Raw genomic sequence first — 72,089 nt, 5'->3', positions numbered from 1 at the left:
TAAGGAAATTTTTCGAAAGGCTAAGAAAATATAATATGAGGTTGAACCCATCTAAGTGTGCTTTTGGAGTCACCTAAGTCAAACTTTTGGGTTATGTCATAAGCTCTAGAGGAATAGAGATAGACCCAACCAAGATCAAAGCAATCATGTCAATGCCACCGCCCAAAACCGAGAAACATATCAAAGGATTTATTGGCCGGTTGCAATACATAAGTAGGCTCATATCAAAATTGACGACGATATGTGAACCAATCTTCAAAAAGCTTAAGAAGAATGTACCAGTAATATGGGATGACGAGTGTTAAAAAGCCTTTGAAAAGATCAATGCCTATCTTGCAAATCCTCCCGTATTAGCACCAGTACTTCCCGGAATACCTCTTAGGTTGTACTTAACAGTTACCAAAGAGACAATGGGAGCTATGCTAGCAAAAGAAGTAGAGGGCAAAGAAAACGCAATCTACTATCTAAGCAAGAAAATTCTCGAATATGAAGCACGTTACACACCACTTGAGAAATTGTGTCTCGCCTTGGTGTGGGCCACAACCAAGTTAAGACATTACATGCTAGTACATACCGTCTTTGTAGTCTCCCGATTAGATCCACTCAAGTATCTATTCGAGAAATCTACACTCAATGGACGCATATCGAGATGGATAGTCAATTTAGCCCAGTTTGATGTAAGGTTTATGCCGCAAAAAGCTATTAAAGTATCTGTGGTGTCAGACTTTCTAGCAGACTTTCCAATAGAAGACTCGATGCCGATACAAGACAATGAATTTCCAGATGAAGACTTAATGGTCACTGAAGATTATACTTGGACCTTATACTTCGACGGAGCCTCAAACCAAAAGGGATGTGGCGTTGGAGTATTACTAGTATCACCTAAAGAAGAGCATGTCCCAATCTCCATAAAGCTTGACTTTGACGTTACCAACAACGCTGCTGAATACGAACCATCCGTGGTAGGCCTTGAAACAGCTTTGGCATTGGGAGTAAAAAAATTAAGGATATCTGGAGACTCTTCATTAATCATCAATCAAATATCCAAAAGGTGGAAAGTAAGGAGTGAAAGTCTAGCCCCTTACCAAACCTATCTGGAAACTCTTACTAATCAGTTAGAGAAGGTAGAATACACATATCTACCTAGAGAAGAAAATCAATTTGCTAATGCCTTGGCAAGACTAGCCTCGATGGTTAGGATTCCCACGAAAATCGAGCAAATGCCTCTAACTATAGAAAAAAAGGCATAAACCAGCATACATCCAGGCGATAGAAGATGATGAGGTAGTCCAAGACGAAGAAGAAGAAGAAGAAGAAGAACCGTGGTACACAGATATACTCAATTATGTCACCAAAGGAGAATACCCTCCCCATGCTGACAAAAGAGCAAAACGAGCTTTAAGACTCTTGGCTTCCCAATATGTACTCATAGACAACGAGCTACATAAAAGGGTACCTAAGGGTCAAGCTCTCTGATTTGTAGGAAAAAAGGATGCCCAAAGAGCAATGAGGATAGTTCACGAAGGAATCTGTGGCACTCACATAAATGGCAAAATGTTAGTCCAAAAGATAATGCAAGAAGGATATTATTGGACTACAATGAATAGGGATTGTCATCAATACGTAAAAAGATACCCTAAGTGCCAAATCTATGCCAATTTACAACATGTTCCCCGTTCTCTATGTGGGGAATTGACATCATTGGCAAAATCACTCCCCCAAGAAAAGGAGGCCACGAATATATCCTAGTAGCAATTGATTACTTCACAAAGTTGGTTGAAGCGTAATCATACGCTAAACTCACTGCAAAACATGTAGCACTCTTTATCGAGAGAAATATTATTTGTCGATACAGAGTCCTACATGAAATGATAAGTGACAATGTAACTCACTTTCAAGCCGAATGTGAAGAATTGCTACAAAAATATGGCATTCAACATCATCATTCTTCCCCTTATAGGCCTCAAGAAAATGGAGCAGTCGAGGCAGCTAATAAGAATCTAAAGACTATCATCGAGAAAATGACGGAAAATTATAAGGATTGGCCTGATAAACTTCACTTTGCATTGTGGGGTTATCGCACGTCAATTCGCACATCAGCAGGAAATACGCCATTTTCCTTGGTTTATGGAATGGATGACGTACAACCTGTCGAACTAGAGATTCCATCTCTACGCATCGCGTAAGAGAGCAAACTCGATGAAGTTGAATGGACTAGGGCAAGATATGAAGAGTTATAACTACTCGATGAAAAACGACTAGAAGCTCTACATCACACTCAGTGTTACCAAACTCGTATGGCTAGGCATTTTAATAAGAAACTGAAGACAAGAAACATCAAAGTAGGAGACTTGGTGTTAAAAGCATTAAGGAAAAATGTTTTAGATCCTAGGGGAAAATTTAGACCTAATTGGTCTGGACCCTACATTGTCAAAACAATCATGTCAGGAGGTGCAACAAAATTAACTGATATGGATGGCAATGAGTTCTCGAACATGACAAATCTTGACCAACTTAAAAAATACTACCCATAATTACTTGAGTAAGATACTCAAGAGAGCTACGTTTTGCCTGATTCCTTAATAAAGGATACGTAGGCAACCCTTTACGGGTGCGGCCACTTTATTTTTTAAAAATCTCGCATCCTAGAATTAATTAAAAATTCGACAGAAGATCGACAGAACATCGGCGTCACAGAAAAAACTCTGGCGCCAGCCGATGACCATTAGCGCCAGACAATGGCAACCATCGCCAATCGCAGATAGGTGGCGCCAATTAACAGTTAAAATTCTGGGAATATTTCGATGTTTTTCGGAAAATTTTCGACTTCGGTACTCGAAAAATTTCAGGAAAATTAATTTTTTTTTCGGTTTTCATTGCTTTAATAAAAATAAATTTAAAGTAAATAATTTAATTAAAAGCTGGAATTTAATTAATAAAATAAATTACATTATTGATGGAATTTAAATAAAGCTTAAATAAATTAACTTTAAATAAAAAAATAAATTAAGTCTAATAATTGGAAATTAAGCAATGCTCTTAATCTTCTTTCTCTTTCTTAGCCCTTTTCCAATTTTTGTCTGCTTCTTCCTCCTCATCCATAACCTTAGCTAGTAGGTATCCTTTAGAGGACCTACATTCAATCTTGGAGTAAATAGTTTCCCCCTCAGCTAGGACTCCATGCTTCTTTTCTACCCAAGCTTTCTTTTCTGTGGTGTCAACTTTCCTTTTTCCCTTATCTTTCGCAGTACTCTTCTTCCTAGGCATTGTAGGTGTTTTGAACTCAATTCTTTCACCTAAGTGTTCCTTAACAGGAATTACTTTGTCACCTAGACGACTCTTCACATCAGTTTTGCTCTGATTTTTCTTCACGTCCTTTGAAGGTTTCTTCAAAAGCCATCTTTTTACATCATTGGGCAAGGAAGAAGGAACCTTTTGGGTAAATACTTCCCTTAAAGGTCTAGCGCTCCAATAAGCATCAAAATTGTCTACTTCCTGGGAGACAGGGAATTCATAGGGAGGACGAAGATCTCCAGAAGGAATAGTCTGAAGTAGGTCGTATTGTCTTTTTACCCTGCAGGGATATTAAAAAGTCATACAGGACAAGCTTAGAAGACGGCATAAAGGTTGCTTGTTGACACCAACCATCCTTTCTATTTTCCACCAAGGGATGACCAACTTGATGGCAAAATTGCAGGATTCGAAGACTTTCTTCCACTCATGGCGCCCCATCTTAGAGAAGCGTTTCTTCCTCCTCACGAAGAAATTTGGAATGTACTTCTCAATGTTGTCTGGAGGGCTAATTAATTCCAGCCTTTCCATTAGCCACATCTGTAAAAAAAAATTGCAATGCAAATAAATTATTATTACTCTACAAAAATATATTTTTGATTTCTGTAATTAAAAATATTATTTTTCTACCTGTAATAAAATTGGAGAGCCCCGGAAAAGTGCTTTTGGATTCCTCTTTAATTCATCAAGACTAATCATAGTCTCTCCAACTATTAATGGCATTAGATTTCTCCCTGATTCAATTTGTTCTAATATTGTGGTTATAATTGATTGACCCTCATTATTTTTACCACTAGTAAGAAAAAATTGATTAAGCATACAAAATAAGAAAGCCCTTCTTCTATAAACATGAAAAGATTCGGAGTAAGGTTTATCAAAATAATGGCGAGCAAATTCTTTCAAATTAACTATGTTACCATCTACTATTTTTGATAAATACCTGTCTTTTAAATTGAAGAAGCGTTCAAAATCCTTATAATAATATGCATCTATTCTAGGGATTACTACAAGATCTATTGCAGGGAAACCTAAAATAGCACCGAATTTTTCCGGCAAAGGGCTAATTTCATCATACCCTATTTTAAAGCAATGAGTATCTACATCCCAATATTCTAGAGCGTTATGAATAAAATCTGAGTCAAGATCTACCCCTTTGATACCATAAATACCCCCCAAGTGAAACACATCTAATTCTTTTCTTTCTTTGGCATAAAGAGACCGACACCATTCATGGGTGTAATTGGTAAAGGTTTTGGTGACTAGAGACATGATATTATTTTTCTAAAAGCTAAGAAATATTTTATTTGCTGAAATTATGAAAAGAATCGGCTGGGCAGGGGGCTATTTATCACAAAATCGGAGCAGTTTTAATCTGGGAAGGATTCGGGATCAGCGCTCTTTAGCGCCAAACGCCAACTCTTGGCGCCTGATGCCAGAGCCTAGCGCCAAACGCTAAGTGTAGCGCCTGGCGCTACACCAAAACGCGTGGCGCCAGCTGGCGCCAACATGCCTCACCGTACGCGCTTTCTACAAAACCGTGTTTTTGACTTAATTCGAGTCTGCTAATGACTTTACGATTTCCTTATCTTTTTCTAAATATTTTTTTATTCCTCTCTTTTAATTAATATAACTATTATATTAATTATATTATTTTTTGGATTTTATTTAGACTAATTTCCAAGTTTTTATAAATCCAATATTTTATTTGACTATTCCCTTTTTTCATTTTTTTTCTTTTTGGGGGAGAAAGTCGGATACCCTCCATCAATAATAAAAATGACGGAATTTTTGCGCAAAATTATTTGTCACATTTCCTTGCACACACAAACATGCACATAATAATAATAAAAAATGAAAAAAAATAATAAAAAAATGAAAAAACATGATAAATAAGGAATAAACTCATAATAGTATCTATATACAAAATATGTCTAAAAAATGAGTCTAACTAAAAGGCAAAGTTCTATACAAAGTCAAAATAAATAATAAAAAAGCACAGGAACATACTACGGCGCCAGGGGACGTAAACCCATAATCGCATAAAACTCCGTTGTACGAGGAGTAACCTCTCCACCAGCTCCGGCTCCAGCTCCAACATCAGCTCCAGTCTCTGTGGGAGGAGGAAAGCTCAACGTAGGACCCATCCACCCAAGATTTACCTGAGGCTGAGGCTGCGGAGGTTGCTGCGATGACGAGCCGACCTCGTACATCCCACCACCTCTAAGAGCCGAGGTAGCCTCTCCTTGGCCTACTGGCGCAACATGTGCACCCTCAGAGGAAAAACCTGAGCCCTCTACCGCCTCGGTACGAGCAGCCTCAGAACGACCACCCCGACCTCCCGAAGTAGTGCGGCGACGTCTCGAGCTAGACCTCGCCGGATCCCTCCGCACCTGAGGTCTCGTGCGGGTACGAGAAGGAATGGGCTGACCCTGCAAAAGAAATTAAAATTAAAAACAGGCAAAATAGAAGCGGTAATACAAGAACAAATGAAAGGAATACTACCTCCTGAACAGTGTCGTCTCGACGGCAGGTAGCCACGTTCCTCATCCGGACAAGCTGGCTCCGGAAGGCATATATGCATCGTTCCATCGCCGAAACCACCTCGCGTGAGAACTGTCAAAGAAATAAGTCAGTAAACATGCATAACATATATGGACAAAAAGTTGCAAATAAACAAGCTTACCCGAGTCTGGTGGCGAGGAATCGACCGCTCCACGAAGCGCTCGTCCTCAGGAGCCGGAGGAATCATCTCCTCAATCGACCCATATGTCCCCTGATAATGGATAGACATACGGGGTGGCACGAACTCAGCAGCATCGTCCTGGCAAGGCAAAACAAAATCAGTAAAGCATTACTTGGGGGCTACTTAACGAAAGATAAAAGCTGAAAAATTGTACCGCCACATCCTCAGCTGGTACAGGAGCTGGAGCTAACAACGCCAGTAGTTCTTCCCCATAGCATCGCCTAGGGATCGTGTAAGAGCGCCAAGGGGTACCAGCTCCCTCTGACATGCTCACCAACCTCGTGGCGTTAAACATGTGACATGGTGGAGGAGCAGGAACGAATAAGGTATCGGAGGAATGCTGAATAGCAACCCTCTCTTCAAGGTACGCAGTTGCTCCATAGGTCCCCAAGAAATAGCGACGTTCAGCAGAATACTGCGCGGCTAACCCAGGGACTGCCAGGTCGACCCACGGTCGGCACAGCACCTCAGGATCCTTCAAAGAACATCAATCAGGCAAGAATCTATCTAAAGCATCTCAAAATGTCAAATAAGACTAGAATCATACCGAGATGATCCAATCTCGGACATATGCAGTGGACATCCCCACACGGCGGCTGCCCCAGGAAGCGCTAACTAGAAGCCTGCGCGGCGACGGTCTCGCCGGCGCATATGAGGGGAAGTACTCGTAGAACAAATCTACAAGAAACTAAAGTTATCAGTAAATGCTAACTAAAATGTAGAGCTAAACTTTATAGGGAATAAGGTTTACCTCTACGACCCTCCAAAAGTTGGACAAAGCAACATTCGACCCAAAGGACCGATGTCGACACGAGTCCCTCAGCGCTCGGATGAAATCAGCATAGGCCAAGTTGGCCCAGTCATAAGTCCCGATCCAGTGTAGATCGCGGAGGGCAGGAAGGTAGTAAAGCAGCGCCCTACTACCCTTGTCAGGGGAGAACGTCCCTGACAACAAGATAAGTGCAAAGATGCGCACCCGCTGCTCTCGGGTAGTTGCACCATCGTCAAGACCGCTGCTAGAGTCGAGCGGCGAATCCCCCTAGCGCTGAACTGAGTCGACTCTACCTCAGCTCAAGCCCGAATAGCAATCGGACCCAACAACTCCTCGACCTCGTGGGAAAAGACATCGATCCCGCTGTCGAACGACAGTGTCACGGAGCTAAACTCCAGTCCTATGATGAGACTGAAGTCGGTAGGAGTGACCATCATCTCACCCCAGGGAAAGTGGAAAGTGTTGGTGGTGTCCCAAAAGAACTCCAACAGAGCACGAACTACATGATGACCCTCGCTAGAGGCAACCATTGCCTCGGAGGTCTCGAACAGCGCAGTAAGACCACAAGACTCCCATAGAAGTCTCGTCTTATCATCTTTGGCGATGTACATCTTGTACAAATCGCCCAAGCCGGAACCATGACAGCGCGTCCTCCCAACAGTGATGCCCCGTCTCACCCTCTCAGAAATGTGATGGACGGGGGAAAAGTACAAGGTCCGCTCATCCCACTCGGGGAGTCGACCAAGCGAAGTGGACGGCTCGGCATCGTCCTCTACAGGCTCATGCTCCCGTCTAACATCTCAGGACCGTGAACCGGAACCTCGCTGTCTAGCCATGCTACATTGTGCAAAATTTTCATAAATTAAGGTTCTATAGTATCTAAGGCTATGTTCGCAAAAAACAGAGTACGTAGTACTAAAACAGAGCACAAATTCAAATTGAGCATAACGACATTTTTCAAGCAATCAAATAATTTCTTGCAATACTATAGTAATTATTGTGACAAATTGGACAAGAATTGCTAGCAAAAACGTCAAGAACAAGCCACATTGCATTCCCGACCTTAAGAGGTTCAACAACGACAATTTGTTCATTTCTTCACCAAATTGAGTCAAACAAGTCTCAAATTACTCCCAAGGCAATATATAGACATAAATCAAGCAATTTCATGGCATAAAATTTGACAAACAAAGAGAATTAAGCATTCTAAATTTCGAATTTTCATGAAATTCGAGAATAAACACATGCAAAATTCCTTAAAATTGGTGTGAGTTTGAAGAAAACTTACATAGATCAGGAAAATAGATGGAATAAGCTTTGATTTGCAACAAATTTGAGCGAATTTGGTTGAGAAACGAGCAAGAAGGAATCAAATGAAGTTCTAGAAATTTTCGAGCAAAAAACGAGACGAGAAGGGTATTTAAGGAAAACCCGACTCTAGCGCCAAGCGCCAGACCTTGGCGTCAGCAGATAGTCTTTAGCGCCTGGCGCTAGCTCCAGCGTCTGGCGCTACAGCCAGATATGTGGCGTTGATGTTTTTTCAGCGGCGCCAGAACATTCAGTCACTCAGTATGGTTGTTCTAACCTTTTTGCAATATATTTTGGGTTCCTGGGTACGCCAATTAGCCCCTTTAAGCAATTTGACACGATTTTTAGTAATCGGCATGATTATACAAAGTGATCGACCTGAAGAAAGATCGTCTCACTTATCTTAAAGCGCCTAAGCATTGACTCATTGTAAAAGGCACGGACATACTGGTTCATTTGGAAGGCACGGACATATTGGTTCATTCATTCAGCAAAAGGCATCGACATACAGGTTCAAAAGCAGTAAAAGCGCCGACGTACAGGCATAGCGGAAGCAAAGTTCAAGCGAGCATTTAAAGATCGACAAGCGGAGGTCTTCGGTAATTTCCTTTGGAAAATTATCGCAACAGATGAGGATAGCTTCAAGCGAGGATATCTTCGACAGCGTTCCCTAGATTGTGGAAAGTTGTCAAAAACAACTGAAGGTAATTTCAAGCGAAGTTGTTTTCGATTATGTTCCCTTAGACGTGGAAGATGGTCACAAAGCGGAAGAGGATTGTTTCAAGCGAAGCAATCTTCGATAGTGTTCCCTAGTTTATGGAATATTATCAAAGCAGAAGAAGATCGTTTCAAGTGAAACAATCTTTGATATTGGAGGCAGTTACAAGCATAGAAGTTTTCAAGCGGGATGGCATTCTCTTGGCAGGAGGTCATCAAAACAGTAAAGCGACAGCAAATCAGTTACTTTCAGAGACGTGTGCTCGACAGTGCAAGATACGCGTTTCTTAGCTCTTTTATCTGTTTAACTAACGCTATTTTGCAGGTATCGACATTACAAGAATGATTTAGGATCGCAGAACGTTCTGAATCATTCTCCGTCCCTATCGCTACTTTGACTTTTGTTTTCGAAACTTGCAATTCTCCAAACTCAGTCAAAGTGGGGGCTTCTGTAGACACCCATTTGTTTCTCCCCAAAACCAAATCTAGTAATGAGTACCTTTCACATTGAATCATAATCGAATGAAGTGAAAGTGTGGAAAGTTTAGTGTTGCGGAAAGTTTTAATTTCTTTTCTCTTCTTTTTGTTTTTGAAAACCTATTTTAAGAAAACAGAAAATCCAGTTTGGTTGGTCCATTATATGGGTCCAATAGTAGTGTAGTTGGATGGGGCTTGAAAAGAGATTTCCAACGATATATTATAAGCCCAATTCCGATGAATATTGAGGAAGTTATGGCCAAATTGCCGAACTAAGCCTGGTTTGACCCTTATATATGGCCCAATGATCTAGAGGAGGGCCTAATATGGATTTATCATTCCTAATGCAGTTAGGAATGGTTTTAGTCTTCTAGATTCTTCTAGAAGGTTCTTTTCATTCCTAATTCAATTAGCATTGATAAATTGACTTTTGTTGACTTTTTAGAGTTTTTATCAGAATAAAATAACGTTTTTGAGGAAAATACGATTTTATCCTCCTATACGGCAATTTCTATCTGATTTTAAGAGAATGCGTCAATTTCTTAGTCAGCGCCAAACGCCAGCTGTAGCGACTGACGCTACGCTTGGCGCCTAGTGCTAGCCTTAGCGCTTGGCGCTAACGTCAGCGTTGAGCGCTAACCTGGTTTTGTGCGTCAGAACTCTGTTTTTGATGTTTTTTTGGCTGATTTTCTCTATAAATAGCTTCCTAAAAACTCCGTTTTAATTCACCAACTCTCATCAAGATTTTCTTGATTACTCTCTCTCCCTCTTTTCTAAACTAGCCTTATCTCAACTATAAAAATTCCGCATTCATTAGATTTAGATACACCTAGCCATATTCGAAGTTGCCTTCGCCCTAGACGTGAAAGGTTTAATTTCTGAGGGTTTGGTCCCAAATCTCTCTTTCAATTATTTAATTTAATTGTTTTGTTTTTTATTTTCCTTGAAGTTACTAACACGTGTATTTTGTTGTTAGAAAGAGGTACGAGGCATCCAAGTAAGTACTTTAATGGTTTTTATTGATATTATGATATAGAAATCATGCTTAGGTTGTTATTATGATTCCTAGTATCATGTTAGGATGTTTTCCTTAATTTGATGTTTAGGGTGACAACAATAAATTCCTAGTATCATGTTTAGGGCAACTTTAATATCAAATATGATTGTTATGATGCCTTTTATTTTCTTCCTAATATCATGTTAGTATCATGTTAGGGTTAAAGCTTTGATTTTTATTGCTTAGTGACATGCTAGGGTTTGTTATTAATCTTGTTAGTATCATGCCTAGGATCTTGCTGTTATTGTGCTTTAACATGATTACTGATTATTATTATTATCATGATTATTTTTATAATTTTTTTGATTATGATTATAATTTTATAATTGTTATAATAATTATGATGATTATTTACGATTATTTATTATTATTTCTTGATTATTTATTTTTATTGCTTGATCACACCTTTTATGCATGTTTAAAGGGAATTGGTACTTGTAATCACGCTTAATAAGATAATTTATTAATAATCTTGTTTAGGGTTAATATGATTATAAATCAAGTGATTGCCAATAATAGTTTATTTGTGCATTAATATTCAACCAACATAGATTAAACAGGTTTAGGGTAAACCTATTGATTGCATGTTAGTCAGAAAGCGCACATGAATACGATCAGAATAAAGTAAAGGCCTATTATTAGGGCAGGTTCAATCTCTTTTAGGTTGGATTTGTACCTTCATCCCCGAACCCTATTTGGTTCAAGACCTTATGGAGTTGACGATCTCTTGGATCGTTAAGGGGTGTAACCTTCACCTCGTGAACGGTTTACAAGTTCCTAAAAAACTTGTTGGCGACTCTTTTGCTCTATCTTCTTTCCCTTTGGACGCCACCGTACTTTAGTGTATGATCACAGTGGGGTTCGAGCTAGGGGTTAATGCTTGAAATATTCCCTACAGTATCTAAGTCTCGTGAGTGCGGAATTTTGTATTTTGAGAAAAGCTAGTTTAGAAAAGAGAGAGAGAGAAAAATCAAGAATTTCTTGATGAGAGTTGGTGAATGAAAACAGAGTTTTTAGAAGACTATTTATAGAGAAAATCAGCAAAAAAGATAAAAAATCGAAACAAAGTTCTGACGCGCAAAACGAGGTTAGCGCCAGACGTTGACATTAGTGTCAGGCGCTAACGCTAGCGCCAGGCGCCAAGCTTAGCGTCAGGCGCTAATGCTGGCGTTTGGCGCTAACTTAATTATTGACGCGTTTTCTGAAATCATATAGAAATTGCCGTACAGGAGGATAAAATCGTATTTTCCTCAAAAACATTCTTTTATTCTGATTAAAACTCTAAAAAGTCAACAAAAGTCAATTTATCAATGTTAATTGAATTAGGAATGAAAAGAACTTTCTAGAAGAATCTAGAAGACTAAAACCATTCTTAATTGCATTAGGAATGATAAATCCAGATTAAGCCCTCCCCTAGATCATTGGGCCGCATATAAGGCTCAAACCAGGCCCAGTTTAGTAATTTGGCCATAACTTCCTCAATATTCATCGGAATTGGGCTTATAATATATCGTTGGAAAGCTCTTGTCAAGCCCCATCCAAATACACTATTATTGGACCCATATCATGGACCAACCAAACTGGATTGGCTGTTTTTTTTAAAATAAGTTTTTAAAAACAGAGAGAAGAGAAAAGAAATTAAAACTATCCGCAACACTAAACTTTCCACACTTTCACTTCATTCGATTATGATTCGACGTGAAAGGTACTCATTACTGGGTTTGGTTTTGGGAGACACAAATGGGTGTCTACACATATACTGCCTCAGCTCGTCAGTCCACTCAATGATGAAAAGTTGTATATGTATCTTGCAATATCAGACCATTCCTTAAGTGTCTTCCTCCTTGTGGAAACGGACAGCCACCAGATCCCGGTCCATTTCATTTGCCATGTATTGCGAAATGTCAAGCTTAGGTATCCAGCCATAGAGAAGTTTGGCCTTGCCTTATTTATAGCATCAAAGAAGCTGCGGCTGTATTTTCTTGCCCACTCAATTGTGGTCTATACAAGATCAACCACTGAAGAAGTCGTTTACAACCTTGGAAGCCAGTGGTCGGATGCTTAAGTGGGCCCTAGAGCTTAGGGGTTTTGATATCACATTCGAACCCAAAAAAGTGATCAAGGGGCAAGCCTTTGCTGATTTTTTAACTGAAATGACTAGGCCGGACTTGTAGCCAATAAGGGATCAAAAATGGAAGGTTTATGTGGACGGCAGTACAACAGCGACCGGATGTGGCTCTGGGATCATATGTCAGTCTCCCGAAGGGGACAAATTTGAGTATGTAATGAGATTTCAATTCCAAGCCTCCAACAACGAGGCCGAGTACGAAGCCTTACTGGCCAACCTTAGAATGTGTAAGGCGGCTGGGGCAACTAATATTGATGTAAGTTTGGATTCTCAGCTGATAGTATGCTAAGTGAATGGTGACTTTGAAGCCAGGGAGCTGGCCATGATTAAGTATCTGCAAATGGTTAAGGAAGAGGTCAATGCCTTGAGTATCTTACTGTGCAACATGTCCCCTGTTCGGAAAATCATTAAGCAGACGCCCTCTCTAAGTTAGCATCCTCGACATCATATGATAATCCCATATCAGTGTTTGGGGAAGTAAGGAAAAGAGGATTATTGAAGCCGAGCCAGTACAAAATTATTGACAGAAGCTCAACTTGGATAGATGGAGTCATTTCCTACCTAAGGGATGGATTGCTCCCAGCCGATCCGATAGAGAGCGGCCTGGTTCGAGATGAAGAACGGGGAATTATTCAAAAAAGCTTTTTGTGAAGCTGTATCTAAAATGTATAACCCCGGAAAGAGGGTATGATGTGCTAAATGATCTCCATCAGGGGCACTCTGGTTTGCATATTAGAGGGCGGGCCTTGGCCGAGAAGGCTACCCACTTAGGGTATAACTTGCCGAGTATGAATGCGGACGCCATGCAAATGGTGAAGAAATGTGATAAATGCCAGAGGTTTGCAACCCTAATTCACCGACCAGCTAATAGTCTGTCGGCCATAAGTAGTCCACTTCCCTTTGCAAAATGGGGCATGGATATTTGGGGCCGTACAAACCAGCATCCGGACAAAGGCGGTATGTGTTAGTGGGAGTTGACCACTTTACAAAGTGGGTTGAAGCTGAGGCCGTCCGAGGGATCAAGTGGACGGACGTGTCATCCTTCATTTAGAAGAATATAATTACTCGTTATGGAGTGCCACAATCTATGGTGTTCGACAATGGACCCTAGTTTGAAACGCATCAACTCAAGGAATGGTTAAGTGACCAGGGCATAACTCACTATTTTGCCTCGGTCGGTCGTCCACAAGCTAACGGCCAGGTGAAAGCCTATAACAAGTTGATCTCCAGTTGTATCAAGCGTAAGCTTGAGAAAGCAGGCGACTTGTGGGCAGATGAGTTGGTTAATGTGTTATGGTCCATACGAACAACAACAACAAAAAGTTCCACAGGAGAGACCCCATTCTTTTTGGTCTATGGTGCCGAAGCAGTACTCCCAGTTGAGATGTTTGAGCCCACCTGTAGGCGTTGTTCGAAGTGCGCCTACATTAAGCATGTTGTGAATATGCTTAGCACTCATAGGAAGTGGGAATTGACATAATACGATTAGGGATAAGGAAAGGAGGGAGTCGCCAACAAGTTTTTAAGGAACTTGTAAACCGTTCACGGATCATAAAAGGAAACCACGAATAAGGGACAACGATAGGAAACAACGATTGACCCGTGAAGGTTACATCCCATTCATAATCCATGAAATTACTAACTCCATATGGTTCGGAACCACGAAAAGAGGATCGAGGATGATGGTACGAAGTGAGTCATGGAGTCACGTTCGCCCGTATTGGCCTCTACTCGATTCTTATAGTGAAAAGTGATTATGCGATCTCAAAGGCATGCAAACAAAGATTCAATTTGCTCCAAATCATTATTAGGCTAAATTGGTTTAATATTAATGCAACACATAATTCTAAAATATCGTGATCACTTGATTAATTAACAAGATTAAAAAGGAACCTAAATCGGTTGTCCAAATTATCTTATTAGGCGTGATTTTTAATTACATATTCCCTTTAACATGCAATATAGTGATCAATAAATAATAATAGAATAAACATTAATATTGGAAGCAATTTAACAATAATAGCGTTAGTCAAATCAAATATAAATAATAACCCTAATCATGATATTAGCAATATAAAAATAAAATAAGTAATTAAATTAATTACTCACATTCTGCGCGTTCCTTTAAATCGCTACATCATGAATAAATTGTTAGTAACTTAAAAAAATATATAAATTAAATGGAAATTAAATTAAATAAAAATTAGATTTGATTTGGTCCAAACCCTCAGTTAATTATACCTTTCACGCCTTGGTTTAAGTATAGAAGTTTGGGTATTGTATGGACTCCTTGGAGTGCTTAGGGGAAGTATTATGGAAGAATAAGGAGGCTAGTGTTTAGGCTAAAGAGGGAGAAGAGAATGATTTGATGATCAAGCTTGTTGATGATTGGAAAAGGAGAGATATGACCTGTATTTATAAGGAAAAAGAGGGTCGAAGAATCAAGAAAAGATAAGAATTCGAATCGGAATAAAACTCTTGCGATAGACAACAGTTTTTGCGGTTTTTGTTTTTATCATATCTTTTGATCCAGAAATCGAAATAAGATAAATAAGATATATTTGGAAATCTCTTGAAGTCTACTTTCTAACTCAATTAGAATCAGATTAAAATATTTTGTATAACAAAAGATATGGCCGAAATAGTGAGACGGTGTCAGTTTTGGATAGAGCTTGATATTTTATTCATATCTTTTCCGTTATAGCTCGAAATTGATATTATTATATATCATTGGAAAGATGATTTCAAGTTCTATCCAAACATATAAAATTTGGATAAAATTTGAGGCACGAAAATCATATCTGACGATCTTTGAACGTCTTTCATTTCGAATAGAATTAGGACTTTCAAAAAGAAAAGTTTTATTCAATTTCAAACTCTTAAATCTTATCTTTTCAAAAGGAATAATTAAGATATTTTAGAAACTTATAGAAGCTTCCAATTGATCCTAATTGGTTTAGAAATGGGATTAAATAATTTGGACCCACCACGTGATCATTGGGTCGTAGGTAAGGTGGGCTTAGGTTCGGTTTGGACTCAGTTTAGTATTTTGGCCATAACTTATTCATTATAACTCGGATTTGGGCTTATAATATATCGTTGGAAAGATATTTTCAAGCTCCATCCAACTATTGAATCATTGGACCCAGATTATGGATCAAAATAATCTGGACTAAATGTTTTTACAAAAAGTGACACGAAATGAATGATTTTAAAGGACATGAAATGAATTATTTTGGGTTTAAGGCACGAAAAGAGAAAAATAAGTTATGATTTGGGGAAATGGGCTAAGAATTGGGTTGGTTTATGAAATTTATTGGGAATATGGATTTAAGCACTCCAAAGATTAAATACTCAACCCGACCAATAATGGTTGTAAAAGGATGTTCATCATCGGGTTTGGTTTTGGGGAGACATTTTTAGGTGTCCATAGAAGTCCCCACTTTGACCGAGTTTGTAGAAATGCCAGATTAAAAAACAATATTAAAGGTAGTCGATAGGGACGGAGAATGATTTAAGACGTTCTGCGATCCTAAATCACTCTGTATATGACGATGCCTGCAGAAAAATATTAGTTCTACATATAAAAGAGTAGGGATAGAATACGTATCTGACACTAGTGTATCGGTGACAAATGAGTTTGGTAGCTTCCTGTGCTTGAAGGAATCCACCGGATGATGTTTCACTAAAACACTTTCCATGCCTGAGGAAAGTCGACTGATGAGTTTGGTAGCTTTCTATGCTTGAAGAAATCTACCGGGTGATACTTTCCATGCTTGAGGAAAGTCGACATATGAATTTGGCGGTTTTCTATGCTTGAAGAAATCCACCGAATAATACTTTCCATGCTTGAGGAAAGTCGACAGATGTTTTTGGTAGGTTTCTATGCTTGAAGAAATCCACCGGATGACACTTTCCATGCTTGAGGAAAGTCGACAGATGATTTTGGCAGGTTTCTATGCTTGAAGAAATCCACCGGATAATACTTTCCATGCTTGAGGAAAGTCGACAGATGATGAGATTGCAAGTCTCTGTGTATAGTTTACTTTCTAACCCAATTGGAATCAGATTAAAATATTTTGTAGAATAAAAGATATGGCCGAAATAGTGAGACGGTGTCAGTTTTGGATAGAGTTTGATATTTTATTCATATCTTTTCCGTTATAGCTCGAAATTGATATTATAATATATCATTGGAAAAGATAATTTCAAGGGCTATCTAACCATATAAAATTTGGATTAAAAACTATGAGGCACAAAAATCATATCTGACTATCTTTGAATGTCTTTCAATTCGAATAGAATTAGGAATTTTAAAAAGAAAAGTTTTATTCAATTTCAAACTCTTTAATCTTATCTTTTCAAAAGGAATAACTAAGATCTTTTAGAAACTTATAGAATCTTCCAATTAACCCTAATTGGTTTAGGAATGGGATTAAATAATTTGGACCCTTCATATGATCATTGGGTCGTAGGTAAGGTGGGCTTAGGTTCGGTTTGGACTCAATTTAGTATTTTGGCCATAACTTATTCGTTATAACTCGGATTTGGGCTTATAATATATCGTTGAAAAGCTCTTTTCAAGCAATAGGTCTATGGAAGACCCTAGTCCATCTAAAATAGGTGGACCGTCAGCCTAAATACAATCCACCAGCACAAACACACTACAAATAACGCGGCCCAAACTCTCGTTTCTTTCTTTCCACTCCAACAAAACTGACATAACATTAAATATGAACATTCACTCTTTTAAAGGCTTAAAAATTCTCGTTTCTCTCTCCTCTGCAAATTCGAGCATAGCCATGGATGAAAATCAAGAAACCAATGCAGAAAGGTAAATAAAATTTCTGAACCTATACTTTCTTTAAATTTCTTTGAATTTGCAATTACTTGTTCGTAGTTGTTATAATTTGTTAAAATTTCATTCATAGTTTTTGTAAATTGTGTATAATTTCTGAACAATTTTCACAATTTTAGGGACCCAAATTCTTCTATTAGTGATGAAGATAAATTGTAAGTAAATTAAAAGCCTATATAATTGTTGAATTTTGAAATTAAATGATGAATTGAAACCCTAAGTTATTTGAATAGTACAATTTCTCAAATCCGAAACAAAAGGAAGAAGAAATTGGATATAACAAGTCAAATTGTTGATCCACAGATTTTAAAAGAGATATACAAGCAACATTCAAAAAATGGAGAAACCAGGTAAATCATAGGTTCAAATATTTTGTGTTTTTAGTTCATATAATTCGTAATTGTTGTTCAAATGATTTGTGGTTTTAGTTCATATAATCTGTGATTACCGTTCAAATATTTTGTGGTTTTAGTTCATATATTTCGTGATTACTATTCAAAAATTGATATTGTTATTTTTTTAAACTAAGAAGCATTTATTTTATGAGTTCAAATATTTTGTGTTTTTAGTTCATATAATTCGTGATTACTGTTCAAATATATTGTAGTTCTAGTTCATATAATTTGTGATTAATGTTCAAATATTTTGTGGTTTTATTCATATAATTTGTTATCATTGTTCAAATGTTTTATGGTTTTAGTTCATATAATTTGTGATTCCTGTTCAAATTTTGATATTGTTATTTTTTAATCCAAGAAGCATTTGTTTTATTACAGCAACCAATCTGAACTTCAACCCAAATCCACCAAGCAACACCAATCCAAGAAGCTGAGAATCAAGCTCAAAAGGAGGATGAGAATCAAGCTAAAAAGGAAACTCAAAAAGAGATTGAGAATCAAGCTAAAAAGGAAGCTCAAAAGAAGGCTAAGAAAGAGTCTCAAAAGAAGAAGGTTCAAAAGAAGCAAGAAAATGTTCAAAAGAAGAGGGAGGAAGTTCAGAAGAGTGAAATTAAGGAGAAAAAAAAAAGAAAAATAAGAGATAATGTTGATGATTTCATTGATCTAGACAATGTTGTGGATCTAAATTATGATCGAAAAAGAAGTAAAAAAAATCAGATTAAGTAGGGAAGAGGGATCTTATAAAGAAGAGTGCGTTTAATGACTGGTCTACATAGGACCAGGGTCTATGTAAGAATTTGTACTTTTCAAGCTCCATCCAACTATTCAATCATTGAACCTAGAATATGGACCAAAATAATCTGGACTAAACATTTTTATAAAAAGGACACGAAATGAATGATTTTGAAGGACATGAAATGAATTATTTTGGGTTTAAAGAACGAAAAGAGGAAAATAAGTTATGGTTTGGGGAAATGGGCTACGAATTGGGTTGGTTTATGAAATTTATTGGGAATATGGATTTAAGCACTCTAAAGATTAATTACTCAACCCGACCAACAATGGCAGTAAAAGGTTGTTCATCATCGGGTTTGGTTTTGGGGAGACATTTTTAGGTGTCCACACTTACCCTAAGGGGCACAATTCCCTACCCCTATAAGTACCACAATCATTGTTGATGGGAGGGGTGGATTGTGACATAACATTTAATAGAGAATTAAATAGCTTCAACTTCTCTCTATTTTCTCTATTTAGCTTTTCCAATTTCCGGTTACTAACTTAATCGTCAGAGGCGGCAAATATTCCGTCCCTGAATATTCGTGTTTTGTAGGTGTTCGAGTCTTGCTGTTAGCAGCGTCTTAAAATTTCAAAAACTTTAGATTTTCTCTCTCTAGCAGAGAGTTTCTCACTCTAGAAATAGAGTTTCTTTCACAAGGTTGTTCCTAGGGGAGGCAGCCACCGAATTATCTGAATCTTTTTTACCACAAAATATTTTATCTCCTAATGAGCAAGATAAACCTACAAATTTGCTTTTGGCTTCTTTCAACCCTGGAATGCCACCTGTCTTCTCTCCTTTGGTGCCATCCTTAAAGGCCAATACCTTTTGATTAGAGTAATCATTGTATTGTTAACAGTGTTACTACCATTTAACTACAGTTTGGTGCCGTTATTCCCTTTCCCCTTGGTCCCCCCTGTTAGTAACAGAGATAATTTTAGACATAATTTAGGTTTGACTGTTTCGTTTTACGGAACATTAATTAAATTACGGCAGTGAATTTTGTTGCAATCAAGGCTAATCTGCATGCCTCCTTTTGCCTTCTCCGAGACGGGGATTTGAATCGCCTCCAAGTAATGGTGGCGTGTATAAATAATCAGCTAATCCACAACCACTTCACAGTCGTTTCTCATCGCCTTCTCCACACATTTTCTTTCCTTTTCTCCTCTTTTCTTTCCCTTTACTACTTTCAAGATGAATTCTCAACCAAACAATAATAACAACATAAATAGAGCAGCCCCTTTGGCTGAAATTGAATCTTACAGAGTGCAAGGAAGTAGAGCATATTGGCAGCAATGTGTTTATGGCTACTTAGTGGACTACCGTAGCCTAAGCGTACACTCCATTCACAACTTCATCAACTCTAGATGGAGAAAGAGATGGCAAATTGAGGTCTTCAAGATGAATGATCTCTATGTCTTTAAGTGTTCTAATGATGAGGATAAGAGAGAAATGCTCGACATGACCAAGTCTTGCTTCGATGGGGCGCTTATGGTATTCTCACCATGGTGGCCTAACCAAGTACCTCAAACGGTGCGATTTCGAAGGGCAAAGTTGTGGATTAGAATCTGCGGTCTACCGTGTGAGTATCTCAACTCTCACATGGCGGAAACTATTGGTGAAATGCTAGGAATGTCGTACGTGGTAGATTGGGAGCCTAACTTCGTGCCGAGAAATGATTATCTACGAATTAATGTGATGATCAATCTGGGAGAGCCATTAATCCCGGTTTTTTTTTCTGAAACTTGATGACGATGCCAACATATGGATACAACTAAGATACAAAAACTTGTTCAAAATACTGCACAAGATGTGGCAGAATTGGACATAAGTATACAAGGTGCACGAGGCACGAGGATCTCATCAAAAGTGACATAGATCACAAGATGATGGAGTACCTTTCTAGGGGTATTCCAACAGTGGAAACAGAGGAGGGTTTTTCAATGTTCACATTGGACTTGAGAGCTACCCCCTCGTCGGAACGCACCATTACCACGAGGGTGCGGCTAGTGGATGAACCGGAAAGGCCGCCCTCACCAAGCTTCAGAGCATTTGATATCTTGGTGGACTTTGACCTTGGAATTCAAAATGGTGGGCGAACAGTTCAACCAGGGCAGCAATTTAATAGCATGGGCGCGCCTTTCAGAGGTCCGGTAGTTGGCCAAGCGGTGGTTCAAGGAGCGGTGGGTGGTCTGGAGCCACCACCGGCGCAAAATGCTGGTCAAAATGTAGCGGCTGCCATGGAAGTGGAAGGAGGAGGTGGTGGTCTCAACTCGGATTTAAATGCTGAAGGTAATCATGGATCAGGGAGTGTTGATGCTGGCGTCAATCAATTAAATTTGGGGGAAGAAGACCCCTATCGAGCTGCGGCTATGGAGGTTCAGGGACAGAACACGAGTGAGCAACAAGGAATTGGCGAAGATCTGACTGAGACAATGCCTCAATATGGGCCTGCGATAGAGCGAATTAGATATGATGTCTTGATGGGATCGACGATACAATCGAGGGTTGAGGTGAATGATGAAATCGTAGATAGAAGAATTGATAGTTCCAGCTACAACCAGCGATTTTTCATGGAATTTGACAATCAGAATAATCCGAGAGCAGTGGAAATAAGGGAACCGGATTCGCCGGTGTACGAGCCGATGGATTTTCAAGGGGAGGAAGATGAAGAGGGGTTTCCGGCGGGTCAAATCCCTGAGGACCCTCTGAATCCATGGGCTGGGGAATTTGAAATTTCCGTGGATGAAGAAGATCAATTGGAGGAAAACAGTATGGAGGCTCAACCCGATCTACAACAGCAAGCCGATCTCCCTTAAATTGAAAAATTGGAGATCGTTAATTCTGGAAGCAGGGATTTGGATTCTATTCCTCCAACTGAAACCATGTCTGACGGTGCGGTTATATTCCCCAGGTGGGGTGAGAGAGATAGAAGGGGAAGAAAAGTGAGGAGCAAGCGTTTTAAGAAGGAAAAAGGGAAGAGACAATTCAAACCAGAAAATTGTCCTTTAAAGAGAAAGGCAATCTCAGATCTGGAATTAGCTTCAGTGCAATTTATAGAGGATTGCGAGGATGACGCGGATTCCTTGTTGACTAGAAGGAAGAAGAAGGGTAAAGGTCTTGCTCACGATGGACCCCCCAGATGTCAGCCCTTCCTCCTCTAAGCTTGGGCTTGGGCCAGGTCCGATCTTCAATTTTGATGCTTGCATTTTGTTAACTTATGCAGGTGATGGGCTTGCGGTGTTGACCCCATTCAACCACCTCTTCCGCAATGATTGGACTAGTTTTGAATTGTCGGGGTATTAAAAGCCCAACAACACCGTTAATTCCAAAACTTAAAAGGCTTGTTGGGTCTTTTGATCCAGACTTCATTTTCTAATCGGAAACTAAAAGTAGTTCGGATTTAGTTTTTAATCGGCTAAGGAACTTAGGTTTTAATTATTTTAAGGGTATTGACTCTAGGGGTCTTAGTGGTGGTCTTTGGTTTGGATGGAAAACCAAGTCACTTTTTGAAGTGGTTTTTTCTTGTATCAATTTCCTTGTTGTAAAAGTCAACGATGTTATTAATGGAAAATGGAGATTGATTTTGGTGTACGGAGAACCTAGCACGTCTCAACGTGGTGGGGTTTGGGATTGTCTAAGTCAATGGACTAATCCCAATCTTGACTTACCAATTGCTATTGTGGGGGATTTTAATCAAGTTGACTCACTTTTGGACAAAAATGGGCAAAACAGCTCATATATTAGGGGTGCAAATCTGTTTATTGATTGGAAGGAATTAAATGATTTTCATGACTTGACCTTTCATGGTCCAAAGTATACTTGGTCAAATGGCAGAGAGGGTGAGGAGCTAGTACTTGAAAGACTCGACAAGGGATATGCTAACTCAAAGTGGTTAACTCTCTTTCCTCACTCGACCATAACGCATCAACCTATCCAAATTTCTGATCAAGCCCCAATTTTTTTCCAAACACATCAAACCACAAGGAATAAAAGAAATAGTGTTTACAAATTGGAAAGGTGGAGCCTTAATTATCCGGAGTGCCTTGAGGTGGCGCGTGAGATATGGGGTAAAGCTCAAAGGGGCTCCTCAATGTATAAGCTAGCACGGAAAATCCAATTCACAAAGAAGGGCATCAAAAGTTGGACTCTTGACAAGAGAAAGGAATGGAATGGTGAGTGGGACAAATTTGATTCAGATTTACTTGAAACGCAATTAGCTTTGGAAGATGATGGCAATGCAGAGGAGTTCATAAGAATAAGTAAGCAATTGGGAGAATATTCAAAAAATATGGCAGCTTACTGGAGACAAAGAGCAAAGATTAATTGGAACTACGCGGGTGATACTTGTTCAAGGTTCTTCTTCAATTTTGTCAAAGGAAGGAAAGCTAGAAACAAATTAGAGGCAATTAAAGATGATAATAGCAATTGGATCACGGATGAGGATAAAATTGCAGAAATTGCAAATAAATATTTTCAGAGTCTCTACGGTTTGGATGGTCAGGTCAATGATACAATTAGAAAGGATGAAATTGCACAAGTTACCAGGGGGATTACGGCTAAACTCACTGAAGATCAGAAAGATTTGCTCTCAAAACCTTATTCAAGACGAGAGATAAAGAACACCCTTTTTGCTATGAGCCCATGGAAAGCTCCCGGGCCGGATGGAGTTCCTGCTGGTTTTTATCAAAAAAACTGGAATTGGATCCAGGATGATGTAATTGAAGCAGTGCAATCGGCCTTATATTCAGGTAACATCCTAAAATAGTTTAATTTCACCAACATTGCGCTAATTCCAAAATGTGATAACCCCGAGTCCATGGATAAACTTAGACCTATTGGATTGTGCAATGTTATTTACAAGATTATTTCTAAGTGTATTACAAACAGGCTTAGGAGGGTTATTAATGACCTAGTCAGTCAATTTTAAAATGCTTTCATTCCTGGCAGAGCTATCTCAAATAATATATTGCTTGCTCATGAGATTCTAGAAAACAAAAGAAGGACTAGGAAAGGTGCTAAAGGAAAAATTGCAATAAAAACTAACATGAGAAAAGCGTATGATAGGATTAAGTGGGACTTCTTAGAGCAAGTTTTGAGCAAATTTGTGTTGCCTGATTTAATGATTAAAACTATTATGAATTGCGTAAGCTCTGTCTCCTTCTCGGTGTTGATTAATGGCAGTGCTCAAAAGCCTTTTAGATCGAGGTGTGGCCTTAAGCAAGGGGACCCCTTGTCTCCCTATCTCTTCATTTTGTGTATGGAAGGATTATCGGGTATGATCAGATGTGGAGAAAGTGTAGGGAGATTGTTGGGCTTAGTGTGGCTCAAAAGGCTCCCAAGATTAGCCATTTGTTTTTTGCAGATGACTCGGCTTTTTTCATCCAAGGAAAGGAAAGTAGTGTGATTGCTTTTAAGCATATACTGGATACATATTGTAGGGCCTCGGGCCAGGTGATTAATCAAGGTAAATCTACCCTCCTGGCCAGTCCTAATTCGAAGGAGGAGGATGTCAATAGATTTAGTGAAATTCTGGAAATTGACAAGAGTAGTAATTTTGGGGTCTACTTGGGTATTCCGGCTGACTTTGGCACCACAAAAAATGAAATTTTCGGTTTTATGGTGGATAGAGTGAAGGTACGGTTAAATGCTTGGAACTCTATGTTTCTTTCACATGCAGAGAGGCTAACCCTCATTAAGTCGGTTCTTTCCAGCTTGGGGACTTATGTGTTGTCTATCTTCAAATTCCCCGTTGGAATACTCAAGAAAATTATCAGTATTATAGCTAAGTTTTGGTGGCTTGGTAGGAAGAATGGCAAAGGGGTTTATTGGAAGAGTTGGAAGCGTCTCACAACAGCTAAAGAAGATGGTGGACTCGGTATCCTTGACACAAGATCTTTTAACCAAGCATTACTTGCAAAACAAGGATGGCGTATCATTATGGACACGGATTCTTTGATTAGCAAGGTTTTTCGGGCTAAATATAGGATTGATAAGGCTTCTCTCTTTAATAATAGTTGGTGTGATAGGAAAGCAAGTTTTTGGGGTTGGAAAGGGATTAAATGGGGATTAAAGGTGCTTAACAAGGGCTGCTCGTGGTCTATTGAGGATGGGTGCTTGGCAAAAATTCACCACCCCTGGATTAATGGGAAGAGGCCTATGTGGAATGGCTACTTTTGTCCCAAATAATGATAGTGTTGCTTCTCTTTTGTCAGATAATGGTGAGTGGGATATGGCAGTTTGTAACTCAATGTTCGATGGTGACACTGTCAGCAAAATAAGAAAGATTGTACCCATGGAAAAAGGTTTTGATGACATAATTATTTGGAGAGGGGATAGGAGTGGTATATACTCTGTCAGAAGTGGGTATAAATTCATTTTTGATAGTCAACAGCAGATTTGCGACACTCGAAACAAGCAATTTCCAACTAACCAGGTAAATTGGAAGAAGTTTTGGAAAACCCCAGGAAGCCCAAAGCATAAGGCTTTACTTTGGAAAATCTGCAAAGGTGCTCTACCAGTGGGAAGTGAGAGGAAAGAGGCCTGGGTGAAAATCATCACTGCCTTCTTTGCTTCAAAGGAGATGCAGATGAGAAGGGACAATTGGAAAGCTTAGAACATCTCTTTCGTGACTGCTCCTTTGCTAGCCATGTGTGGAGGGGATGTAATCTAGGGATAAATACTGAACATCAGTCAAACATCCCGATTGCAAATTGGATTTTTAATTGGCAAGGATTATTATGTGACAAGCTTCGACGTTTGGATGAGAGTTACTCTCTTTTCCTTAGTGGTTTAGAGAGCATTTGGGAGGCACGAAACAACTTGGTTTTTAAGAATAATAGGAAAAATGCTTGGACCACTATCAAACATATGGAGCAGAAGGTAATGTCTCAAAGGAGGAACAACGGTAAAGAGAAGGAAGAAAATACAACAGAACCAATTGATGATAGGCCACCAGGTTTTGAATTTGGAATTGGAAGCACGAGTATGCAGCAGCACAGGGAGATTACAACTCTGATTGCAGGAAACAGTGAATGCACCCCTCGATTCTTGAGATTGCAACAATTAACTGCAGTAACAGATCTAAATGGAAATGGAGGATCACTGCATCTGATGGCAACATTCATCTAGGTGAAGAAGCTGGCAGAGTGATAGAAGCAGCGCTATGGTGGAAGCCATCCTAAAAGGGGTTACAGTTGCTTTGGAAAGAAGATTGTGGCATTTACAGGTTTGTTTTTTTAGATGCTAGAGTGGGCACTTGGCTGCAGGACTTGCGAGCAGAATACTACCACATCCGAGACAAGATTGCAAGGCTCAGGAGCTTTTTACCAAATTTCCATTGTTTTAGTGTGTGTGCTTGTTTGTGTGCTGGGGAGTGATCCCTTTTATCATTTGTCAAAAAAAAAAAAAGTCTTGCTGTTAGCTCAGGCGTGACCAGTATCCCGAGGGATTCAGCCCGAAACACTTACATACCACATTAGTATAATTATATTGGTTCTTATCAAACAAATATGTACCTTAGGACCTGTTCTCTTAAGCTTAATTTCAGTTTAGTTCAATTCAGTTGAACTCAGTTCAGTTTAGTTTAGTTCAATTCCTATTTTCCTTCTCTCATAAACAATTCAGTTCAGTTCATTTTTGTTAAGTTCAGTTCAGCTTAGTTCAGTAAATCAGAATAAGCCCTTAGATATGTCAAATTAATATGTAAGGGCTTGTTCGATTGTTCTCTTATCAAATAAATATGTACCAATACTTAAGATCTATTCTCTTCGGCTTAATTTCAGTTTAATTTAGTTTAGTTTCGTTTAGTTCAATTCAGTTCAGTTTCGTCCAGTTCAATTCAGTTCAGTTCCCACTTTCCTTCTCTTATAAACAATTCAGTTCAGTTCAGTTTTGTTTTGTTAAGTTCAGTTAAATTCAGATCAACTCATATCAGTTCAGTAAATCAGAGCAAACCCTTACATAAGTCAAAATTTGACCCAACTGACCCGACTTGAAACCAACCCGAAAAATACCCATATAAATTTTGACTCGCATTGACACAATTAGAATGACTCAAGTTTAAAATGCACCCAACTTGAATCGCTTGATCCGACCTCAGCGAACCCGACTTGAACACCCTAATTAACCCCTTTACCAATACTTAGCGTAAATCTAAAACTAGTACATCGTAGTCCGTGCTAAAAATTATTGTTATGTGTGCAGAGTATTAGGCTAAACAATACAATTACCCGCCAAGCTCAGTTCACCAAATGCTGTTCATCTTCTCCAATTTCTCTCCTTTCTCTTTTCCAACCGCCGAATACATCGCCGACCTACAAAATCTCCAGTGACCCTTCAACACCCTCTTCGCCGAAAACTCCATTGATAATCTTTAAAGCTTTGTTTAACCTTCAATACCCTGTTCTCGATTTTGCAATTTTTTCGATCCAAGGCTTTGTTCGAGACTCATTTTATAATAGTGTGGTAAGTTTCATACAAAATTGTAGCCTTTGTTTTTGTTTATCATTTTATTGGTTATTGTTGTTAGTTTTGTTGAATTTGTGAATAAATTTAAGATTTTATATTTTTGGGTGATTTTGGTTTGGGTTTTGGTCAGAAATACATGAATCATTCTGCTGTGAAAATGGAGGAATCAAGCTCTGCTAATTTGAATAGTGATAACAATGGTGAAATTGAAGCTCGATTCACCGACCTTTGCAAGGTATTTGTGTTTATTCTTGTTTAATTTTATTGAATCTTGAGAAATTTCATATATTTTGTTGAATGCTAAATATTTAGTGAAATGAGAACCCTTTTTGTAAAACATTTTTTTTTTCCAAATTTTTTCGTTCAAATTCTGCCTAGTTTGTTACAGGATTTGGGGTTTAACTATGTAATTTAAACTTATTCGCAGAACAAATTTTCGTTGGATGAAAAGAGGTTTTCAGACGCAGTGAAATTGTTTACTGATAGCAAAAGTATTTTGTTGAATAATGTGTCGCCTATCGGAAGCACAACGGTACTTTTTCCATCTCGAGTAGGCTTTATAAGCTATGTTACTTGGACTCGGGTACTGTCATATATCTTGATATGACCCGAAATGGACTATGGAAGTGTCCAGCTCCTTGTCAGATTGTCTAGGATTGTACTCGAGTACTAAGGTGATTTGAAGAGTCCAAGTAACGTAGTTTATCATGATAGTTGTTGGTTATTCATGTTTACTTTCAATTTCTTATGTTCCTGCACATCTCTGATTTCAGCCTGAGGAATTGGAGAGATATATGTTTGCCTTTGTTCTCTACACCAGTAAGAGACTGGGTGAGGGAACTACAAGAGATAAGAATGAAGTTGGTAATCAGAGTGGAGTTACTTTGTGTCAGATACTAAAAGCAGTGAAGTTGAAGTACATCGTCTTCCTATGATATTGATTATCCGTTTTTATAAGTGGACCGATTTTGCTGTTCAGGATGTGATTGTTTCTATTTTCTTTTACCAGTCTTGTAGATTTCTTCAAAGAGCTTCCTCAGTTTGTTGTTAAGGTTGGCCCAATCTTAAGTAACATGTATGGTGGAGATTGGGAGAAGAGACTTGAGGTACGTGGAACATCTGACTTCAGATGCTTTTTTCTTTGTTAACGTATTGATCCACTTATTCTTTGATCAGGTGAAAGAGTTGCAGGCCAATTTTGTGCATTTGAGCCTTTTAAGCAAGTAGGTATTCTGTTGCTGTACTGGTTTTCTTTCTTAGTATACGTCTTTGTTTTGTGGACTAAAATTCACTAAAACTGGGCTTTTGCTAATCATGCCAGATTTACTGCGTTGCTTATAATTATAGTTAATATTGAAGTTCCAGAGCTCTTTGTGCTGATGGCTGTATTTGGGATGTCATTGTTCATAACACTTTGTGACGGATAATTGTCTGTCTTATGTGGTTTTCATGTAAACCTGTAGTGTAAACTTTTGAATTAATAAAGTTTCCCTTATACCATCTATGGCGGACGTAGTAAGTTGGGCTGCGATGTTGTTGATCATGTTGTTGAAGAACTTCAATTGAATTATGACAAGATTGACATAGTAGCGCAAACTGTTATTTTACTTATCTGATTTGCTTTTACAATGGGCAAAGACTTGCTGTTAAACGTCAGAGTCCTACCATAAGCTTTCTCGTTGTTTCCATTATTTTTTTTTTACTTATACTCCTACCTTTTAAATAGTATGAGGAAACACTTATAAATAGTGTTTAGATAATTATATCCTCTAAAATGTTTATTTACTTATTTGCCCTCATTAAGTCATTGATGTTAATTGCCTCTTTTTTTGAACTCTTTAGAATACTGTGCGGACATTTATACCCCAAAAAATATTTGTTTTCATATCTTCCCTCATTAATGTTGTCAACAACTAAATTTGTGACATAAGGTCAAGTCAAAAGAACTCCCCAGACATGGTAGGGTTGCATCTGAGTTGAAGCTTGAAGTGTCAAAATTTATTCTTAGGCCATCTTCCATTTAGAGTGTGTGCAGCTTATTTATTCTTGGCCTTTCTTAAACTTATCTATTCCCTTTTTTTATCCGTGGACTTTTAAAATTTGTTTAGGCAATGATTACTTTTGAAACTGTCTGTGTTTGAATTGAGAGTTAAATTGTATGCAGATTTTTAGTTGTCTACCACGTCTAAATGCTCTCAAAAGTCAAAACTGATGATGCCACCGGTATAATTCAAATAATGTAAGCTGTATGAGGGGAAAACTAAGAAGATAAGCCCTGACTGGAGTTTAAGACAGATTTGAACACTTGAGAATAGTAAAAGCTTTCTTCATTATTGGGTACTGATACAAACCATTCTAAATACAACTGTGGGAACTAGGAAGAGGGGACAGCCTTTACTTCGTGGTACTGTGTACTGTGGTTATTGATATCATGTTTGGCATAGCAGAGCATACATGCACTATGTAGCATTTCTAATCTTCTCTCATTGTGAATGAGCATATATGCACTATCATTATGATGAGGTCAAAATTCCAGTTTGGATTTTGTGTTGGGGACATTTATCATTTATGCAATGAACCCTTTGGAATCAATTGTTCCTATTGTTAAGTTACCTTATAATCTTTTATACTAGAATCTTCATCATGTTCTCACCCTATTTTGCAGAATTTGCTTGAACAAGTTTATTGTTAGATATTGATTTGGACTAATTGCTGTGTCATGTCTCTTTAAGGTACTACAAGCGAGCATACCAAGAATTTTTCAAGACGAATGAAGCTGATAAGGAAGTTGTTGATGCAAGCACCTTCTCCTCTGATAGCATTTCAGACTATTATAGGTTTGGATGGCTATTGTTTCTGGCCCTTCGTGTTCATGCATTCAGCAGGTTTAAGGACCTGGTAACCTGCACTAATGGATTAGTCTCTGTATTGGTAAGTTAAGACTTATCACCTCTTGTAGTATTGACTTGTGGAATTGTGGGATGTTTCCTCTCTAAAGGATTTATTAAATGCAAGAAACATGAAGGCTTGAATGAGTTTACAAAGTGTTCTGAATTTGTATAGTGTGATTATTTTCATAATCAGGATTTTATATTTATGTAAAATTCTTGAACCATTGAATATACATCAAATTCACTGCTAGCTGCCATTTTAAAAAGCTAAATTTGATGCAGGCTATCTTGATCATTCACATCCCTGCTCAATTGAGGAAGTTCAATGTTCTTGACTCGCCATTATTTGGTACAGTGCTCATAATAGATTTATGTTCTCTTTCTTTGGCTGTATTAACCTCTTTCCTTGGTGTTTAGAGAGGAGGGGTAACTCTACTATCTGAGGATAGCATTAAATTGATGGGAATAAGTTTCTGTTTCAGAAAAGAAAAGTGATCAAGGTGTGAACCTGATAGCATCACTTTGCCAAAAATATGACACTTCTGAAGATGAGGTGAAGCAAATGATGGGGAAAGCTAATGAATTGATTTTAGAGATTTTGAAGAAAAAACCATGTACAGCATCAGAATGCAAAACTGACAATCTAGACAACATTGACCCAGGTCAGTAAGATTTATGCTCTTGTAGTTGACTGTTTAACAGTAATTTGACCCAGGCTAGCTCAATTACTATCTTTATTGATTGCAGATAATTTGACTTACTTTGAAGACTTGTTGGAAGACTCATCACTTCCCAATTGTATTAGCATGTTAGAGAAGGATTATGATGCTGCAATTTGGAATAAGGGTGATATAGATGAAAGAGTCTTTGTTAATATGGATGACAGCCTACTTGGATCAGGGAGTCTTTCTGGAGGTGCCATTAACATAAGTGGTACTAAGGTAATTTTGATTTAATTGTGCAAATTTATTATATAACCATTTGTGAATATCACACTATATTATATGATTTATATCATTTTTCAACTTGCACTTTTGAGTCTCCTACCAATTGGAGAATGGTTATAAAATACAAATCACTCAATTAAGTTTTACAATGATATATATATGTATATGTATATATATGTATGAGAATTTTTCTTATGTGAGAATTTTTCTTATGTGAGAACACTCTTTATGTTCTAAATTTTTACTCGTATGTTTTAAATTTTAAATATGATGTTCTAAACTTTTCCTTAGGTGTTCTAAATTAAATCAAATGTTCTAATGTAGTACTCACATGTTCTAAACCATAAATTAGTTAAGTTTAATATCATAAATTTTAAATAACTTGTTCCAAAATTTTAACTTATATGTTCTAAATTTTAAAATGTGTGTTCTAAGATTTTTAATTATATATTCCAGATTTTAAAGCGTATGTTTTATTTTTTAACTCATATGTTTTAAATTTTTTACTCACACTTTCTATATTCTATATCAGTTTGTTCTAAATTTTTATTCACATGTTCATAATCTTAAATCGGATGCTAAAAATTTTACTCATATGTTTAAAATTTTATAAAGCAGATTTTATAAATTTTTAATCACTTGTTCTAATTCTTAAATCAAATGTTCTAAACATATTACTCACATAGATGTTCTAAATTATTACTCAAATGTTTAAAATTTTAATTTCAGACACATGTTCTAAATTTTTACTCGTATGTTCTAAACTTTTACTTAAGTATGAATTCTATAAATTAAGTTTTACAATGTGTGTGTGTGTGTGTGTGTGTGTGTGTGTGTGTGTGTATATATATATATATGTATAATTTTTTTTTTTTAAATCTAGTATATTTATACCTGTACCATGAATTGGAAAGGCTTAAAGTGGTGTGTTATTTCATTATATAGTAAGGACTGATAGCAATGTATAAGTAATGTTTTAATGCATTCTAATAATCCTTTCTTTCTTTTCTTTTTTTTTTGTTTTTTTACTCATAAATTCAGAGAAATTTAGATGTAATGACCTCTCCAACAAAAACAATTGGAAGTCCACTCTCACCTTGCCGATCACCTTCACTTCATTTAAATGGGGCTCGTGGTGGTGTCAACATAAGAATGATATCTACACCAGTGAGCACTGCAATGACAACTGCTAAGTGGCTTCGTACTTACATTTCTCCACTTCCATCCAAGCCATCTCCTGGGCTGGAGAAGTACCTTATGTCATGTGATAGGAACATAAGTAATGAGGTTGTACGTAGAGCTCATATTATTATGGAGGCCATTTTTCCTAATAGTGCTCTTGGGGAGAGAGGTGTTTCTGGGAAACTACCAAATTCTAACTTGACGGACAACATATGGGCACAACAAAGACGGCTTGAAGGTTTAAAACTGTACTACAGGGTTTTGGAGACAATGTGCGCAGCAGAGGCTCAGTTGTTGCATGCAAATAATTTGACCTCTTTGCTAACCAATGAAAGGTTTCACAGATGCATGCTTTCATGTTCTGCAGAACTGGTTTTGGCCACTCATAAGACAGTGACAATGTTGTTTCCAGCAGTATTAGAGAAAACTGGCATTACAGCTTTTGATCTTAGTAAGGTAATTGAAAGTTTTATCAGACATGAGGATTCTCTTCCAAGAGAGCTTAGAAGGCATTTAAATTCCTTGGAAGAGAGACTGTTGGAGAGCATGGTTTGGGAAAAGGGTTCCTCAATGTACAATTCTTTAATTATTGCGAGGCCAGCTCTGTCTGCTGAAATAAATCGTTTCGGATTGCTGGCTGAGCCAATGCCCTCCCTAGATGCAATTGCTGTACATATTAACATGTCCACTGGAGGCTTACCTCCTCTGCCATCATTTAAAAATGAGGCTGCTGCAGGTAAATAGTCATCTTATTTTTCTTCCCCCACAAAATAAAATTCTATTCTGTTTTTATCTTCAAATAATTGATAAAATACATAATGTGAATTCGGACTGTTTGAGCTGTTTACATATGGGGTTTTGTGACTTGGGTTTTGATTATGTAGTTTTCACGACCGAATCAGTTTGGTGCAAGCTTATAACAATTTGTTTAACTTTTAGGTTATGCAACAATGGAGAGGAGGGTTCTAGAAAATTTAGCATGAGGACTATGCAGGTTTCGGGATTCTTATGTTTCCTGCTTCCCTGCATACATTTTGTTAAAATTAGCATATTTTGACTCTCTGCTCTCCTAGTCTCCTGCCTATAGATTGCATTGTTTAGACAAGGGAGTGAGATAGTATCGTATCATAAGTAGACATCTATGGTCAAACTTTCACCTGTTGGCTGTTGCTACTTGTTTTAGATTTGTGACAAGTATGTTATTGCAGTGTAAATTACAAATTTTCTGACTATATTATCTCCGTGCTGTCAATTGTAGCAACAAATGGAGATATTAGGTCTCCAAAAAGAGCTTGCACAGAGTATCGTAGCATTCTTGTAGAGCGCAGCTCTTTTACATCACCTGTGAAGGATCGTTTGATAAACAACCTCAAGCAGAAGCTTACTCCTCCAGCTTTGCAGTCTGCTTTTGCAAGGTACTGTAAAATGTAAACTATTAAGTTAGTTGGAAGGACCTGTAAATTCATACTTATTTACGTATTATATAGTGTTTTGGAAAAGGCATCTTTCGTCACTATGATTTGGAAGATTTATTTGTACTTTGGGTTCTGGTTTTTTTTTTCAGTCCAACAAGGCTGAGTCCTGGTGGTGGAGGAGAAACTTGTGCAGAGACTGGGATCAATATATTCTTCAGTAAGGTATGAGATGCTGTTGCATTTTAACAGCAAACTGAGTGTTCTTGGTCATTTTCACTCTGTTGAGTATCTTGACCTAGTTTTACCTGCCTGATTTGGCACCTCTTACTAAATGCCACTCGATTATCTTGTATTCGAATTTCACATATTTACTCTCTGGCCTTTTTCTCGACCCCTCTCCCTTCCCTAAAAAAATACGTCCACTTTTTATTCTCTTTTACAATATTCATATACTTTACTTTTACTTATACACTATTTACGTACTCCACTTTGACTTTTACACTATTCATATACTCCACTTTGACTTTTACCCTATTCATATACTCATACACTTCCCCAAAAAACACTAGCATTGATGACTTTTAAATAAGGAAAAAAAGTCATATGGGATCTTATTAGATTAGTCTTGATTTACACTTTCATATTATCAAATTTCATAATTTTTTACGTACCAGTAATTAACAATATTGGTGATTGAAATAGTGCATTGGCAAGCATGAAATGGAAAGTGTTGCAAGTAATTAAAGCAAAAGTATTACTATATATAAAATTGTTGCTTGGTTTGAATAATTGGACCTTCTGTTGGAATTGTAACTTAGATATTTTGCATTCTTGTATCAGATTGCAAAGTTGGCCGCTGTCAGAATAAATGGTATAATTGAAAGGCTAGAAAAGCCTGACAAGCAATCTGAGACTCAACAAATGAGGGAGAGTGTATACTGTCTGTTCCAGAAAATTCTTAATCAGCGGACCTCACTTTTTTTCAATCGCCACATTGACCAAATAATCCTGTGTTCTGTGTATGGAGTTGCAAAGGTCTGTATATTTTAACTTAACTAAAACAAAATCTCAATAATATAATGGGGCTTAACTTGGCTCTCACATCATGCTTCTTGAACATTTTGAATAACTTTGCTTGTTTTCAGATTTCTCAATATGACCTTACATTCAAGGAGATTATTTTAAACTACCGCAAGCAGCCTCAGTGTAAACCCCATGTTTTTCGCAGTGTATTTGTTGACTGGTCTTCTTCACGCAGAAATGTAAGTTCAGTGAAAGCTGCTTAACTGAAGTAGTACTGTAGCTAACAAGTGTTTTTAACATCATTGGTAAGGTGGCTAAAATCTGAGCTTTCGCTTGATCTTCTAACAGAGACAAGGGCAGGATCATGTTGACATCATAACATTTTACAACAAGGTCTTTATACCTTCTGTGAAGCCTCTTCTCGTTGAGCTTAGCCCTCATGCTGCATGCACGAGAACTGATTTAATTCCCGAAAGTAATAACGACAAAGATGGTATGCATTGTGATGAGTATTTTGTTTTTGCTTATATAGAAAATGAAAAGAAGAAAACATTATGAAACTTTCATTGTTAGCAAGGCTTAGCTTCATTTTTTACTTGTTAATTAGGTCAATGCCCTGGATCACCAAAGTTATCTACATTCCCAAGTCTTCCTGACATGTCTCCAAAGAAAGTGTCAAAGAATGTCTATGTCTCCCCATTGCGCTCATCCAAGGTATCATTAGTTCTCATACAAAAATTTATATTAAGTTAATCTTTTGTTTAAATTGAGTCATCCTGGAAGACCAAGTATATAAATAGCCAGGGAAAATTTCTTCTCTTTATAGGTGTATTCCATGGATATAGGTCGAGATTTCTCTAGCGGGCTTTAACATAAAATCTGTACTCTGGAATCTGAATCTATTACAGTTTCAGTTATATCCTTTTGCAAGGTTCTGCTAACCAAGATTCACAGCTGTATCTTGTCCAACATAAATTTCTGAGCCGTCTTTGACATTACCAAATAGTATTAGTTCACTAAACACTGACTCTCACGTATCTGATTTTCACAATTTCCACTGTAGATGGACGCTCTAATTTCAAACGGCTCAAAGAGCTACTATGCTTGTGTGGGGGAAAGCACTCATGCTTTTCAAAGCCCTTCCAAAGATCTGACTGCCATAAATGATCGTTTGAATAGGTATAGATTTGATTCACTGACTTAAGTAAGACTTATGCTATATGCGATGATGCTGATTGTGCACCTCTTATCTTCCCAGGAATGTTAGGGGCGCACTGAATTTTGATACTGATGTTGGCCTGGTAAGCGACTCTCTTGTGTCAAACAGTCTCTACATTCAGAATGGAAACGGTGCCACTACCTCATCTGCAGCACCCTTAAAAACAGAACAGCCTGATTTTTAGTTAAGCGGTTGTACATGAGTGATGTATATTCTAGACTCCTCACACTTGTCTACAACCATTTTCTTTAATTTCTATTTAAAAGCCAGACCTGAAGTGAAAGAGCTGTATGTTTTTAGCATAGCTGCCATCACTTTCAGACGCTTGTGTATTATCATTTTTTGTTAATAGTAGTTTTATGTTATTGGTTGCCTTTTGTTTTTCTGAAGTGTAAATTACCATGTGTTTATCGCCTCTTTTGTCTGTTCTCATTGTTAGATATTGATCTAAGGACCAAGGTGCTCTCCTCTTCGACTTTTGAATATAAATTTCATTAAATATTGATTTAGATACAGCAATCTGAAGTTCTGTAAGTTAAAATTTGACAAGTAAAAGTTCAAGATTTGACATAAACCAGGGTGTGACTATATTTTCACTATTTTTTTCTCATACATTGTGTAGTTTAAGTATGTGGCCTGTAGGCATCTCAATCAAAATTGTAATTACGCAAAGAAGCATCAAACCCTCCAAGTTTCCAACAAGAACAAAAAATAACTGAATCATATAAACATCTACAGTAGTTAAAATGCTAATTACTAGTAAAATACAATTTGTTTTGGGGAAAAATACCCAGAAAGATAGTTATGTATTAACTCTAACTACGTTTTATTTGTAACATGTAAAAATGTCTTTACTTTAATTGTTGGGTTGATCTCAGTATATATTTTTTTCAGAACTTTAATGTTTTATTATTAATGACCATATTTTTTTGGTTGGTAGTGTAAAAATCTATGGTGCATGTATGGTAAAACAGAGAAAGAACAAATGTCCATTTTTGCTATAATAATACTCCCTCCATCCATTTATTAGAGTCTCATTTCTATCGTCAAAAATAAAAAAGAATTATATTATAGAACATTTTCTTGCCTGTCATTGTTGAAACCTACAGGCTACAGAACATGCTGTAGCTTGTAAAGATGTATTGACAGTTCATGTTCAACCTTCTTAATATTGAACTTTGTTCTTATGTATTGACAGTTCATGTTCAACCTTCTTAATATTGAACTTTGTTCTTATTATATGATACTACTATATGAAAAGTAGTCATTGTTTAATGATCGGAAAATTCAAAATTACCCCTTGTACAGTGAAATGATGGCAGCCACCTAACAAGAAGAGAACCACAACCGTTAGCATTAATACTTGAAAATTCCATCTGTATTTATATGCACAAAGTTAACATACAAAAACACGACGACAAACACCTCAATACAACTTTTTAACAGTTTCAAGAGTTTGAAACTTTACCAACAACTCACTACAACGGGTTAGACTTTTATTCGGGAAGGAAGGGAATACATAATACGATCAACACTGAAATTTTTGAAGGGTGTTAACATCATATACATCCATATTTCATACAAAATTTAACATCAATATGATCATCAAAAGTAAACCGAGAACTAACCAGCTGATCTTCACAAGTACTCTGTATGTTTTTCTAAACTCTATTTGACATCAGGGGAACCTAGTAAGAATTTGACCTTTGACAGTCACTACGACTTCAAAGAACTCAACATGCTAACCTCAGTATTTCTTCACAAAATCCAAGGTAACTATAATGAGTAAGACAGCATAACAACCTGGGCAACAACCAAATTTTTATGGTCAAGGGTGGTTTTTGTCCCGTCATAACTCTTCCTTATGTCAGCACGCTCAATAATTAAATGCCTATTTTCCCCTTTGATGAAAAGAATCTGCTAAAGCCACGTGACTGCTTCTCAGGGGTTGGAGTGGAAGAAGTAGAAGATCCGGACTTTGTAGGCCGGTGCCTGGCATTTTTCGATACAGGCGATTTCAAGCTATTTCCTTCAGTGTCTGATGTACTAATTGGTGCATTGTAGAGGTCTGAAGGTGAACTAGAACCTAGCCTTTGCAGATTATTGGAAGTGGCAGTATCCATCTCAACGTGATCCAGATCTTGCAGGTTCATCCCGCTCGTTGTTGGTTCTTCTTCATTAAAGCCTTCATCTCTATGACTCCTCTCACTTATGGGTGAACCCATGAATTCTGACTGAGGGTGTAAGGTTTTTAGCTGCTTACCAAGAAGGAATATGGTTTCTTGACACTCTGCTAGCTTCTCTGCTGCAGCTGCCAGGTCCTTTTCCTGTACAATTTTGAAATGGAAGAATTCAGTGTAAGCCTTCTGAAACAACAGGATGAACGAAAATCACATAATAACTTTCGGTGTTAGGCGTGCTTAACTCATCCCAGATGCTTATGTTTGATGTTCATTTCATGAAAAAATATTTTGGTTTAACCATTTAAGCAAATGAGGTTTGTGTGTTAACAATAGGAAATTAGGAAGTAATAAGAGACAAGGAAAGGAGCCCAAAATTGATCTTGGAAGACAATATTATGATTGTGGAATGATACCTCAAGTCTACGAAAAAGGAAATTACTACTCTTTGTTCTGACTTATGCTCATAAATTTACAATAGTAGTGTCTGCAACAAGAAATAGTTTCTCTTATCAGCTTCATACCTGTTTGCTTCTGTCATCTGCATCAGCAGCTGAGGACGAACACACAGAACATCCTTCATTCCTATAAAAACACCACACCCGGAAGTTAGTAATGTATAACATCTTATGAAAACTATCAACTATATCTTCATCTAAAAAATAATAGTTAAAATTGAAAAGTGGAAATAGAGTTAGCATTTTGATTTACATGAGCAATATTTGTAACTACTGTAATTACCTTGAAAATTGCCAAAAGGTAACATAATTGTCAAACTAACCTTTGTAATTGTTCTTCAAGATCTTTGCATCTGACTAAAGCATCTTGGTGACTCACTTTTTCAGCCTCAAGTTCATTATCCAGAGATTCCAATTTTGATTTCAGGATACTGACTTCACTCTGCAATTCTTCAGCACGTTTTTCAAGCATCTTGTACGATTCTGCCATGCACTTCAGCTGAGTCTCAGCCAAGCTGTTCATGTTCTGGGAAGAAGCCAGCTCTGAATTAACTCCGGCTAGTTGTTGTTCCATTTCCAGCAACTGAGATTTAGTTGTCTCCAGATCTTGAGAGCATTGGGAATATTCCCTCTCCAAATTGTCTTTCTCCGCTTTTAGCTGTTCAAATTCCTCTACTGAGAATTTACATGTTTGTGGCTCGAAGCCTGACATAACATTGGCATCCTGAGGAACCTCAGGATTTGAAGAAGAATCAGATAGGCTACAACCATTAGAATAACTTTCTCCTTGGGGTGGCTTATTTTCAGGCAATGCAATTTTGTCTATACAATCTGGACTGTTGACTTCCGTTTCGTTGCCCTTGTATCCCAGGACACTAAAGTTAAGCTCACTAGCTTTAGCCATGAAATCAGAAAGGGAGAAAACAAAATCATCCAGGCTAATTTCATTGCACATTACACTGTTAAAGGAGGCAGAGAACTGCTCAACTTTAAGCCCTAATGCATCATTATCGTCACACAGACCATTGACTGCTCTAGATTCCTTCTCCAGGAATAATACAAAATTGTGAATCTGAGAGATGGCGGCTGCTAATTCTTCACTAATCTTCTTAATCTGGCCATTTTGCCTACCATTTTCAGACAAATCAATTTCCTTTTCTGTAGTAGCCACAGCATCCCCTGGTACAACTTGCTGATCGGTAGCACCTTCTGAGCAATGTTTCTCCTCAAAGACACAATTAATTGAGTGTGGATTAAGGGTCTCATGCACCTCTTGTACAGCATGCTTAATGTCCTCCAGAACTTTCACAACATCAGAATCATTGGAGACAGATTCAAAAACCTTCGATATTCTTGATTGCAAGCTCACCAATGGCAATGATTCTGTCTCAACTTTGGAACCTGATGCCAAATCTCCTAAAGCAGGACTAGCCACAGAATTTGATCCAGGCACTGCTTTGGATGGGGCATTTGTACCATTTACATCAGCGACGACACTGTTTGAAGTTACAGATTTATTGGCTGGGCTGTTAGTAATAGATATGGAGCAATTCGAGTCATCAGATAATAGAGCCAGTTTCTCCATTTCCTCAAAGTCATCCATAAGCTCCAAATGCTTCCCATTTTCAGTTTTCATAGACTTTTCCTTGCTGTTATCCTTAATATGAGATAGCTCTGAGATTAGCGCAGAAGCCCATGACTCAGCACAACTTATTGTATCATCATTTCCATCTTCAGAAAAGGACATCATACTTGGAGAATTGCTAACATGCTGACTAGAAGACCGATCAGCTTGAACTTGAGTATCAGGTTTTACAAAGCCCTTTTGTTGATTGAATATTTGTACTTGTGCTTCCAGATTTTGAAGTTTACTAGCAGTCTTGGCACAAATGCTCCTAGAAGTTTGCAATTCACTGTTACGTTTTGCCAATGCCTCCTTAAGCATCTTTGTTTCTTCTTCCATAGCCAAAAGGCGCTCGGTGAGATACTCATTCTCCTTCTGGAATTTCTGCGAACCATCAAGGGAATATTCAGGCACTGGTGACATGTGGGAATTTGATGAATACTGGGGGCTGGCAGGTCTGGCAGGAGACCTTCTCAGACGACTTTCTCCATGGTCTCTACCCAGGCTTTCCACTTCCAGCTTCATTTGGGCCAAAGCAGCAGGTCCTGGCAGCTTCTTCCTTACAAGACCACGTAACCTTTGACACTCTGCTTCTAACTTTGTAATTTTCTTCACACTTTCCAATTGCTGCTTGTTGGCTGCATCTGCAGACTTGACACTCATATTCCTTTCCTCATTACGGATTTCTAGCTCCTTAGAAACAATATGGAGTTCATATTTTAAGGAATTTATCTCCCTTTCACAGGATTCAACATTGCTTTTCAAGTGCTCAATCTCTGCCTCAGCCTTTGACTTTTCTTCATTAACTTTCATAAGCATGTTAGAACGCTCCTGCAATGACCTGGAAAGAGCATTGCTCTCAGCTTCTGCTCTCATGAGCTCTTGATCCATGCTAGCAATCTTTGCTTCTAGCTCATGCTTCATTCTATCATACTGCTTGTTCTTTGTTATCCCAAGTTCTTGGAGCTTTTGTTCATTCTCTTCCTTCAAATTTCTTATCTGCCTCATGCATTCTTTAAGAGCACCATCCAAGTGAGCAGCCCTGTCTTCAGCCGTTAATTTTTCCAGAGTCACAGACTCAAGATGATTTTTCAAAGACAAAGCTTCTGCTTCAGCCTTCTCCCAACCTGCAGGAAAGCCACGCCAGTAAGGATGTGGACTTGACAAGCTTACACTGAAAAAGTATCTTATTTGAGAAACTCATATAGTTATGAATGTAAACTCTGCCATAAGTAGTCATTTCTTACAAACCTAGGCTTTGCAGCAAAAAGTTCTTTAGAAAAAAATTCCATACCTGAAACTGCTTCCTCAGCCACCTTTGCATGTTGTTTGACAAGTTCTTCCTTGGTGGTTATCTCCGAATTAGCAGATGAGACCTTCTCATTTAGTTCATTGACTTCTTCCTCCAATGTTTTGACCTGATCTTCATATGTTTGTGCTTGCTCTTCATATGCTTTTACTTGCTCTTCATATGCTTTTACTTGTTCTTCGTAAGTCTTCACTTGATTTTCCAGTCCACTCAAATGAGTGTACGATTCTATGGAAATTTGAACATAATTCGCCTTCTTGTGTTTATCATGTTTCTCCTGTCCCTGAGATGATAAACGTGGAAATAAATTACAATGAATGAATAAGAAAATTTTCTAAATCAATATCATAAACTCTGTTGCTTATCTACTACTGCAAAACCTAAAAAATGATCAAAAATTTTCATTACAAAAAAGAAATATAAGGTGCTTGAAAATATTAGTGCAAGCTGCCAGAGATAACAATGGAAACATTCATTAAACATATCATATTCTGAGAAAACTACTCTGGAAATCTTAACATAGAAATTAATAACAGAGTAGGCATTCTGAACATATAGAGAAGAGGCATCTGGTCTGCATAATATAGATAGATGAATAGAACAGATAATTAAGATTTGTATATTTAAAATTATATAAAACCCCACAGCACATTCATACAAGAAAGCTTTTAAAGAACCAACCTTGTCTGGCTGAGATCCACCAGAAGGCAAAGCGGCACCTGCAGAATCAAGAGTAGCAATGACCTTCTCTGCAGCTGACTTCTCGGATGACTTTTTCTTCCATGGCCAACCCCGACGGTCCATCCTAGACTGCATTTCACCATACAAGACAAGTCAGCAATAAGCGAAGCAACTAAAACAAACTCATCACAGACTATCAGAAATCACAAAGGGCATGCAATATTGCCAATAGTTCAATCAAGTATAGAGCAAGTACTATGTAAAAACCCTCTTATCTCCAAAGTTGGCGTATGATTTCAACAAAAGCAAACACGCAGTTCACTCGAGTATTCGTTGAAAGCAAACCTTCCTTAACAAGATCAACTATATAAGCATTCATCGCGGTAAGAACACAGACTATACAGCATAAGAACATCCAATCTAATACATTGCTAGGAATGCACTAAAAGACAGGCACATCAACGATAGATCAACCACCTAAATTCACTGAACTAAATAAAATAAAGGTGCAGTTAAAAAAGCAAAATCCTTACAAAGCAGAAAAAACAAAAGGGCCCAAAAATGTGGAAGTAAGGTAAGGTATCTCTACCCTTTCAAGGACTGAGCAACTAATATCAACACTGTAGCTCATGTCATACCACCCAAATCAAAATAAACCCAAAAAAGAATTTCCACTTCAGCATCTCACAACTTTTCGACGGTGATTGTTTCGCAACAAATAATCGCATCAAAATAGGAAAAACTTTAAGAGACGGGAATAGCGTCGGTCTTTTTTTTTTTTTTTTTTTTTTTTTTTTTTCAATTTAGGACCTCTTTTGCTTTCTTTTTTAGGAACTACACTATTTGAGTAAAGTAGCAAAAGAGAACTCAACTACCATACTAGTAGCAGTGGTAACAACTACAAGCATGCTTCCTTTATATCATCACAAACAAACAGAAACAATAACAAAATTTAAGGCGGATGCTTGGGAATTTAAAGCACAAAAATCAAATATAAACTGTTCAAGAGTTATTATTATAAAGTCATCCACATTTTATGCTCTTTTCCTATTTTTTTTCTCTCCTTTTTATTTTTCTTGTTACGATTTATTATGAGTTCAGATGAAAATTAAATAAATAAAATTAAATAAACAACCGAAATTATAATTTTTGGGGGACCAAAAACGACAAAAACATTCAAGGGCATTAAATTTAAAGAATATGATGGTGGATTCTATTCTTATCTTTTTTTTTTTTTTTTTTTTTTTTAATTTAATCTTTCCTCGGTTAATTCAGTAGCATCCAAACAGAGTAACACCCTGTTCATAATGCATTCAAACACGGTAAAACTCGTTCATAGGAATACCAAATTTATGTTTCAAATGCAATTATTTTATAATTCTCTCTTGGGTTAAAATAGAAGCAGCGAATCATTTGCCGACTAGTAAAATGAGAAACGACACTATATTATGAGACGGAAGGAGTATTAAAGAAAGATTATTAAACATTGAGTACGGCTCTGAGTATTAAATTTACTAAATAAAAAAATTAAAACAATTGTTTTAAATTTACAGTAGATTATGAAGAAAAAAAAAATCCAGCTAAATATTAAAGATCTATGAAAAGACTCAAAAGAGTTGCCTCGAAACTTCCAATACATCCAATCAAAGTTAAGTTCTAGTTCCTACTCCATTAAAAATACTTGCATTATTTAATTAGACCTCAGGAAAAAAAATTAACAAATATTTTTAAATAATTGAAATTAGCCTTCTAGTGATGGCGTAAAATTCCTGATTAAGCAAAATTGGAAACAAATTAATTAAAATTTGTTCAAAACTTCGAGGATTAGGAAATTACTAAAAGTAAAAAAAAACACATCCGGATTCAAAAACTCGATACTATCGAAATTTAAATTAAGTAGCACAACATTATCAACTTGAAATCAACAAACAAAAAAATCGAAATTCAAAATAAAAACAACGATCCAATTTCAAAAATATTGGCTACTGATCAATAATTTAAACTACATTTTCCAAAAATAACAATCAAAATCCACTCCGATTACGCAAGTGAAAGTAGCAATGTTGAATCATTTTGACAAGCAATTGAGCACTAAAAATGTAACTTACCAGATTATAAAGAGGTTGAAGAAGAATATGAAGAAGATCTGGAAATTTGAGTAGCTTTAAAAATGAAATTGATAAATAGCTCAACTTTTTTTTAGCAGAATTGTTTTTGGGTTTTTATTTTTTTATTTTACAGGAGAGAGAAGATGGGAGGGAGGGAGGTGGTGATGGAGTGGAGGAAAAAGAGTTGGAGATGGTGGAGAGAGAAAATGAATGAAAAAGAAAGAAAAGAGAGTGAAAAAGAGGAGAGAGAAAATGAAAGAAGAAATAGTTGTGTGTTTAGGTGTCACTTAAAAGGCTCCAAAATAGTACTAGTACAAACTTTTTAAACTATTTGGGAAAATTAAACTTTCATTTTTATACACATTATTACTCCACTCCATAAGGTTTGTATATACAGTATAGTGAAGTGATCATAGGGTTTGTATTTTAGTATATTCTCGTAGCTATATTTTGTCGAACAAGACCATAATTAATTTTAATAATAGATTAATTAATTTGACTATTTGAGTATTAAAAAAAGGATTTAGGGTGTTACGCATTATTAGCGGTGAGAAAGAAATTGAAGTTGTGCTTGATTTATTAAGAGCTTAATGAATTGTCTTGATAACAAAATTATGCTAATAGCCTTCATTTATGATTTTATGGTCCCTTGAAAGTACAAAAATTGGACAAATTATTTTCTTTAGATACACATACTATATTGTTTTTTAATTAATAATTTTCTTACTATCAATCAAAGCACAAAAAATAAATTCAAAAAAATATATTTTGTGGTGAAGAAGTAGCTAGTGTAAAGAGTAAATGTGAATAAGGACAAAAAAATGACAATTTTCAAAGGCAAAACCTGGTTGAAATCACCTTAACTATAAATCACTTCAGTAAATTCTTCTGAAACCAAATAAACAAATATAAATGCAATGAGAATAATAATAACAATAATGAAATATAAAATGTGACATAAATTTAAGATATATGTAATGGGTTGGCATTAAATAATGGGAAGGGCACGCCTAATTGTTGAGTAAATGATTTAGGAAGTAAAAAGACGAAAATACCCCTAAAGGATTATGGAATTGGCAGAAGAATCCCAGGCGCTTGTGGTAGAAGCAACAGCAATCGAGAAGGGCGGGGGGTGACCGTGAGCTGTACTCAAATTGTTACATTTTGGACCACCGTCACTCCAGCTCATTGTGTTTTCGGTTTTTCCTTTAACCTTAACCTTTGCGGCTGTTTCTTCCGTCAGATCTTCTGCTCTTGCTTAATCATCACCGTCCATTCTCTTTCTTTTTCTATTCATCTATCATTTTCATATGTTATTGGATTTATGTATATTTGTGTATATAGTATATACAATATGGTTGTATTTATAGTGAGATTATTGTTATTTATATGATATTGTTGTTGTAATTGTATGAATAGTCTTTTTTTTCGATGTGTTTTATTAAAATGGTTGACTTTTGTCATATTAGCATATATGTTTATGTATAATTTGTTTTTTTTTCCTACTCGACATAAATCTTTGTCTTATTATTATTAAAAATACATATTAAATAATTCAATTAAAAAAAAAGTGAGCAAGTATAAGTAGTGAGTACACAAACTATGTGTGTTACCTAAAATATAAAGATCGAGTAAATTAAACGCGGGTCTGGGCCACACCCGCAAATCAAGAGAGAGAGTCCATTTCACAAGTTCAAGGATATTCTATCCCAAAACCATAAGACAATAGGAGGAGTAGTCGTTTAGCCGTGTTTAATTCTCTCTTCTTCAACTAATGTGGGACACTTACATGTGGTGACACTTAAGAGGTTTATTCTTCAACATTCCCCCTCACATGTAAGTTCCTTTTAACTCAAGGATAACTTGATCCAATTCAATTTGGCCAAAATACTTAATGTCATTAAATGTCCCAAACTTTGGGCCTAACAATATACTCAAACCATTAGAGGTCCCATATCGTGGGTCTGGCTCTGATACCATGTTAAACGCGGGTCTGGGCCACACCCGCAAACTAAGAGGTGAAAGTCCACTTCACAAGTCCAAAGAGGTTCCATCCTAAAACCATATGACAATAGGAGGAGTAGCCCCTTAGCCTTATAAAGTGTTTAATTCTCTCTTCTTCAACCAATGTGGGACACTTACATGTGGTGACACTTGAGAGCTTTATTCTTCAACATAAGTAGAGGTGGATGTAACTAAAAATTACAGAATACCTCTCACAAGTAAGGGAGATATAGTAAAAACAAAGAATGCAAATAAATAAAAGTCTTTTTTTTTTTGAGGGGAATCATAAAAGTCATTAGACATTGAGATAATAAGTTCTTGTTATTATTTATTAAAATTCTTGTATATATTGATATAAATATGAAATATTTATTAAGTCGTGTGTACTAATTTTTAAAGTGAAAGACATTTTATTGTAGACATTCATCATATAAAATACAACATAATCCACTGTTAATATTGATTATGATTATATTAGCCAATCTAATCCTTCAATTTCACATGAAATTAGTTATTAATAGTCGTACTTTTATTCTTTAATTAGTTTTGGCCAATCCTGTTGAAAAGTTAAAAAAAATAGGCAAAAAGGAAAGACATCACTTTCTTTATAGCTAAAAGCAAAACTACATGATCATGTTGAGGTAAAACATATCTCCAAATGGCTACGAAATGATTCTCAAGTTTGGAAATTGGAAGGTGGCTTTCTAGCTACTATTTCACCTCACTTGTTATATTACTATTTTTTTTTCTTTAAGTGAAGAGTATTTATTTAGCAATCAAAAAGTAAAAGTCTTTATTCCTTCCTTGAAAGTGCATGATATAACTCTCATGTACAACTCACCCTGCATCTCCATACGCACCTAAGAATATGATAAATTTACCATATTCTACTAAGGGCCTGTTCTCTTACATTGAAATTCAATTCAGTTCAGCTCCTAATTTCCTTCTCTTATAAAATATTCATTTCAATTCAGTTCAGTTCAGTTCAGTTTAGCTGAGTTCAGTCAATGCGAACAGGCCCTTAACTCTATGAGTACTAGTCTACTTATTATGTTAATGGGGGATCAAGGAGTGGAAGGATGGCTAGTGGTTCCATCTCCCTCCGGTGCAACCAGGGTTCGATCCTCACCCCTTTTGTGATAAGAGGGGCACCCTCGTATCTTAATGCATAAAAAAAATGATAATTTAATTTAGTCAACTCGTATGAAAGTGAAAAAAAACTGTTATTCACTACCCACTACATAAAATATTTTTATTATTAATTTTGATTTTAACTTACTAGGATCATAGATGATTTTTTTTTTAAAAGCATAGCAATTAATTTGGATATTTGGGGCGGATTCAATTTGGCTTATATTAGGTCTCGAGTCATAATTGGGTTTGTAGCCTCTAGGTCAAGTTCAATTCATATTAGGGTTCGAGTCAAGTTTTGTTCAAGTTATATTAGGTCGTTCACCCCTTCGTTTGCTATTGATCTAAGGTTTGGTTTGAGTCAAATTCAAGTGGAGTTTCTCTTCAGGTTTAGGTTGTGTCAAGTCGGGTTTAAAGAAGTCTTACAATGAACAAATTAGGGTTTAACTCATATTTTGGTCGGATAGTTAATAGGTTTATTGATAAATATCATTAAGTAAGTTTGGGTTGAATTGAAGAGGAGGAGATGAGGATGCCGATATGAGGAGATAAATAGTGCGGTAGGGCGTTTATTATGGTTATATTTGAAAATTTTATTTCATTATTATATGTCAAATTTCAATAATAATTGCAAGACAACAAATGGTGAATCACAATCAATTATGCCAGTAATAATTAATTGTAGGAATAAAAAAAATAAATTACAATATTCAATAACGAAATTAGGGTTTTGGACAAGATGGATAATTGAAATAACTGAATTGTCAATTGAAGATACAAAAGAGGGAATATAAGGGGGTGAATAACCAAAGTTTTTATCTATGGGGATTGGTGGCAATTTCTTGGTGGTTGTAATAGTATAGACGTATAGTGGTGAGGGCATGCAAAGTTTCAAGGGGGCTAGGTTTGCAATGCTGTTAGGTTTGTATGTTGAGCTAGTGATATAGATATTGTTTCCACATACTCAATATTTGGAGAAGACCTAACTGATTATTATACCATATATACATACATGAAAGCTTACCAAGTTCACCATGAACATTCTACTTGTCCACAAAAATGCCGCTCGCCTACCCATGAACCATGACAAACACATCCTATTCAGTATTCAACAATCATCATTATAGGAGAAAATCCAAATTGATATCGTTCCAACTTATTACTATATTGCCATTATATCAACAAAATTTGGTTGATATAGGATATCAATGGGGTCTGCGTCCCATTATAGTAGCCTCAGATCACCACCATCTTTAATCCAAAGCAACTAAAATTTCGAAATTATCTTTTTATATATTAAAGGAATAGGTATATTGGATTTATAATTAGCGCATGTGCTAGCTAGACGTACAGAAAGCTATAATTTCTAGGAATAGAAATTAAAAGAAAGAAAGTATAAACTCATTCATTATACATTAGACTAATTGCTTCCCTTCCTTTCTTTCTCTTGTCCGTATGACATCTTATAAGTATAGAAATTTTTTCCTACTATAACAATTTAAATGAAAGAGGTAATATGTACACACGTTTTAAAGCCAAAATCTCTATAACAACTGCATGAATTAAAAACAACCAAGTATCAAAATCAAACTATATAACTCGATCAAATTACTATTACTATCTACATTACTAAACATATCCAACATCATACCATTGATTAGGACTTAAAAATGATTTAGTGAAATCGGTCAATTTTTCGCCCCAAAATCAAAATTGTCAGTTTGCATCACTATCCTACGGTACTAAAATCCCTAACACTATCAACCAATTTTGTATATAGTGACGTGATTAAGTATTTTGGCCACAAATTTAATTAGAGGTCAAGCTTCTACTTGATTAACAAGTGTCAAAAAGTCATCCTTATAAATATGTCACCATAATTAATCATTATTACAATTAATATTTTGTTTAAATAATGCTCTTTTTTAACTTTTTTTTTTTTTGTTTCTTTTTAAGTCTTCAATTAAATCATTACTACTTTGTTGTTGTACATTGTAAGGTATGTATTATTAATTTATTATAGCTTTACCACACTATATTGCTGTTAGTGGAATTATTAAATCTTGCTAATATCAACTTGTAATTAAAGTTTTTTCAGATCCACAGAAAATTAAAAAAAAATATTAATAATGGAAAGTTGGGTAATTCACTAATTTGGGTTGTTGATATGTTGTAGTTAGTTGAGGAATTATGATTTATTCTTCCTATAAAAATGCATAAACAAACTAGACCGGACAAAATGTTTTATGCTTAGTATAGTATTTTTTTAAATTATAAGTTATGCAAAATCTTAGAAAACTTAATCTATCCTGTACTGTAGTCTGTAGATAAATTCTTAAGTAATGGACAAAATACAGGACAATTAGAGCCAATCCATCTTTTTATATGTCAATGACCCGTACTATTTCTTGGTCCGTTCATACTAGGGTGAGTTATATTCTCCGTGTTTACTTAGTTAAACTTATCTTATTTTATCTTATAATTCAATAACTATATACTTTGTACTAAAAAATAAAACATACTAACAAGGACACATGTTAGGGCCTGTTCACATTTACTTAATTTCAGTTCAGTTCAGTTCAGTTCAGCTCCAATCAGTTCACTTTAGTTCAGTTCAATTCAGCTCCAATTAGTTCATTTCAGTTCAACTCCTAATTTATCTCTCTCATAAAGTATTCATTTCAGCTCAGTTTAGTTCAATTCAGTTAAGCTCTAATCAGCCCAGTTCAATTCAGTTAAGCTCCAATCAGTTCAGTTCAGTTCAGCTGAATTCAGTAAATGTGAATAGGCCCTTACTCTTGGTGTGTTTTTACTAGGGTGCGTTTTATTCACTCGTTTTGTACTTATTTAATTTGAACTTATCTTATTTTATCTTAAATAACCTATTAAACTTATTTTAAACTTATTAGAGCGTATTATCAAGATTAAATGTAGTTGTAAATTAAACTTAGGTAGCCGTAGGGTTTTTCCCATGGGCCCCTCGAGGGGGCGGAGGGCTAGCTCTCATTACGATGATTTTGAAGGTTGGTTCTCATATACATTGAAATAGAGAGTCGCCATCGTGATTTTAGGAACTATAGTAACCATAAAATGACTTTATCGGATAGGGCATCGTGATTTAGAAAAGGTTTAGTAATAATAAAAAAATAGAATATGATGACTATGGAATGAAGAAAATCAAGTGTCAAAGCCTTTTTTTTCAAGTCATAGAAAATACTAAGTGTTTCGGGGTTTTTTCGGAATCCCTCGGGATACAAGTCTTGAATATAGCCGGACAATCGCAGCACCTGCAAAACAACGAATATTTCTTTTGATGAAATATTTGCCTTCGACGACCAAGTTAGTGATCGAAAAACGAAAGTATTTAGAGAGAGAAATTAGAGAGAAGTTAGAGCAAATTGCTTATGTAATAAATGAGATGTCTCAATCCACCCCTCCCATCATAAATGATTGGGGTATATATAGGGGTGGAAATATGTACCCTTTTAGGGTTGGTACCCAAAATAGTAATGACCTAATTAGCGGCGCAATCAGGAAAGGACGCATGTCCTTTGGGGGCATTGTTATGACACCTTTTTTGGGATTTGGGATTCTTGATGTAAGGTGACCTTCTCTCTTTCATGTGCTCTTTTGTTTGCCACGTGTCATCTTCCAATTAGGACACGTGTCGCCCTTTTTATTGGGCCATGTGTCATTATAGGATTGGACCACATGGAAGGGTATTTTTACCCTAAATATTTGCCCCTTATAGGGGTTGGCGTGTACCATATGGGCCGCCTCTTCCGATTTTCGCTCGTCTAGGCATGTTCGAGTATTGGGCTGTTTAAGCACAGTTATTGAAAAGGGACAGAATGTACCGTCCATCTGGACATGGGATTATCCTTTTGGGCGAATTGCCTTGAGCGGTCCGCTTGATTTCAATAATGGACTTAAGTTCTTAAACTCAGTCGGATGAACACTAGTAGAAAAAACTAAATGGGAAGCGGTTAATAAAACCTGCTTCGAAATCCCTATAAAAACCCACCAAAAAAAATCAGACATCAAATGACAAAGCGGTTTGGGGTTGAACCGCTTTCAAAATGTAATTGGAAGCGGTTCAAACAATAAATCGCTTACCATTTGCTAAAAAAAACCTAGGAATTCTCACAAGTCCTTGTTTGTCATGCCTCCTTATCCTTCACCCCTCCATATCCTTCTCTCTCATCCCTCACCTTATTTCTCACGTCCTCCTTCTCTCTCCTCTCCTTCCCTCATTTCTCACGCCCTCTTTCTCTCTCCTCTCTCCATTCTCACACCCTCCTTCTCTTTCCATCTAATATTCTTCCTTATCTCATTTTCTCTCCTCTCCTCTTCTCTCCTCTCCTCTCCATCTGATCTCCTTATCGGTAACTGTAGGGAATATTTCAAGCATTATCCCTAGCTTAAACCCCACTGTGATCATACACAAAAGTACGGTGGCGTTCAAAGGGAAAGAAGATAGAGCAAAAGAGTCGCCAACAAGTTTTAGGAACTTGTAAACCGTTCACGAGGTGAAGGTTACACCCCTTAAGGATCCAGGAGATCGTTAACTCCAATAGATCTGGAACCATGACTGGTAGTTCGGGGATAAAGGTACAAATCCAACCTAAAAGAGATTGAACTTGCCCTAATAATAGGCCTCTACTTTATTCTGATCGTATTCATGTGCGCTTTTTGACTAACATTCAATCAATAGGTTTAGCCCTAAACCTGTTTATCTATATTGGTACAAAATTCCTCAAGTTTCCTACTCGTACAAAGGTAACAATCTTTGTTATATTCGTATGGTGGTTCGTACGTCTTGGCTTTCTTAGACTTGGTGTGTTGGCAATCAATCACCCAGACTTCTTTTCTTTTGTCACCTCCTTCCTTCTTTTTTTCGGCCGAGTCTTGCTGAGAAGATGGCTTCTTCTTGGCACCCTTAGCCGGCTCTTCCGTTTTTGTAAGCAAACATAAATCAGCTGCCTCTATATATGATTCAGCCTCCCACTGAACACCTGCGTATGTTCGAATCTTTTTCCTGATCAATTCAAACTTGAAACCATTGTGTCTTAAACCTCAAAGAAACTCGGAGTAGGCCATTTCACCCGGCAAATTCTGAATTTGTGCTTTCTCCATGTTAATCCTTTGATTGTATGAATGAATGCAAGCCCTCTTTCTTCCCGTGGACGATAGTTGCCAAGTTAAGACTAGTCTTCTGGGGTGGTATATTATAGGAGAAGTTTCTAACGAACAACAAGCTGGGAGTTATAAAGCAATTAATGCATCCGGCTGGCAGATTGTTAAACAGTCTTGAGCCACACCCTTAAGGGTGGTCGAAAAGCATTTACACCAAGTGGCATCATCCACACTTTGCAAGTACATCAAATTTCTATAAGAGGAAATATGTTCTTCAGGGTTGACCGTACCGTCATAGGCACCCACAATTTAACCTTTCAATTTAGCTGGATGGGGAGAGTTGAGAATTTTTGAGAAAATGGAGGCGGCTTGTCACCAAGATTCAACAAGCACATTTGCCAATCAATAGGCTGAGGTTGTGCGCCAATCCGACTAAGTATGCTACCCAATCATACAGCTGGCCGTATTGCCCATACTATCCGTATGCAGGGGTAGGTGGCTAAATTGCACCATAATTGTGGGGCATTTAAAATTGAGCTAGTTAGGATATAAACTAGAGTAGGAGTACGATGAGATTAACTCATATTGGTTCTGGCCGAGTTGGTATGCTTGGAGTGAGTATGGTTTGACATTTTATCCAAAATGGTGGGAGTTGATGAAGAAGTGTCCGAGTAGTAAGACTGTGCTCTCTCCTGCTACTTGTGCCAAAGATAGTCTCTAGCATCCTTCCAGCGCCGGGACGGCCCATTGGGCTGCCTCAGAGGCTTCTTGGTCTGCACCTAGCCGACTTAGATATCTCAAGCAGTCTTGAACAGTTTGTCCAAGGCACCCTAGGGGACCTCGGCTGCCTTCTAAAATCTAAAGTGAGTGACTCCTGCGTCTTCAGTGTTGGTCATCTTGTCGTGGGTTTTTTTTTCCTGACGCCCTCTCCTTCTCTTCTAGACGGTTGTATTGAAGAAGAGGGTATCTTACCCTTAAGTTCCTTTTGGAGCTTGTTCAAGACAGCCTGCAAGGAGCCAACCGTTACAGGAGGATCCTTGTCCTCATGGAATAAGGCGGTCAGAGGATTGCTATTGTTGATTGTCACGATAGTATTCTTTACATGTCCGTCCTGACAAGGACCATCTTCAACCATTTTAGACGTGTATTCCCACAAGCAGCGTCAAATGTTTTGGGGTTTTTAAGAATTTCTCGGGATACAAGTCTTGAATATAGTCGGACAGTTGCGGACGTTAAACGGAATATTCGCCTCTGGCGATCAAGTTAGTGATCATAAAACAAAAGTATTTAGAGAGATAAAGTAGAAAGAAGTTAAAAAAATTGTTTATGTTATAAATGAGATGTCTCACTCCCCCCCCCATCATAAATGATTGGGGTATTTATAGGGGGGGGGAATCTGTGCCCCTTTAGGGTTGGTGCCCTAAAAAGAAGTGACATGATTGGCAGCACAATCTAGTAAGAACGTGTGTTCTTTGGGGGCGCTCTTTTTGGGATTTGGGTCTCTTGATTTAAGAAGACCTTCTCTCTTTCGGGTGCTCTTTTGTTTGTCACGTATCATATTTCTATTGGTACAAGTGTCGTCTTTTATTTGGCCACGTGTCACTATATGGTTGGACCATATGGGGGGTATTTTTACCCTAAACACTACGGAAGAGAAGAAACATAAAGGTTGTATAAATTTTCACTTGGTTAAAATACTAAAGATCTAGTGACGTTGAACTAAATAAAAGACGACAACTAAAGTGGTAAATTTTCCTAGTTCATGGAGGATTTTCATTCCTCACTTGAACATCCTTGGATAATATTTAAACAATGAATAAAATATCTTGAAATCAACTTCAAGGATATTTTTTAAGTGTGACTGATCCTTAAAGGTTGCCCTAAAAACCTCATCCTAGCTTGGAAGAGGGCAACCTAACCAAGTTTCCTTGGATTAAATTAAAAAGTAAAGTGATAGAGAATTAAAGAATAAAAGTGAAAAAAATAGAAGATTGGATGAGATTACTAGGGGTAGCATGGGAAAGTACCTGTTTCGTTAGTTCTGACGATTCGGGTAACCAATAACCAATATCAATAAAAGTGATATCCATAAAATGAACCGATGAGTTCAGGTACCCGGGCTTCGTGTACTTAGATTTTTGGATCAGTTATTGGCTACCCAATAAGATATTCAATAATGATAATTAAACTTAATAATGTAATTATTATGATATCATTTAACACTAATTAACAACAACATGACATGATCTTGACCAAATTATTAATGATGATACTTATCATTGATATTAGGAAAAATTGCAAAAAACCACCTTTTATAACAAATTTTTTGTAAAAAACACCTTATAATTTTTTATTTTTTATTTTATTTTATTTTATTTTATTTTTGTAAAAACACACCTATAACCGTTTTTTTTTGCGAGGTCACACCTTAGCCCGGTTTTCGACCTTTGACTTGGTTTTCAGGTGTTGACCTGCACGTGAGGAGCACGTGTTCCGGTCACAACCCCTTCTCTGCAGCAATCGAGTCGTATATTTGGCACGCACAAGGTAAGCCGTGGGTAGTAGGTAGAGCACACCCACAACGTCAATGGATATTCGTACTCAACCCTCGCATCCTATTCGTCTCACCGAGAAGAATAGACAGACAATAGTGGGATACCTTTCCGTCCAGCTGATGCAACCTTGTTCTTCTGACCATGACTTATTCTACATGCCTCCAATCCATTACAAATGGCTATGGTCCTGTTCTCAATCGAGCAGTGCACCTGAGCCCAAACTGTGTCTGAAGAACCTGTTGAACTGTCAATCCAACACTTCAATGTTGAATGATGGCTCCCAACCCTGCATTTGTTAACATTGCTGAAGTGTAGTACCTGGTTTGTCCAAAATAATACAAACTTCTCTATATGTATGAGCCAAGTGTCCACAACATATTCAATCGCTTTTGGCCATCGACTCCACTTTGGTTTTCAACACTGCAAGTTCTCTGTTATATGCCTCTTTAGATGTAGCATTAATCACAAGCCTCCACTTCCCATTTTTGAACTTGGCACCAATCTCCTTTTTTTTCAAACATGAAAGTAACCTTCGCCTCAACATCTTTGTTAATATGCCACACACACAACATGTGTCTTGTATTTGGAAACACGTTCTTGAACACTACACAAAGGCCAAGCTCCCTATCTGTCAGTAGTACCGACGACTCTCTATGATGACCGATCAACAACCTCAAGCACTGAAGCACCCACCAATAAATATCTTGGGACTTTGACCTCATGATATGCGTATGCAAAAAGAAAATTATGATTACTCGGTGTAACCCCAACAATCTCAAATAATGGCATGCTGTATCGGTTTGTCTTGTAAGTGGAATCCATACCTATCACGTACGGGTATATGCGTAGCAAATTTGTCATGACCGGATGTTCCATGAAAGCATGTTGCAAAATATTGTTGGAATCAATAAAAACCCAAGTAAGGTATTTGCTCTGTCCGGCCAAATGAAGCACTTGGTGAACCACTTCTCTTCCCGTGAATTGCTCCATTCTTATTTTACTTGTGTAGTTGTAGACATGCCTGATGTTTGGATGGTCTCCAAGAAACCTTTCTACAAGAGTTCTCATGATATGTCGAGGCGGAACCTGTGCTTGAGTCATGTCACGCACTACCTGCTTAGCAGCACTGCTAAGACCACTAATTTGTCAATGTCCCTCAGGATAAACAACCAAAGAATGATTGTGAGTGTCGTTCAAGAAACTAAGCTTCCAACCATTTACTACTCTGACATACTCAACCTTGAGTTTGAAAGGACAATTGTTTGCCTTGCTTTTGGTGTCTTTGCGTATCTCATTCATCATGTCTCTTATCATGCCCTTTTTTCCACGATCAAAAATCACATATCGATACGATTGACCACTTTGATCGGTCTTGTAAGAAGCCTTCACTAACATAAATTCGAGTGGTCGACAAACATTTTGTGCCCATAGAAAAGCATCCTCAAAACTCGAAAACACTTTGTCTGTCAAAAAAATGTCCGCTATAGTCCGTACCGTCACCATCCTCGGACTCAGAATCATATATAAATATTAATAAAAGTTAAGAACCAACAAACACGACTATAAAAAACTTAATATATTCAATGATATAAATAATGATTTAAACCCAATAATCATTCTAATAACAATATTATAATATAATTTTAATAACAATAATAATTTCGACCATGTAAAATCCAATAACAATCAACCTATACGTGAAATAAAAAACAAACAAAAAAGAAAAAAAAATTAAAACTCAGAAAACGCCTATGATTTTCGAATACCCTAGGCTGAAACGCCTAGTTTTTCAAATATCCTAGGATGTTTTGAAAATCCTAGGCGTTTCCTGGGTTTTGAATTTTTTTTTAAAAAAAATATCGCGACGTACTGATTCCGTAGGTTTGATGAGCCTTCAGTGACCGTCAAAGGTTGTGTTTCTGGTATTTCGTCGTTGTCCATAAGATCTAACGAATTTGATTTTGCAAAATTTAAAAATTTTTGTTTGATTTTGAAACTCACGACATTTGGGGTGGTTGACCGATGAGCGTTGCTGGTCGTTGACCACTAGAGAGAACGGTAAAAAGTTTTGTGTACAGTAAAAGTGAGAAATTGAGGTAAAATTAATTATTTTTATAATCGTTATTATAAGGATAAATACATAATTTTATTATATTTTGCGGGTGTTAGTTAGATAATCGAGTGCGATATTTAACACCCCCAGGCAACAAGCCAACAACTTCTTGCTATTCATACTTAATCCAACATACAAAGTCAAAGTAGTGAAATTTCCTCAGATATTTAATTTTTGTAAGCGAAGAATACTGTAATGATTACAAAAAGTTTGGCTCAATACATTGCAAGTGTTATAAGTCACGACACAAGCAATTAGCTTGTTTTTTGAAAGATAATATTTCATTACTTGTATTATGTACTCCTACTATACTAATTAAGGATTGTGCAAAAATTCAGTTCAAGTTGAATAGGTTGCAATCAACAATACATGTTTTTGCATAAAATTCGTAAATTGGCTTAAAGATTTTATTTCAGATTAATTTTATCTCTTGAATTTGCCCCAATCTTCCACCAATTTCAAAATATTTAATTCTTTTTTTTTTTGACGAAAACCGAGCACACAAATTTTATTACTCAAACAGAGGAGGTTAAATCAGCCATTACAAAACTAGAAATTCCATTAGGAATCTCCTCCAACCAGACTCTCAATTCATCAAAAGTAGAGCTTAACTTTGCTAATTCATGGGCTACACCATTTCCACTACGCTTCACAAAGGAGAAAGAGTACGAGAGACAACCCTTGGCAAGTTGCAATATATCATATACGACCATACCAAAAACTGTTGAAGGAGCATTACCCTTTGATAAATGAGAGTAAAGCTTGAGACAGTCAGTTTCCAGACAAACTCTTCTAAAGCCCGACTCCATCGTAATTTGCAAGGCATGTCTCAACGCTAAAGCCTCTGCCACATCCACATCAACCTCCCCTTCATACACAGACAAGTAGAGGCAACCACATCTCCCAATTCGTCTCTCATAACACCACCCAAACCCACGCTATTGTTCAAAAAAATTGCAGCATCAGAGTTAATCTTAATCACACCATGGTCAGGTGGTTTCCAAGTCGTGGCCAACTGCTGGGAGTTTGCAGTAGACTTGACCAAGGAGCTCTGAGCCTGCTCATAATCCCCCACCATACCCAAAGCCTTGTGAATAATCTCAGCCACCTCTTTCTTTCTACCCTCAACACACCACGCATTCCTTCGAAGCCAAATTCCCCACAAGATAGCAAAAAAAATATTCCACCAGAGAGTGTCCTTTTGATGCAATCTGATGGAGCTACACCATTCACCAAAAGACAGCCCATCAAACTTCTCCACCTCCAAACGTAAAGGGGATAAATACCATATAGTTTGGCATCAGCACAAGTCACCAACATGTGATGTATGTTTTCAGTTTCAACACCACACATCGGACACGCAGGGTCGATGTTCATACCTCTTTGTAACAGACTTTGTCTAGTAGCTATAGCACCCTTGATGGCTCTCCAAGCGAAATTTTTAACCTTAGGTGGAATGTCAGCATTCCAAACCACATCCCATTCGAAATTACAGTCAGGTCTTGAGGTAGTTGTTGTACTATTTTTATCATCCAACGCGAGCAGGTTGTAAGCACTCTTCACTGAATAACAGCCATCCTTTGTGAAATGCCAAACCCAAGAATCATTCCTGGCATGGAAAGGAACAGGAATATTGCATATTTCAGTCACCTCCCAGGGGAAAAAATTTCATTCAGAGCAGCAACATCCCAAGAGTTGTTAACCCACAGAACTCGAACAAGTAAAGGCACATCATCACCATCCCTCGGGGTATATAAGACTTTGAAATTTGGAAATGTGGGAACCCATGGATCATTCCAAATATGTACAGAAGATCCATTTCCCACAACCTTTCTAGCACCTCTCCAAAGAACATCTCTAGCACCCATGATCGACCTCCAAGTATAACTTGAATTTGAGTACACTTTTTCCTCCATTAGGGAAGAGTGAGGAAAATATTTTCCTTTAAGAACTCTAGCCACTGAGGAACTTTCATTTGTCAAAATTCGCCAAGCTTGCTTACCAAGGAGAGCTTTGTTGAAATTCCTCATGTTACAAAAACCAAGACCTCCCTCCTTTTTCGGCACATACAACTTGTTCCATGCAATCCAACACAACTTCTTTTCTTCCCCCTTTTGTCCCCCAAAAAATTGACGACATAATTTTTCAATCCCATCAAGAATGCTAGTCGGGATTGAGAAACATTGCATTGCATACGTTGGGATTGCCTGAGCGATTGACTTTAACAACACTTCCCGACCCGCTTGTGATAGGAAGTTTCCCTTCCACCCTTTCAGTTTCTTCCAGATACGATCCTGAATATTATGGAACACTTGTTTCTTGGAACTACCAATCTATGTCGGGAGACCAAGGTATTTGTCATGTCCTTCGACATCCTTAAAAGATAACTCCATCTGAAGCATATTCTTCCATTCTTGCTCAATGTTTTGGCTAAAAGACACCTCTGATTTGTCCATATTCACTTTTTAACCCGAAGCCACCTCATAAGTGGAGAGAATTCCCAACACACTATCCACCTCTTCATCTGTCGCACAAACAAAAAGGAGGCTATCATCTGCGAAAAAAAGGTGAGATATCGGTGTGACATGCCTACCAATTTTAACCCCATGAATCTCCTTCTTTTTTTCAACATCTCTTAGGAGAGTCGAGAGTCCCTTCGCACACATGATAAAAAGGAAAGGTGAAAGTGGATCACCTTGCCTTAGACCCTTGCTCGGCTTAAAGTTCCTCGATGGTTGCCCATTTACCAAGACATCAAAAGCAGCAGTACTAACACATTTCATGATCAAAGACACAAAAATTTCCGGCAAACCCAATTTTAACATCATTTTCTCCAAGAAGACCCATTCAACTCTATCATAAGCCTTACTCATATCAAGTTTGAGCCCCAGATAACCCTTCTTCCCTTTCTTCTTCTTCCTGAGATAGTGAAAACACTCATACGGAACCAAAATATTAGCAGTGATCAGTCTCCCAGGAATAAAGCCACTCTGCGATTCATGAATAATGAAAGGAAGTACTAGCTTGAGGCAATTATCTAGTACTTTAGTGACAATTTTGTATATAACATTACATAAACAAATAGGTCTATAATAAACAGGAGACTCACATAATTTTTTTTCGGGATTAACACAATATGAGTCTGATTAATAGAACCTATATCACCATCATTATTCAAGATATTCAACACTTTCTTAATTACATAAACACCCACAAGATGCCAAAATTTTTGAAAAAAATTACAGACATACCATCAGGTCCAGGGGCCTTCGTCGGGTGCATCTGAAAAAGTGCTAAACGCACTTCCTCGGCAGTAAAAGGGGCCGCCAGGCTACTATGTTGTCGATCAGAGACAATTTTTTCCACTTTATCTATGACATGTTTCGGCTCAATGTGACTGTTTTCAGCAAAAAGGTCTTCAAAATAGTTCACAAAAACTTCTGTTATTTTCTCCTCATCCACGAATTCATTCCCTGTTGCATCTTTTATTTTTTTAATATTATTTCGTTCTGCACGCTACTTGGTCTTCGTATGAAAAAAGGTAGTATTTTTATCTCCATGTTGCAACTAATCTTGCCTGCTTCTCTGCTTCCAATACATCTCCTCTCTTCTTTCAAGCTTATCCATTCTATCATCAATGGCTTTCATCTGGGCAATGATTTCATAAGTTTGAGTTTCCTCCATTAATTTCTCCATTTTCCCCTTACAATCCTGCAATTATTTAATAAAATCACCAAATTTATCTCGACTCTAAGCACTCAACCTAGTAGAGGTAAAAGCAATTTTTGAGCACAGATCTCCTCCTCTCTCCTAAGCTTCAGAAACAATAGTAGCATAGTTTTCATCTCGAAGCCACATTTCCTCAAACCGATAAAGCTGTTTTTTCTTCTTTTTTTTGGGTATTCAAGGCCTCTTTAATACATAAAAGAATCGGAAGATGATAAGATTTTCTTTTGGAAAGGTGTAAGATAAAAGAGCCCAGAAAACAATCTCTCCATTCTCGGTTCGCAAAGAAACAATTCAGGCGTTCTTGGATGTTCACCACTCCCCCTCGATTATTCAACCAAGTATAATCATGCCCAATGTAGCCAAGATCCTCTATGTGGCAGCAGTTGACAACCTCACAAAGAATATCTGCTTCCTCATCACAAAAGTCACAGCCTCCAAGTTTTTCACAAGACTGTATCATGAGGTTTAGATCACCACCACACAACCACAGACCTCCTCGCATAGAGCCTAAATTTCTAAGGAGATGCCCCGTTTTAAATTTATTTTCCTCTTCCGGGAAACCATAGATGCCCGAGAACCTACATTTCCCCTGTTGGTCCGAACATATATCAACATCAATGTGATTCTGAGAATAGGAATGTACTACAACATCCAAAGAATTCTTCCACATCAAAGCCAATCCTCCTTTTCTTCTTCTCCCTTCACCTTCACACTCCACTACAAAAGCACACTCCACTACTCGGTTGAAAGCCTTTGAGTTCAAAATATTTAATTCATCAAAGTTAACATTACATATGACTAAATTGAGTAGTAATAAACTAACGTCTGAAACAATTATATGATACTTATGAACGGTCTATTTTAAAAAATTGCATTAAATATTAGGAAAATTTGTCAGAAAAAACACGTAAAAGCTTTTTGGTTAAAAAAAAACCACTACATTCATTATTTTTGCGAGAGGAAACCCATTTCCTTAATTACCCTGTAATTAAACTTTAATTTCTCTCATTTCTTCTAATTAAACTTTAATTAAACTTTAATTTCTCTCATTTCTTCTAATTAATATTTAGATTTAATTTATACATAATTAAAAAATCCACCACCCCAAACACCCCTTCCCCTTCTTCATCCCTTTCCCCATCCCTTGGAAGCAACCCCTTCACCCATTGGACCCGCCGCCCAAATCCCTGCGCCTCCGACGACCTACCTCCATCGCCAGTTAACCCTCCTTTTTCCCGTAATCCCCGTTGGCAACCACCACACCCTTCGAATTTTTGGCTCTTATTTACTCAAACATGCTCAAATCAAGTCCAAATCGATTACAATTTGTTTCTAAATCACCCTAATATCACATACATACATAATCAAAGCCTAAATCATTAATTGAAAGCAAGATACACAAAATTAAAACCCCCAAATCAATTTTCTAGGGTTTTTGAAATCAAGGAGGTGGTTGTCGGGCGGTGATTAGGGAGAAAGGGAGGGTTGTCTGGCGATGGAGGAGGTCGCCAAAGGTGGGGTATCTGGATAGCGGGCCCGCTGGGGGAGGGGGTTGATGCCATGGGAGGAGAAGGAGGAAGGGAAGAAGGGGAGGGGGTGGTGGTTTTTTTTTTATAGATATTAATTAAATCTAATTATTTAATAATCTAGTGGGTTAGAGGTTAATTAGAAGAAAAAAAGAAATTAGAGTATAATTAAGTTAATTAGAGGGTAATTAGGGAAATAGGTTTCCTCTCGCAAAAAAAGTTTTTTTTTATAGATATTAATTAAATTTAATTATTTACTAATCTGTGGGTTAGAGGTTAAATAGAAGAAAAAAAAGAAATTAGAGTCTAATTAAGTTAATTAGAGGGTAATTAGGAAAATAGGTTTGCTCTCGTAAAAAAATAAACGGGGTGTTTTTCTTTTAACCAAAAAAATTTTAAAAGGTTTTTTTTTTCGCAAAATGGTGTTTTTAAAAGGTTTTTTTTGACAAATTTTCCTAAATATTACACAAACTATCATGTTATCATATGGTTCATGTTAGTTTAGATTAAGGGCATGTTCTCATACGTTGAAATTCAGTTCAGTTCAGTTCAGCTCCTAATTTCCTTCTCTTATAAAATATTGATTTCAGTTCAGTTCAGCTCAGTTCAGTTCAGTCACTGAACTGAACTGATTGGAGCTGAACTGAACTGAGCTGAAATGAATATTTTATTAGAAAGGGAAAGTAGGAGCTGAAGTGAACTGGACTGATTGGAGCTTAACTGAATTGAACTGAAATTAAGTAAATGTGAACAGACTCTATGTATGGAAATATTTTCATTTAATTAGTCACAACAAATTTTTTTGTTTTTTTATTTTTTGACAAGTAAAACAAATTTATCAATATACTTGTACAAGTATAATCTTTAAAGTTATTATGTGTCGTACATTAGGTTTAAGTCAACTTTTTCTTTCTTTGGAAATTGAAATGAATTCTTTTATAAATGTCATACAAAATGTAAAAATTAATCAATTTAATGCATAAATTGAATAAAACAAACTCTCTACATTGAAACTATGACTGATAAATAGATCTTACTTTACTGATTACATTGTAGTTGTAGTAGCAGTATTCAACGAAGTGTATTTAAAAATTGACATATTTTATTGTTTTATGGAGTAGTAATTAAGATCATTAATAAAGTGGAAAAATCAATCCTTTTGGAAAAGACACAAACTATGTTAGCGGTTTACGAAACCTGTTAAGAGGATTAAACAATGAAGGTGATTAAAAAAAAGAAGGACGATGGAACCTCAAAATCTGAAATTATGCCAACATTGTCAAGGTGTCCCTATCACTTCCAATGAGACAAATGATCTATCCAATTAGACATGCAATTTTTTGTCAATCACTTCGGTTGGTCTTTTGGTTGGGGACAAAATAAAATAAAAGAGTGATTAGCACATAATAATAAGAATTAACCAAGCATTATATCATGGTGTAATAGTTATCAATTTGGTTAGTGATTTGTTATTTATTTTAAAATTTTAGCCAGTTATAAACTAATAGTGTACTCCGATCTGTATTAATTAAAGGACAAACTATCCATGAATACATAAAAGACACCAAATTTACATATTGATGTGTTAAAAGGGCCTATTGTAGTAGACTGAACTTAGCTGGACCAAACTGAACTGAATATTTTATAAGAGAAAAAAATTAGGAGTTGAACTGAACTGAATATTTTATAAGAAAAGGAAATTAGGAGCTGAAATAAAATGAACTGAATTAAAAATAAACATATGAAAACAGGCCCTAAAATGTGATACCTAAACTTGTGACCAAGAAATCGGAGTTAAAAGAAATATCTAGACATCATCATAGATAGAGTTAGGACTAGAGAATTAAGTGGCACTCTTTGAGAGATGTGCCTCATGTGAGTGTAGGAGTTGACCTTCAAACTCACATCAATCAGGGTTGGCTAAATTGGATATCCGATTTTAGATATTCACACGGAGAATTTGAAAAAATTTAGATTTGAGAAACTCTAATCTTAGCTTGTTGGGCTCCTTGTTGGTTTTGATGTGATGACAAATATCGTAGTTGGTTGCTACTTACTTTGTATTATCAAACGTTTCCCATGTATTTAATAATTACTTAAGTCTTGGTAGTTGTTGACCCTTATGAGGTTTTGATGATTATGTTAAGAATTGAGCAAATTCCATCTAATAAGGGTTTCTAGTGTTGTGATGGTTGCAGGTTCAGTAAGCTCTGGGAGTTGAAGTAGGAACTGAAACAAAGGAACTTTAGAAGATTCATGAGGACAAGTAAAGACATAAGAAGAGTTCTAGAAATGGAACTTCCCGAGGTTTCTTAACAGGAACTTCACAACGGGTTGTAACGACCTGGTTCCGGTGTAATGCTGGGACAAACCTCAACAACCAAGGATCGGTGCAGAGCTCGAGATATCAACCTATAAGATGGACTTCATAACTTATAATTGTATAAAAGATAAGTTTGTTTGATGTAAGCATGTAATTGGTTGTTATGCATGGAACTTATTAGAAATCAGATAAAGCTTGACAAGCTCATTAATTCGTAAAAGATAATTACATTTTTTATGAAAAAGTACTTATTTGATTTTATCTTCTAAAATCTAGTTTAACTCGGTTTTATCTTTTTCATAAAAACTCTATCTTTTGAATAAAACTTAATTTGATTAAAATTGGTTTTCACATAAACGAAATTAAATCTGTTTTGATTTCAGTTTTAAAGTGATAAGATTAGAATTCTGTTTAAGCTTATCACATTTGCAAAAACCCTACTTTGTGGACTGAGGTACCTCTATAAATATAGAAGTATTTCGATGAAGCAAAATGAGAGTTTAAGCGTGAAAACCACTTAGTGCTTAAGAGTAAGTTTGCCAAAGGTTTAAGCTTTATCATTTTGATTTCGGGTTTCATGTGTAGCTTTCCATTTATGTGGTAGAGTGAGTCTTTGTGTTGTAATTGGTTTTTGGGGTGAGATTGTGAATTCTCTACAAATTCACGTTTGAGTGTATGAGTTTGAATTCTCTAAAATTCAAGTAGTAGTGAATAGGAACCTGAGTGTGTCTTGGGTCGAGAAGGAACTTGAGTGTGTCTTGGGTCAAGAAAGGAACCTGAGTGTGTCTTGGGTCGAAAAAGGTGCCTGAGTGTGTCTTAGGTCTGATAGCTAGGATAGGTTCTTATCAAGTGGCAAGTGTCAATGGTGGAACTTGCGAAGCAAGGTCTGTGTAATAGGTTGTACTAGGAGAGTTGCCTATTATAGTGGATATTGTTTGAAAGTCCCGAGAAGGGCCGAGGTTTTATTTCCAGTTAGGCCCTGGAAGGTTTCCTCGTAAATCTTGTTGCGTTCTTTAAATTCCTTTTATGTTTTGTTTTTAATTTCCGCATAAGTTTCACGATTGGAACCTGCTACTATTCAACCCCCTCTCGTAGTAGTTCGTCTAAACGAACAGTAGTGTCTCAACTCTCTTGGAAATATTTAAAAAAGTGACTCAAGATTTTTTTATCAAGGGAAGTTTTAAGAGTCGAGGAAGAAATTGAAGATTTCCAGGCTTTTATCTTAATTAGTCTAAACGTTTGTAAGTGTGCATAAATATAGTTAAGTAATTGACAAAGTGTTTTCTTTAAGGAAGTTAAGTGTGTTGAGTACCAGGTACAATTGAGCTGGTACTCATAACACAACCAATTTAGGAAAAGCACAAGAAGTCTGCTTGTTGAACACGGTGTGTTTATTGGCGAATATTCAACTTTTCCAAAAGCTAAGATCTAAGAGAAATATTTACTTAGGGCCTGTTCTCATTGACTGAACTGAGCTGAAATGAACTGAAATGAACTGAACTGAACTGAACTGAACTTATTAGAATTGAACTGCACTGAACTGATTAGAGTTGAACTGAACTAAACTGAAATGAATATTTTATAAGAGAAGGAAATTAGGAGCCGAACTGAACTGAGCTGAACTGAATTGAACTTATTAGAGTTGAATTAAACTGAACTGAAAATAAACGTATGAGAACACGCCCTTAAGATCGTAATTTTGCTATATAAGAGATGAATTATTAGGCATGAGATATTATTTTGGTTCTATTAATGAAAACAAAATAATACTTATCCTAGCCACTTTCCATTGTGCAGTTTTGTATTATGGAAAGTTTCTATCTAAGATAAGATCTTCTAGGTTATGAAATGATTCATCTCAATGCAAAGACTATCTAGAGTTAGTATGTGTGAGTTCAAATGTGGGCGCTTGATTGTGAGGTCAAGTGAGAGACATTGGACACATCTAAAGTTAGGTGTATATGGGAGAAGATGTAGACATTGAGTTGAGTCGGACCTTAGTAAATGTTGGTGTTCTTTTCGCTTTACTAGTTCAGTTACAAAATCAGGCAATTTTAGTTCCCCCCCCCCCCCCCCCCCCCCCCCCCCTCCTTAATTGAGAATATTTTTTTAAAAGGAGACTAATTACTACTATCTTACTCAATTCAAACGCCCCTCCTATTGAGTGCCAGCATCAAAAAAATCCGAAAATAAACAAATTGGATCAAATCAATACTAAAAAAGGGTCTTTAACTAATAGTGGACGACATATCGATTATTTCAAATAAGACGCATATTTTGGATGTTAAAATAACTTAAAAGCAATCCTAAATTTTCTAAATATCCTATATGAGAATCCACAAAAAAAGAAAAAAAAAACCAAAGTTGGATACAGGACTTATTATAAAGCTTAGCTCTTTAAATATATCACCTCCAACTTAAATTACCTCAAGATCACTTCTAGCTAGAATGAGAGATATGTGCAAATGAAGTAAGCCATTTGCCATTTTCCATTTTCAAGTAACCAATAAATAAAATAAAGGAGTTCCAATTGATAAGTGTTTTATTGTTGATTTTGTTTTTTAACCTTTTCGATCATGAGTTGATCGATTACTAATAAAACATAGAATTGAAAGATTGTATTTTTAGAGGCTTAATTATAATAAACAAATCTGTTAATGTTAACAACTGTGTACAACATGTTAATTTGTACACATTCGCATTGTTATATGATTGTAGGATTAACAAATGCTTAAATTACTCAACAACTTTACATATTATAGAATAACCATCTGAATTGTGTACTCCCTCCGTTCCATAATATAGTTATTGTTTGTGTTTTTTCACGGTATTTAAGAAATAAGAGGAGAAAATGGATAAAATACATTAATAAAATTGAAAAGTACAATCATAAACAAAAATTGGAGAGAGAAAGTGGAAAAAAGTACAGGACATGTGCAAAATTTAAAGGTAAATTAAGAAGTATGATGAATAAAATTAAAAAAAAAGTAAGGATATAATAGTATTTTCGTATTATATAAATATAGAATTAGCATAGAAACAATATTTTGGTTCTCCAAAAAAAAAAAAATAGGAACTATATTATGGGACGGAAGAAGTACTAAATTGGTTAAGAAAGTATTGGTCAGAATCCAATGTACACAAGTATCTATTAATTCATGTAATGATCCGGGACATTACTTGTCATACAGAATACTAGTTGTATACTTTTTTTTTTTTTTTTTTTTTTTTTTTTTTTTTTTTTGAGAGATACTAGTTGTATATTTGTATGTAAATGTAACCATTAAACCGGAACAGATGGAGTAAATATGAAGTAAATCGGTTAATACTACAAGTTTCACTTTAGGAGTATGAATGTATGATGGTTGCTTCCCCATGAAAATAGCATAAACAGAATGAAATGGGAGAAGAAGAAAAAAGCTGCTCCTCCATCATCTATAATGTCCAACCATGTGGGCCGTAAACTTTATCATATTTCACATTACAATCATTCATCTTTTGTCTTTACAGCATCATATCATCCAAAATCAAAACTCCATTTATTTTAAAAAGGTATGTAACGTAGCTTATCTTGCTTGACAAGGAGCGGGTGTTGCTCTAAAAGATGCAACACCAAGTCTAAACTGTAAAGGGTAAACCGTAAATGGAATATGTTAGCCTAAAAGCTGAAACCAAAGATAAAATTGAGTAAGAAAGAAAGAAAGAAGAGTGAATGAATATATATGAAGCCAAATTTGATTTCAAGATGATTTATTGTACGCGTATGAGTTGTCAATAAATGTACCTTAACTTAATATGCCCTACTTAAAGGATTTAGATAATGGTCATTTGGTCAAGGTAGTTTTCAAACTGTTGGGGGCACGTCACATGTGAGTTATTTTTTTTTTTTATTTTTATAATAGTGTTTTATTCGTTTAAAAATAATTAATAAGCTGTATTTGACACTTATTTTAGGAAAATATATCGAAGTAATTATTATAGCTTTTTATAATTTGGAGATCAAACTTTTAGCTTTTTCAAAGCATTTAGAAGTTTAACGAGATTTTGTTGTTTTGAGCTTCCCTACTCTGCTTAGTATTTACAATTAATAATAATATTGATTATTAAATTATTTACTAAATAATTAATAATTATAATTGATAATAATATTGATACTTAATAATTAATAACTATTGATATTAATTAATTTTTAATTATACTTTTTTTTAAAACATTTTTAATTATACTTTTATTCATTATAGTTACTTTTTATTAATAAGATAAAATATTTACAAATTTAAAATCTGCACTAGTAACATTAATGATAGTAATAATAATAATAAACTTTATTATAATGATAATAAATAAATAAAACAATTATAAAATTATTAATTATAAAATTAATTATTACAATAATTATAAACAATAATTGAACGAATATAAAAGATTATAATTATAACACTTAAAAAAACTATAATTACTTTAACAATAATTAAAACAATAAAAAAAAAAATGAAAGAGGGTCTTTGGTAAATAACTTATTGAAAGTTTTTTTTAAGCTTAAAAAGCAATTATAGAAAAAATCTCATAATAGGAACTTTTTAAATTAACTTAGGTTCTGTTCATATTTACTTAATTTCATTTCAGCTCTAATCAGTTCAGTTCAGCTTCAATCAGTTCAATTCAGTTCAGTTTAACTCCTGATTTCCCTCTCTCATAAAATATTCATTTCAGCTCAGTTTAATTTAGTTCAGTTCAGTTCAGCTCCAATCAGTTTAGTTCAGTTTCAATTAGTTCAGTTCAGTTCAGTTCAGCTCAATTCAGTAAATATGAACAAGTCGTTAATGGATATTTATCTTTTTGGATATTGCATACACTAAAACACTACTCTTTCTATGCACATTTTTTTAAGTGAAACATTTATCTTGGAAATATATGTCCATGCAAAAATTTAATTAATAATACTCTTTTTTTTTTTTTTTATTGATAATGTTATAACAATAGAATATTTAAACCATTTATGAAAACGATTCCAATAAATAACGATAAGACTATTTTTTTTCTTATGTACCGTATAAATTACTAGGCAAAAGCTAATGAGCGCCCCCGGGGCGTTGGATAAGATAATTAAAATGCAAATATTAGAGTAAAATTAACATTAATTACACCGAACGACGCGTGATTTTGTCATGAATTCCTAACTTAATACCATTTCAACCAATATAATTTATCCTTATCTAACGCCCCGGGGCGCTCGTTAGCAAGATCGAAATTACTAACACTATTACACTAGTCAAAGTGATTAAGAGATTGGGTTTTTTTTTTCGTAACAGTATGTTTATTACGAGGAGTTTAAAGTTTGTGCTTGCATTATTAATAAAACCGTTGAAAAGGGAGACCTTGTCTAGAAGCAAACGAGTGACAAACATAGCAGTATTTGCAGAAATGTTGAAGGAAGAGGGTCCTATATATCAATATGGTAGGCTTTAAGCAGCTAGTTGTAGAACAGTATTTGTTATTGGATCTTGGATTAAGCTTTGTGGGTCAACCTCTGTCTCATCAATCGGGTTAAGCCTATTTTTCCAGCTTCAATCGTCAATATATTTTTTTTTTCTGATTTTTTTTCTTGTTTGGTTGGTATCTATCTTGGTAATGTAAATTTGTAGTGTTTGTAAGGAAATTATATCATGAAAGTGTCATTAGTAGATAGTCGAATTTCTGACCTCTAAATCAAAAGTTTTGTGAGTAGTTATAATTATCTGAACCATGAAAACAAATTTTCGAAGTGAATTGCTATTTGGCATTTGCGTATTACGACAATGATTTTTTTTTTTTTTTTTTTTTTTTTTTTTTTTTTTTTTTTTTTTTACAGGAAATGATGAAATTACTTAACGTTAAGTACTTTAGATTATGTAAATAATCTATTTATGTAATTTATTGTTTGTAGTTATCTTTGGTAATTATGCTATGTATAGTTTCCTAGTTAGTTTAACCTAGAATACTCTTGTAGTCTTGTGTATATATATGGGTTAATGGTTAATGACAAAGGCACGACAAATATTCTCATATTCTCTCATGGTATCACGAGCTTAGGTTTTTCGATCCAAAACCCTAACTCTCTTCCGCACTTCTTCTGCTCTCTTCCTCTCTTCTCCTTCCCTTAGGCTTTCCTCCATGGTCGAACAGAAAATTCACCCTGCTACTCTTGTTAACAACATCAAAACTTGCATTTATGTGACCCTTGATTACGATGGAACACAATACAACGTTTGGTCTACCTTATTCTAACTTCATTGCCTCACGAATTTGGTGATCGACAATATCATACCCCTTGTTGCTAATGAGAAGGAAAAAGTACCTGAAATTTCCGATAAAGCTCTATGGCAACGACTTGATGACATTGTTCATCATTGGATTTACAACACCATTTCGGCTGATCTTCTCAATTCCATTGTCGATCACGATGACAAGGCTATTGATGCTTGGAAGCGTTTGAAGAATTTCTTTCTTAACAACAAGCATGCCTGAGCATTACAACTTGATGCGCAATTTACAAACACCAAACTCGAACAGTTTGATGGTGTGAAACCCTATTGTACTCACCTCAAAACCCTAGCTGACAATTTGAGGAATGTAGGAGACAAAGTCTTGGACAATAGGATGTCGCTTCAATTATTGAAAGGGTTATCGGAGGATTACAAACCCTTTCATACATCTGTTAGGCATCCTCAACCTCTTCCATCTTTTGACACTCTTCGTTCTATGCTCGAGCTTGAGGAGCAAGGTAATGCTGACTCGATTGCAGATTCTCATGAAGAGGCACATCTCTCTTCTTTGAGTAACCCTCCATTGGCTGATCATTCTACAAATCGGGGGGGGGGGGGGGAGAGCAGTCTCGTGGTCGCAAGAACAACAAGCTAAAAAGGGGGAAAAGCCGTGGTGGTGGCCATGGTGCCCAGAACAGCCATCCACAGCAGCAGTAGCGGTCTAATTAACTAGCCACCGCAGTAGTTCCTACACCAGCAGCAGCATTCTGCCCCTGGCTCTTTGCAGGAGTGGATTTTCTCACATTGGGCCTATTTGGGTCAAGGTCCTTGAGCCACGCCACCTTGCTACAAAAATAAAAGCTTTTTAGCAACTAAGTTTGGCAACAGATTTTTAAAACGTTGCTAAATAGCAATGAATATAATTTTTTTTTTCATTGCCTAATTAAAAGCGACATTTTATGCTTTAGTTTCTTAATAATTAATGTCTACATGTTTTTGATTTGTTGCTGCTTAAAACAAAGTTTCTTACTAGTTGTTACTAGATGGCATCATATTTTTCTGTTGTTGTCATATAGTAACAAACTGTGGCAACAAATATTGATTTAGAAAACAACAAAGACAATGAATTTTTGAATTGTTGCCATTAGAAACAAGTCGTCTAAACTATTGTTGCTAGATGATAACGTATTTTTTTTATTTGTTGCCATTAAAAACAAGTTGTGTTTCATTTTGTTGTTAATTTATATGTAGGTCAGTTTTTGCTATTATGTATAAAATTATTTGAAGACACTCTTCT

The 72,089-nt window shown here is 36.4% G+C and overlaps 3 protein-coding genes across 6 annotated transcripts; 2 read left to right on the top strand and 1 right to left on the bottom strand.

Annotated features, from left to right (window-relative positions):
- The first annotated feature begins 21,409 nt into the window (after window positions 1-21,409).
- LOC110688776 lies at window positions 21,410-25,140 on the top strand. The gene is made up of 6 exons (XM_021865540.1): window positions 21,410-21,668; window positions 21,751-21,823; window positions 21,987-23,275; window positions 23,516-23,732; window positions 23,792-24,637; window positions 24,720-25,140. The coding sequence occupies exons 1-6, from the start codon at window positions 21,410-21,412 to the stop codon at window positions 25,138-25,140; spliced, it is 3,105 nt and encodes a 1,034-aa protein (XP_021721232.1).
- Window positions 25,141-26,704: 1,564 nt separating this feature from the next.
- On the top strand, window positions 26,705-36,051 carry LOC110688715 (retinoblastoma-related protein-like). Of its 2 annotated transcripts, XM_021865476.1 has the most exons (19): window positions 26,706-26,990; window positions 27,124-27,228; window positions 27,421-27,525; window positions 27,767-27,909; window positions 28,003-28,099; window positions 28,170-28,216; window positions 29,726-29,924; window positions 30,167-30,233; window positions 30,367-30,546; window positions 30,632-30,825; window positions 31,873-32,749; window positions 33,272-33,428; window positions 33,578-33,650; window positions 34,269-34,463; window positions 34,574-34,690; window positions 34,800-34,944; window positions 35,059-35,165; window positions 35,515-35,630; window positions 35,710-36,051. In XM_021865476.1, the coding sequence occupies exons 2-19, from the start codon at window positions 27,130-27,132 to the stop codon at window positions 35,852-35,854; spliced, it is 3,063 nt and encodes a 1,020-aa protein (XP_021721168.1). In that variant the 5' UTR covers window positions 26,706-26,990; window positions 27,124-27,129; the 3' UTR covers window positions 35,855-36,051. The 2 variants fall into 2 exon arrangements, with proteins under 2 accessions (XP_021721169.1, XP_021721168.1); XM_021865477.1 differs by lacking the exon at window positions 35,515-35,630 and having other exon boundaries at window positions 26,705-26,990; window positions 35,710-35,812.
- Window positions 36,052-37,026: 975 nt separating this feature from the next.
- On the bottom strand, window positions 37,027-44,472 carry LOC110688713 (filament-like plant protein 4). 3 transcript variants are annotated; one of them, XM_021865474.1, is made up of 6 exons: window positions 44,031-44,472; window positions 41,923-42,051; window positions 41,227-41,524; window positions 38,632-41,059; window positions 38,375-38,435; window positions 37,027-37,997 (listed from the first exon to the last, which is right to left on the bottom strand). In XM_021865474.1, exons 2-6 carry the CDS (start codon window positions 42,043-42,045, stop codon window positions 37,554-37,556), a joined length of 3,354 nt encoding a protein of 1,117 aa, XP_021721166.1. In that variant the 5' UTR covers window positions 42,046-42,051; window positions 44,031-44,472; the 3' UTR covers window positions 37,027-37,553. The 3 variants fall into 3 exon arrangements, with proteins under 3 accessions (XP_021721166.1, XP_021721165.1, XP_021721167.1); XM_021865473.1 differs by lacking the exon at window positions 44,031-44,472 and adding an exon at window positions 42,512-44,024; XM_021865475.1 differs by lacking the exon at window positions 44,031-44,472 and adding an exon at window positions 42,179-42,505.
- Between the last annotated feature and the right edge of the window lie 27,617 nt (window positions 44,473-72,089).

Source organism: Chenopodium quinoa, unplaced genomic scaffold, assembly GCF_001683475.1.
Source record: "Chenopodium quinoa cultivar QQ74 unplaced genomic scaffold, ASM168347v1, whole genome shotgun sequence".
NCBI classification, from domain to species: domain Eukaryota; kingdom Viridiplantae; phylum Streptophyta; class Magnoliopsida; order Caryophyllales; family Amaranthaceae; genus Chenopodium; species Chenopodium quinoa.
Note: the sequence above shows the minus strand (reverse complement) of the source record. Positions and strands in the feature narration are given on the sequence as shown.

Bases quoted from the DNA above. Each gene is read 5' to 3' on its own strand.
- LOC110688713 (XM_021865473.1), bottom strand. From the start codon at position 42,553: ATGAGCTACAGTGTTGATATTAGTTGCTCAGTCCTTGAAAGG. The intron at 41,525-41,922 runs GTTGGTTCTTTA...TTATCATCTCAG, and splicing joins GTGGATCTCAGCCAGACAAG to GGACAGGAGAAACATGATAA. The intron at 38,436-38,631 runs GTTAGTTTGACA...GTGTTTTTATAG, and splicing joins CTTGAAGAACAATTACAAAG to GAATGAAGGATGTTCTGTGT.
- LOC110688776 (XM_021865540.1), top strand. From the start codon at position 21,410: ATGTCTGACGGTGCGGTTATATTCCCCAGGTGGGGTGAGAGAGATAGA. The intron at 21,824-21,986 runs GTATTAAAAGCC...TATTGACTCTAG, and splicing joins ACTAGTTTTGAATTGTCGGG to GGGTCTTAGTGGTGGTCTTT. The intron at 23,276-23,515 runs GTAACATCCTAA...ATGAGATTCTAG, and splicing joins GCAATCGGCCTTATATTCAG to AAAACAAAAGAAGGACTAGG.
- LOC110688715 (XM_021865476.1), top strand. From the start codon at position 27,130: ATGAATCATTCTGCTGTGAAAATGGAGGAATCAAGCTCTGCTAATTTG. The intron at 30,547-30,631 runs GTCAGTAAGATT...TATTGATTGCAG, and splicing joins TCTAGACAACATTGACCCAG to ATAATTTGACTTACTTTGAA. The intron at 35,166-35,514 runs GTATCATTAGTT...TTTCCACTGTAG, and splicing joins CCCCATTGCGCTCATCCAAG to ATGGACGCTCTAATTTCAAA.